Here is a 70,676-nt window from a genome sequence, read left to right as displayed (position 1 = left end):
GTGCAGGGGAGCCTGAGCAGAGCCTAGACCCCTTCAGGTGTGGAGGGACAGCTCTGGGCACCCACTGGAGTAAATGGGAGCTCACCTTTTGCCTGACATTTGAGCCTTGTGGGAGCAGAGCAGGTGCCAGGCCAGCCTGTGAAATGCTGGGTGTGCTGTTGTGGCCAGGGGCTGGAGTGGAAGGTGAGAACACTGGGCAGTGCTGAGCATCCTCCAGGAAGCAGCACCTGCAGCCTTCATGGGAACTGGGAGGCAGGCAGGGACACGGGGAGAGTGAGGGCAAAGTGCTAGACAGCTTCTCCATCACCAGGGCCGCCGCTTTCATCTTCGTCCTGGTCCGCTCTCTTTTTTCAGATGGCACTTTGACAGAAGATTAATTCAAGTCAGCTGCTGAAAATAATTATTGCATTATGGGAGCAGTAATCATTATTTAGAACATGATTAAATATGTCTGCGTCTATTGACTCTGCCTATGATTTATGTATTTGTTTAGTCAATAGTCTAATGTAAATGATGTAATTAATTATAGATGGTGGTGTCAGGTCATTGGTAAAAACAATCTGATGAGAACAAGGGCTCTGTTTTTTCCTGACAGATGCAGAGGGAGGGCGGGAGGGACGGGCAGAGTTGAGGGAATTCCAGGGGAACTTTTTCATGTGTGAATGGCGGCTGGGATCTCAATTTGCATGTTGTCTTTCTCTTGTTCAGCATTCGTTTAGAAATTGAAATAACTTGTTAAGCAAAGGGGAAGGGAACACATGATTGCAAAGAGGACACCTGGGAGTAGTGACGGCGCACAGCTAAAGAGCCAGCTGCTCCCTAACACGAGAGAGCGTGCCACTATCATTTACCGCTTCATAAAATTAAGTGTTTTCCAAATTAAATCAGTAGGCAGCATGCAGGAAGACCTACTATCTCTAATAACAATTTTTCAATCAATATCGGGGGCCTGGCTGATCTGGAATCGGAGTGGAGGAGTCTGGGATTGGCTGGGGGGGAGCAGGGAGACAAGGAGAGGAGGAGGGTGGGGGGGGATGCTCAAGTACCACAGCTTTCAATCAAAGCAAAAGCTAAAAAAAATATATATGCATGGCGGATTCTCCATCACTGTGAGTCTATTCCCCATAGATTTTTCTCTTAACTGATAATTCGGTCAGTCACATTCCTCAGAGGGAGGTCATGGGTCACCCCAGCCCCTGTCAGGCCTCAGAGAAACCATTTCCATTTTAATGCCACAGCTATAATCTATCAAAGATGTGATGTACAAGATACAATGAATTTAAGTGGTCTTCATATATCACTGAGCTTTCATGCCTTCACCTGGGTAATAGTCTGAATTACTCTCCCTACCTCACAATCTGTCACCCCCAGTAAAATAACTGCCACACGGGTGTTAATGGCAGGTTTGTCCAAATTGGGGCCGTGGTAGCCCAAGGCATTACACATCATAAACTTTAGCATTCAGTGCTTAGCCTGGCGGTGTCAGCAATTGAAAATTATTCTGTAAATACTTCCGAGGCGCTGCTCTGCTCATGTTTTTATTTATGGCAGCTAAAACAAGCGCAGGGGGACAGCACAGAGCTCAGCTGCTGGTGCCACTGCACACCTCACCACACAGGCAGTTGTGACAAAGCTCTGGCTGCACAACACTGTGGAGATTTTGCAGCAGCAACCCACTGGTGGACCTAGACATAGGTGGACTGAGAGTTTCTGCAACACTTAGACCCAGCAAGGTTGGGGTATTTATTGATATCCAGTGGCAAAGTTGTCTGTGTCCATACCAGCTAATGCCTGCAGGTTAAATGGAACAAATCTGAATGTCCTTCCATTACAAAACATTTTAAGGGCATTCCTGGAGCTCCTGGGTTGCCCAGTCTCACTCATGACTGCACAGAAAGTCGTGAGCCCAAAATCCATTTTGTGTTCTCAGGCCTCAGGGAGGTACCCTGAGTCAGAGCTATGGTAATGATTGTAATTGCTGGTGTAATTATGTCTGTAGGAATATGGATTTCTTGCTTTCCTTTAAATGAGCTCCTGCACTAAAGCATGGTTTCAGCTAAGCAAGCTTCTTTCCCTATCCCTGGCTGCATGAGGACTGTTTGCTTGAACATCGAGTGACACCTACTCTCCAACAATAAATCACATTTTAAAAAATTTATCTATCCCATTAAATCATACGAGGCCAAGCTAGGCCTATAAATCAGAGCAGTTGTGGAGGAGGGAGTGGGAGAGGAGGTCTGAAGAAGCAGAGGCTTAGAGAGGCTTTCCAAAGCTGCCTGCTGCAAAAGCCATCCTGCAGTGAAGGCTTAGGTGGGGCTTCATTTAGAAACATTTAGAGGAAGAGGTCAGCAAAGTGCTTGGGGCTGGGCAGGAGGGAGTGCAGGGCCCTGACAGCTGGGGAAATGCCCCTGTGCTGACACTGTGCTTGACTCACCTCCACGGTGACAGGCACAAGCCCCACAACATGAGAGCATCCACTTTGGAGGATGCAAATATGGATTTTTTTTTATCTTGCTTTGTAGCTCTTTGCTGTATGAAGCTCAAAAAGTAGTGTTAGGTATGTCAGTGAACACAGTGATCTTCTCATCTGGTCTGTACTCTGTACATGGGCTGTTCTCCTGTGGCATGCTTGGGTGCTGTGTAGAACTAAAATAATTATTTCCTACTTCAGTCATGTTCTTATTGTTAATTAAAACAACATTGCTGTTGGTGGATAATCTGCTCTGAATTCCCTATCCTGATGTAGTTATATCAAATCCTGTTTATTCCTATGGCAGATGTAGCTGGGTTGGTACCTGCAGTTTATAATAGACCTCCTTCAAATTACAGCTTTTTTCCCATAAGGTTACTGTGTTTGTTTACAAATAGCAGGTTAAAAGTTAGGATGTTCTCTTGGTAACTCTTGTCTTTAGTTTGCCAAAGTCCTCCACACAAACAGGAGCACCAGCAGAGGTGGCCCAACACAGAGTTTGTGGAGGTTTGCCTGCAGTAAATACCCAGGTTGACAAAGGCGACGTGCGCAGTGATAAAGTGTGAAACTCCCAGGCAAACTTTTTCCTGTGGGAAAAACCCCTTACCTTGTAAAAACAAGCACAATGAGCACAGTTCTTCTTTGACCCTGCTGTTTGCTCACTTCAGAAGGCACAAAGCTCTCCTCAACCTTTCAGGGTCAAATCAGGCAATAAAAACCTGACTACACACTGGGGCTTCAGCCCTGCTCCTTGTGCTTGTTGCAGCCCTACAACCTATCTCCTGCTATCCTGATCTTAGTGCAGTCCAGAAAACAGGTACAAAGTTCTATAGTGTCCCAGACATTTCCAGAATATTTTTCCAGGGATTTAAAATGCCCCACAGGCTCCTATAACATACTAGGCACAGCATTAAATGCAGCACCCAAGATGTGTCTAAACAAAAGATATTTTTCATTATCTTTTTAAAGGAAGAAAACAATTATATCCTTTGGCTGCCCTAAATGAAGTATATGCTAAAATTTTTAAGCACATCTTTGAGTGCTTTCCTAAATCAGGATCTTGATTTCTAGCATTGGATATAATTTAAAATAAATCAAACCCTTTTCTCTTTTGACATATTATGCTGATCTATGGTTTGGCTTTCATTTTGTCCTGTTAAATAAAAACCCACTTCATCATGAAATATATCCCTCATACTTTCTCCTACATAGGGAGAGAAAAACATTGATAAACATTGAGTGCCAGCCATTTCTCAAAAGCTTCCTACAGATCTCAGGGAAGGAGAGGGAAAACAAATGCTGTGCAAGTGCTACTGGTTCAGCTATAAGATGACTAGAAAAGGGGTAATTGGGAGTGAGTATTGGAGGGGATGGGTTTTGGCAGACTATGCCTCTGTCTGCCTTACATCCAGCTCATAGTAGACCACAGAAAAAAATAGTTTGACTTCAGTTTATTGGAAATGGAATAAAGCTGATGTCTCTCATGTATAACTATATTATTTTGTTTAAAGTGTGGGGCTTCAGACAAAATGCCACATCTCCCCATCACTCCCTCTGAAAGGGCAATGAGCTGCTCAAATAGTCTCTTATTGCACTGCTTAACATTTCCCACAGAATTTCAGGTACAACTTGTTTCTTTAGCAGCTTTTAGGAAATAGATCCAAGTCAGCTTGAGCCAAGGTATGAGGACGATAAGATGGGATAATGGCAGAAGCAGTATAGCAAACCACAGCTGTCTGTCTGTGTCCTCTCCAAATCTGCTGCAGTTGGCCCCTGTCTAATCCCTATGTGTCCCAAACATTGGATTTTTAGACACTGAAATTTGCTGCCCACTGTGCAACAGAGGAGAACTGTTTGAGCTAAAGAACAATATTGGCAGAAGAACAAATGGCTTTGAACTGACTGTGAATAAATTTAAGCAATTGCATTATTTCTAGCCAGCAGAGGAGCCAAGATCTGGAAGAGACTTCTTATAGGAAAAGAAGGAACTGAGCCCTGGCCAGCTTTAAGATGAAGCTTGATGGGTTTATGAAGATAATTATATGACAGAGTCCTCCATATCCCTCTGAATAACTGCAGGCTGGGCTCCTGGACCCAGCTGCCTCTTGCAGCCTGAAGCACACCCACAGGGGTCTGTAGGTGAGATGTGACATTCCTGGTGGTGCTCCCAAGGGATTTCACAGGAGGGCTGCAGGAAAGCCCTATTTTCTGTCAGTCCTGCTTTCCTTTCCTCTTTTTTTGCTCAGGAGATGACTCTTGTGGATTCCTTGGAGATATCTTGCATGTAGCTGCACAAATGTATGGGCTGTGGCTTGTGGACAGGATCCTGTTAACCCAGGACTCTCAACTCTGTTCCCCAGCAGACAGGGAGATGTAGTAGCCTGCAAAGTGACCCTGACACTGTGATTTCTGGGGCAAAAGCCCCTGGGATCCCTTTTCACAGCAACTGAAAACCCTGACAGGGCAGCCAGAGGTGCTGACCCAGGCTCCTGTCCCATCCAACTGGGCTTGCACCACCAGCAGGGACAGGGTTTGCATCTCTGGGACTCTAGCTTCAAGTCAGAGTAGCATTATTCCCTTCTGTTTTGTTTTATCTCAGCATTTGTAACTGGCTGAACAACTTGAACTTCCTGAAGCAATGATAGCCACACTTAGAGCAGGGGCTTGCACTTTGGGCTTGTGTTTGTACTTAAGTGCCTGGAGGTTGATGGGCTCCTGCTGCCATCAATGGTAGAAATAGTGAAGGATCAGACAATGCCTTCATTTGCATTCCTAATTATGGGAATTTTGCTATCTTGGGAGAGATCCATGGGGCAGCATCACTACAGGGAGTGAATAGAAGGCTGCCCTGAGGTATCAAGCTCCCCAAATTCCAGGTGTCAGCATTGTATCTTGGTTAGGAAGGATGCTGTGTGCTTTGTTACCTCACAGGTGCTACAATTACTGTTCCTCATCACCAAAGACATTTCACAGTGTGTGCACAGGACTGTGGGGCTCCAAGGCCCCCTGGTTTACAGAAGATCAGTGCACTGGGAGCTTCCCCTTTGCCTTCTGCCAGCCTGGCATCTCTGAAAAGATGCATCAGCACCATGGAGGAAGCCTGGGAGAGATCAGAAATGATGAGGCAGCAAAAATATAAGTGTGAAAAAATTAGCAAGCTACTGATAAAGTAACAAACCTAATTTTCCCCAAGTAAGGGACATTTTTATTAGGAGTTTAGTACTTCAATAGGGTGCAGATATACAGCATCTATGCTCTTTCCCAGAATTTCACCCTCATTTCAAATGAGATTTGCCCATAAAGCTCCAGTAATGTTTTCCTTCTAGTAGTGACACTTAATAAAATAATTAGGTAATTAATTGTTTAAGTCCACAAGGAGCAGCAATTATTTCTTTCACTTAAAACACATAAAAAGCTGTGTCATTTGTTGATAGAGAATCACATAATATTCCATGGCAGAACAGCTCTCTGGAGACATGACTCTATATGCTGCAAATGCATTTTGAGAATAATTAACAAAACTCAGCTAAATCTTAAATAGGCTCATTATGGTATTTAAAAATACTACCATTCATTAGAATTGTTTATTATTTATCAGTGCACAGACTACCACAGTCCAGCAAGAATGATTTGGCCTCTTCCCCTAGGAATTTCCAGCTGCAAACCCTGTTCTCATACCAATACCTGCACAGCTGAACCCACATGAGCTCTGATTCAGCAAAGGCCATGAGTATGTCCCCAGCTATAGGGAGAGCACAGAAGCCCAAGCACTATTTCAAGAAGCTTGCTCAGTCCAAGCTCAGTGCTTCTTCCCCAGATACAGATGAGAAAATAATGTGGACATGAGGCCTCCCAGCCAGCAAAAGTGGTCACAGGTGCCTAACTATTTTAATGCAGAGCTTTAATTACAATATTAATGCCTATTTTCAGACCAAGAGCTTGCAAAGGTGAAAGTGAAAGTGGTGCCAGTGCTGTTAGTTTGCTTATTTGCTTATTTTCAAGTACTACCTCTGACTGCTGAATAGAGTGGGGCGTGAAGTTTTCATCTATGCATTATACAGCAGGTGTTATCCTGGTTTTGTTGTTGCAAGTAGATGGACATAAATTCATTGTAAACTACACATATCAGTTTAAAGCCCCTGTAAGATTTAGTGTTGTGTTTCATGGGTAGATTCTCTGGGGTTTGCTGCTTAATTCAGTCTATATGGTCATTAACCTAGCAGCAGCCAAGGATCAAATGTTTTGGGTTAAGGTACTGCTGTTATCAATATATCCAAGATACTGACTGCATTGATGTGCAAACTCATCCAAGATCAAGTGAAAACAATCTACATTCTGGAAAAACTTGGACTTTTCACTTCCCAGAAAAGGAGAAATACCATCACTGTGGCCCTGCCTGTGTTCCTGCAGTGCCAGCGCATGTGCAAGAGAGAAACAAACCCCCAAATTCCCAGCTGGTGGCAACTCTGAATGTTGGGGCTGGGTGGAAGAGGCACAGGGTGGAAGCATTTCTCCTGATCTGTGTGGCTAGCAGGCTTGGAAACAATTTAATTATGGGCTGGATTTTGCTTTGCAAGGAAACCACCAGAAAGCCCAGTGTTGTCATAGCATGCTGCAGCAATGTTCTTTGCATGCTGCATTTTCATATTTCATTTTGAAATTAAACTCTTAGGTTGGGGACTGGGGATGTTATTCTGTTTCAACATTCTTTACAATAAGACACCGAGCTTTTAAAATGCAGGTTGGAATGTTACTTGACACGTTGATGGAAATGTCAGTTTGTCAGAAATGGAACGTTTTAATTAGATCATCCTAAAAATCATTATTCTGGAGCTTTATTTTGCAAAGAATTTGGCAGCCCTTCCTCCTCTGTGAAGCTAAACCAAATATTGAAACCTTAGAGCCTTTGCAAAGTGTACATCTGTCTCCGTACTACTCCGACAGATACACAGCTATTTTTTTTTTTTCCTTTCTTCCCAGATAAAGAGGAATTTTATTTTAAACATGGGTTTTTTAATGCCTGAGAAAATAGGGCAGTCACAGACCCATGGCTTTAAACAAACTTTATTTGGGCGCTTGACTGACTGGCAATTGTGGGCAATCATTTTAGCTGTCACAAGGCCCAGAGAAATGTGGGAGAGCTCTTCCATGAAATGTTTATATTTCATAAACAAAATGATGTGCTTAACAGTCAGAGTGATGGGAGAGTTCCGGCTAATGCATTTTCCAATGTGTGAGGCAGATTATTAATGCGCTCCAGTAGCTGTTAATTTCAGTTTGCCGGAATGATTTATGGGGAGGTAAAGGAGAGAGACATAATCTAATTGAGATCAGAATCACTGTTCTAGTAGAGGAGCACCAGCATGGACCCCGGCCACAGCAGAATGATTAATATCTAATAAGCAAATAATCCGTTAAATTATTATAAACATTACTTTTGACAACTCTTTTGTTGCCGGGGGAGAAAGCAAAACAAGCAAGGAAGGATAACAAAACCCCGGGTAGATTTTTTTACAGGTGTTTCTCTTCCACTGGGTACAGATAAAGGTTTGATGCTGAAGAAAAAGAAAACACCAGGTTAGGAGGGAGAGTGCTCCCCTGCAATGTAGGGTATTGAAAGTGTATTTTGAATTAGTCAAAACCAAAGGGTTTATTTTTCATCAGATGATAAATGATCCATCAAAAGTCCTGTGTGATTGAGCAAAATGTTTTTCTTGACCAAAAATTAGGTGTTTCATACATTATTAAGGATTCTTTTTAATCAAATGAAATATGTTTTAAAGAAATAAATGCTTCCAATGAAAAAGAATGTGAGAACTTTGAAAATATTAAGCAAATATTAACCATTTCTTTTCTGTGAGTGTGAGGATGTACATTCATTTTAATAGGATTTGCCTTTGCTTGGGTATCTTTGCTTTTTTTCCTTCATCCCACCCCACTTTCCCATGGCTTGGTCAAGAGAGTTTAGCTCTGGAGAGCAAGAGAATGAGGCTGCAAATCTGCTGCCAGAGCTGCAGGCTCTGCTCTCCAGTACCCAAGGCAAGCCCTGGGAGGAGCAGAGCAGGATGCAGCATGTGAGTAGTTGAAATTTGTGGAGTGTTTTCCTCTCCATCATATTATGAGGTGGTTTTGGCAAATCAGGTATCCCAAAATTGTGCACCTGCCAGGCTGGCAGCAAACTGCCTTGTGCCACTGTGAATTGTCATTGCCTCTCCACAAAAAAATGGCAGCTCAGTCACTGCAAGACTTATCCAGAAAAGCCACACATCCTGCTTGAAATTGGGCTTCTGAGAGGAAGCAGTCTTAGATCTCTTGTTTGTTTAAATAATGCAAAATCCCCAAAATAAGGTCTGGACTAAGAGCAGTAAAAAACCTAAAGCAGTAATAGAGCAAGTAGAATGATTCCAGTACCAGAAAAAAAGGCACCAAGTAAAGGATAACAACATAAACATCAAAACATTGGCTTTTGGCTCATACTTTTCTGAACAAAAGTCTGCTTTACATTAATGAGATGAATAAGAGCCAGAGGCTTTGAACAGGCATGCAGAAATTCTTCATTTGAGTTGTTGTTATTAATTTCATTTGCAAGGAAGTTATATCATTGTTATAATGATTAATGATTGATGATTATAAAATCATCATCATTATTATTTTAAATATATATTGAATATATAAGTAGCAGCTCTGCTGGGTATCCCAGATCCATGTACACAGCAAGCCACCCCTCCCCAGAGCCAAGGGAATCTTCTGATTCAATTTTAGGCTTCTGCCTGAGCTGAACTGAAGGTAGCCTGCCTGCAGACAAGCCAGACTGTGTCCTCTGGACATAGTCCAGTCCTCCAAACCTAGCTGGGGTGAGATATGAAGCACAGACACTGATCCAAACACCCTGCAAGACTTTCAGCACTTTTGAGTCTACAGCATAAAGTTAAAAATCCTTCAGGTGCTCCTCAGTCCTCCTTGGCAGGATTTCACCTATCCTCAGAAATAGCCACATAAAGAAGTTTCAAACCACTGGCTGCTTCAGGGAATACCAAGCCTGTGCATGACAGATCCTTCAGGAAGACACAGGCATTTTATATTTGATGTTAGAAATCCTGGAAGGCAAAGTTGCACCAAACAGGATTGCATGTTACATCACTTGGGATCATTAGGTTTTCTTTGCCAACCCCTGAGACTCTGCCAGATTTTATTTCCTAGGTGTCAGATGTTGGCATTCTGTCCTGCAAAATGTGAATTCTTCTCTTATCTTCTTTCCAATATTCCCCACAGTGTATTTGACATCAGGAAGAAGAATGTGTGAAGTAATGGTCAGCCTTTAGGTTATCAGGCCTGGGAACAGAGGCCAGTTTATTTGCAGTGCAAGCATTGAACCTCCCAGTGCTTCACAGAGGCTGAGAAAAGCATGTTCAAAACACACAGAAAGTTCCAGTTTGTGACTGTCTAGGATGAATTCCTGATATGAAAACACACAGAAATAATGTCCATATTGTAGCTTAAAGGGTATCAGCAAATTAAATACTGTTTGATATCTGACCCAATATATTGAGGAAGGCTCTGTCCATAAATTAATCCATTGGCTGTAGACCCAAGCTGTGTTGCATGAATTTATTTCATGGCACCTAAACACAAATAGCATTCAAACAGGAGCAGTAAAAAGTTTTAGCTTAGTAACCTAGAAATTTTGAAAGAAATGTTTGTTGGATTGGACTTATTTCAGGGGCAAAGATGGACAGAGATGTGCAGATTTAACAGTACCATTTCTGATTTGGCCTGGGGGAAATACCTGTGACTATGCTGAGGATAATGTGTCCCATAAAAGTCATTCTTTCTGTAAGATGTGAAACTCAGGGTGGCATCAGATCATTAGGGTCTCCACCAACCTTAGTGGAAGCTGTATTTGACCTTTAAAACACAGAAATACAGTTTCCAGAAGTATAATTCTTCTTATTCTGAAACTGTTCCCATTGTAAATTATGGGGCTAACAGCTGGCTTCCAATGAAGTCAACTATTAATTAATTGTATGTTCACTACCCTGCCTTGTGTAAATCAATATGAGAAATAAGCAGTCTCCTGCTATACAGCACAGACACTCTACACAGGCAAGTAATTTAGGGTGGATGTCAGCTTGCTCAGAAAGGCTTCTTTACTGCAAACAAGACAATGAAAAACCCTTACTCCAGGGAAAGCTTCCCCTAGTCCCTGTTGGTGCTGAAAAATCCAGTGGCTCTAGGAGTGAAACACAACTAGTGCCAACATTCTTGCACAGATATTGTTAACAAGAAAAATTATTGTCCAAACAAGCTGATTTTGCCAGCAATGACACCATAGATGATGTGCTACATGACTAGATAATATCCTTGAATCAAGTGTGTATGTTTTCAAGGGTTTTATATTCTGTGGGGGTTCAGTCCTCATTAGGAATCACTTCACTATTCATTTTAAGTTGTTAAAGTTAGTGGAATTATTTCAGTTTTCACCCCTTGTGCCTCAAGTTGGGGCATAGCACACTTCATGCCTCAGTTTGTGCCAGAAAACTGGAAGAATTGCCTGGGCTGTCTGGTAGGGCTTGTGAGTCAAAATCACTGAACTGCTGAGCATTCATTCCTGGGTGTGCCTCAGTTATTTCTCACCTGCCCTAGCAGGAAAACAACTATCCCTTAAGTGAGTAGTAAAATCTGCATTTCAGGCTTTTTTTCCTGAATGAGAAAAACCAGAAGTCACAGTTCTGGTTGTGGGAATGTTGCCTGGAGTGAGTGTTTGGAAAACTGAGGATGATATGGGCCCATTACTAAATGGTGGAGGGGGACCCTGGTAAGAGAGGACACAGAGAAGGCAAAGTTACCAAACACTTTTCTTTGCATCAGCCTTCACTGGCAAGACCAGCCCTCAACAATCTCTGGTCCAGGAGACTGGGTGAAGAGGAATAGTGGAAGACCTTCCCTTGACCTCTTGAGAGCAGCTCTGTGGAGAAAGACCTGGGGGTCCTGGTGGACAGACACCTTTGCCATTCCTGTTCCACTCTGGGGCCCAGCAGTGGGGTTTGCTGTCCCTCAGGGACACGTGGTGATCTCACAAACTGGCTCTCTCTTTTCCCTAAATTGAGCTCACAACCCCCATGTAAAACCTTGGAGAGCTAATGCTCAGGGGTCAACAGTTATTTCTGTCAGCTAGAACCTGCCCAATCCACTTTGTCAGCTCAAGGAGAAAGAAAATATGAGAAAACTATCAAGTTTTAAGTGAAGCATTGTGAAGTAGTGGAGCAGAACTGCACAAACCTTGTTTTCAGCAGTAGATTGGATTATCTGTATATTGTGCCATAAATGGGTTAGAAGTACAAGCAGGAGATGCCCTGATGTTTTTTCATATCATTCTTCCTCCGCCTTTTTTTTTTTTTTCCTGTAAATCATGTGTCAGGAAATCTTTGACAAACATTATTTCCATACTTAAATTGAGCAATGAATTGAAACTAGCAAAAGAAAAGGGGAAGAGAATATATTCTATAGCTGTGCCTTTTAAATTGCTTTATCTATTGATAGTTTTGTCCCATGCAAAATGCAATTTCAACAATATAGAAAGCACAGACTGAAAACTGAGCTCTAATTAAATCAGTAATGTTTCATTATTTCATGTGAACAATGCAAGTCTAAAGTGATCTTTCCACAGAAAAATTAAATCAAGTTCTATGTGAAAGTCTGCCATTTCAAATACATTTCATATCCTGTGCTCCTAAGAGGTTTGGGTTGCACAGAGGAGAACTGTGAGATGTGAGAAACCTTCCCCAGAAGCAGCATTCCCATCTTCCCATCTCATCAGTACCACCAAGGAGCTGGGGAGCTCCTCAGGTTTTCCAAATGTGTATCCCATGGATACAGGAGTGAGTTCCCTGTAAGAGATGTAATTGCAGCCCGTGCTAAGTTAACAAATAGGTCCCTTGGATGTGTAGTTAAAGTGGAGCATATTTAAAAACTGCTGGCTCAAATTCAGCTGCATGTGCTCAGGGAGTGGGTACTGACCCCCGTTGTGCTTTAATGACAGTGCTGGCACCAGGCAGGGACTGGGGTGTCACCTGCAAATACATTCCCTGCTCTAAAGCCACAAAGTTTACCTTACAGCATCCAAACCTACTGCTGAGCTGCAGGGAGAGCCCTCCCTCAGACTCTGCTGCAGTTTCTGAACACAAACTCTCCCATCAGCTGGGTCTTGGAGATGTCACTCATAAATCTCTAAGACCTTGCTGGTGGGTCAGAGAAGACCTTTCAGGAGTATGTGTCAGCAATCCCAGAGGGAAGGGGAATGTTGTTGCCTTCAGGTGTCTTGAATTTCAGGTGACTACCCCTGCAAGGCATCCCACCACCAGCAGGATGTCACCCGTGTCTCCTGAGGCTATGGAGTGGCTCTTCTCCAGGTGTGTCACCTGAAAATTGCAGCAGCCTGTTGGCAGAGCTGGAATCCCCACAGCTGCCCTCTCCTCTGCTGGGGGAACACTTCCACACCGATTCCAAGGCAAGGGGAAAACCACAGGGAGACCCAGAGACGTGCATTAACAAACTTCAGCAGCCGAGTCCCAAAGTCACCCCAGCATGCCCGCCTTGCTAATCCACTGTTTATGATTCTGAAGAAAAAGATGAAGATGACGGCGAAGAAGGGGGAGTTCACAATTCACAAACCAATTTGTGTTGTTTCTGCAACACTGCAAAAGTGCGACTCATGAATATGCTAATGAAATTGCAATGAGAGTTTTGGCACAGTTTCATCACCTCAACTAGATTAGGGAGCAATCACACTGTGGGTTTAGATGTCTTTGGGAGCTGCTGGGGAGGGGGGAAATAGATCTGCAATATTTATAATTTAACAAAAATTGCACTGCCTCTACCATGAAATAACAATAATGACTGTGAATTGCTAAGAAATGGCATTTGAGTAAGCCTAAGGCTTGTTGGTAAAACCACTTCCCATGCTGCTACACTAGTAGAAAAAGTCTCCTATCCCAGAGGAATGTGGTGCTGTAGTACAGTCACCCTCAGCAGGAGCAAGAGGAATCTCAGAAGGAAGCACAGGTATAGAAATAAGCCCACTGATCAGATTGCTTGCTCCTGTGAACAGTCCAGCTGTGATGAAAACTTTCCTTGTTCTATTTTAGGTGAAATGGGAAATGCAAAAAGTGCATTTCCTGCAGCAACCTTCTGGAGTTTTGTGCCAGTCTCTACCAGCCCCTCTTCTTGATTTTTTTATGGGTAGTCACAAACTCTCAGTGGAGCTGATCTATAATTAGATTAACTCTTTTATTTCTGAGGTATGAATGAGCCAGGTAAGAAAGAGATTTGACTTTGGGCCACCTTTTAAAATCTTACTTCCTGCAACTGTCACCATGACTAAAATGGGAGGGTGCTGGTTTATACTAAATGAGAATGTTTTTCCCAAGAGGCTTCTGCAGTGACATTTCCAGCAGTGATGGCTGGTTCCAAAGAAACTTCAGAAATGGGCAGGCACCAAACCCATGGCCACTGATGGAAATTGGCATGGAGTTTCCAAGGATCCCTGTACACTGATTTTTTCAGGGTTTTACACATGCAGCCTGGGGCTGTAAAAACAAATGGCATTGTTGTCACGTGGGAAGGGGGAAAGAAATTCCTCAAACCTGATACAGAAGAAGGTATCAATGCATGAAAAGGTGTGTAAGGCACCATAATCCCCTCTGAGAGTCATTTACCTGTTTGATACCTGGTGGGGATCTGGGATATCTAGTACTATCACCCTTGCTGGTTTATTTACTAACCATCATAGTTATTCTTTTCATTACCTCCACAGTGTAATGGTTATTTTATGAAGGCTCATTAAATTTAATGAGACACCACCAGATTTTATTGCCTTCTAATAAAATGGGTAGGGGGAGCTGTTTTCTTTCTGATTCATGCAGCTCCAGAGTACCTTAAAATAGTCAGGTATTCAGCTGGGTTATGAGCAGGGCCCCTGACATTCTTTCTGCTGGTCTCCTTGGGGAATGTCAGTGATTAACAGCTATTCAAATAAAGATATGTCCAGGGATACATCTAGATAGGTAAAAGTTTATTTTGCATACACGCCTATTTTCTAATATATATATATATATATATATATGTATTTATATCTCAGACCTGGGCACCATTTTTTCCAATGGAAGAAATTTCTACCAAAATAAAAAAGGTATTGCTGGAATATCTGGTCAGGTGCTTGTTAGCCCCCAGAAAAAAGATACTTTCCAAAGTTCTCAGCAGTTGATCTGACCAAGCAAGGTTAATTTCTGCTAGGAGAGAATCAGACTCACAAATGCTTGGATTATTCATTCATTTATTGCACAGTTGTCCATTGCAAGTATTAATTTCATCTTTTTCTCTTTTTAATAACTGTGGGAGTTAAATCTTGGAAAACTTTGTGGGGAAAAAACCTAAACCCAAGAAAGAAACCAAGCAACAGTCTTCTCTAAATATCTCTTTGTGACATGAGTAAGAAGATGGACCTCTTCTAGTGAGATATATCCTGGGAGCATCATATCACTTAAATAAAATAAAAAAACAAACTCTCAAAAAACTGCAGTGGGCTTCTTGAGAAGCTTCTTGAGAAGCTAAGATGACTGGGAAGGGAAGGTCCAGTGAGGCTGCAATCCATGGCTTGTGTCTGAATCACCTGCATTACATGGAAAACAGAAGGTGGGGCAAGTGCTTATTTGGATTAGTCCTGATGGAAGCATTGGGAAAGAATTTGGCTGGCCCAGTCAGCAGCTAACTCTGGTCTGCAAAGGGTCTCAGGGGAAATGAGAGTCTCAGGGTGGTTGTGGGGGGAGAACACAAGGAAACAGTGATGCAACATGCAGGGATAGCAGGATACCAGCAGCATGTACCAATAATAATACTGCTTTAATAAAACAATACATTTAAAAATGCAGGGCAAACCCCAGAAATGCTGCAAGAGCAAGTGTCTCTCTTACTGTTTTATGCTGTAGTTAGAAGCTGTGAGTGTTTGAAATCACTATATAAAGACAGAAAAATATATACATAAAATAGCTTGGAATGTGGTGATTGTGTTGTAACTTAAGTAACAGAACAACTAGATTTAGGAATTGAAGGCTCTCTGAAAAATATCTATAGATGCAGCCTTGCTGCCTCCCAAGTGAGCAGCCCAGGGAATGAAACTCTTCCATATAAAACTGGTTGAATTATTCATTATAAATAAATTATCCAATAAATGTAGCCCTTTCAGTGGTCATAAATAACTAACAACCCAATCCTGATTTCAGTAGATGTTTTTGGTACCCAGAGGTATGTGAAGAAGGGGCTGTTTCCAGCCTGTTTGTTTTGAGGATACCTCACTAGGCTTTGTTGTGCCATTCACACTCTCTTCTTTTAAAATGAAAATAACATTAGTGACCAGGTGCTGTGAACTGATAATTCAGGTTTTTCATTGTTTTGTGTGGAATATAACTGCCCAGCTCTCTGTTCTTCACTTCTTTCCCTCTGGTGACTTGCCTGGTGCTTTCACACCTTTCTGTGTCTCAGTCTCTCTCAGCCCTCAGATGGTTTGGCTTTCCTGGTGACTCTCATCACCCTTCCATGGCAAGTCAGGGTGGGGATTTTAGAATATGTCCTGCTGCTCTTGGGCAATTGTTCTAGTGAAATGATCATATTGGGAACATAACTCACACCGTTATCCCTGTATGTCAGTGATTCATCCAATGTCTGTAATTTAATAACCAATACAAACCCTGATTTCTAGCCTGATGTCCTGGCTTGATTTTATATGTCAAACGGATTAGGAATTTTCACTGCAATGCAGGATTTTGCTGGAAAAAAATCTGCCAAGCCACATTTTTTTCCCCTAGGAACCATAATTTGGGTTAGGTTCTCCCATATAAAGTGTCTATGATGGAGATAGGAATTATGAATCCAGTTTGGGAAGACATGAGGGATAAGAGTCTTGACCAGCTAAAGGCCCAGCAGTGAGGGTATTTCCCTTAAAAAAAAAGGATGTCTGGCCTCTCTGCTCAGCTCTGATGTAGTTGCTGACTCAAAGCTGAACAGCTCCATCCAGAGAGAAGTCCACACCAGAGTCCTGCAGCCCAGAAGACAGGGGATTGCATGGGACAAAGGAGACACAAGTAGAGGTCCTTGCCTTCCCTCAGAAAGGATAATGGGGTTCAAAGCAAGGTCTCTCATTTCCATGGTGTCTTCTATCTGGATTTTTTTTAAAAAAATAAACTTCTGGGGAAAAAATCTGGATTTTTCAAGTGCAGACTGCAAAGAATTATGAAAGCACACAAACACTTGCCAGGTCAAGAAGTGCCTTCCCATTGAGTTCAGCATTCCTAAGCAAAGTATTCTGGAGTTTCCAAACGAGGCTTGTGGGCTCTGTGAGTTGGCAATATCACTCCCTGGAATATCAGCCTCACTGTCCCTGAGTCCTGCTGACTTCAATGATTAAACATTTGGACATTGAGGCTGGTGCTCCTCAGGGCAGAGCAGAGCAGCCCTGGGCTCTCCGTGAGGGGACAGAGAGAGGAAAGAGTAGCAGGAAACCCAGCTGCCCGATCTTGCAAACAAAAAAAAAAAGAATTCAAAGGAGCTGTATTTATGCCTTGTCAGTGTAAAGCCAGAGGAGCTCCTGTAACTTGATTTGTGGAACTGACAGCAAGATTTCTTCTCTGATACATACCCTATATCCTTATCATAAAGGGAGAAGTTAGGAGGTGTATAAAAAAACCTGTCTGTCCTCGTTAAAGTTGGGTATAGTCTATTTTTGCTTTAATGCAGTGATCTAATTAACCTTTAGCCAGAATTAAAATGACCTTGAATTGGCCTTGTGACCTCCAATGCTTAATGTTGTTAACTTTAAACAAGCTTTTTGGGGTGGTCAGGAGCAGCATCTGTTAAAATGGCCAAAAGGTCGAATCCATTTACTTAAATACACCTCCTGCACGCATTGCTGGTGGGTGTGCTGCCTGCATTTATAAAGGGGATAGAAGATGTACCTTTGAGGGAAGAGGGCAGTTTATCTACGAGAAACCATGTGAGGAGGGTGAAAAACGGCTCTGAAGTTGTGTTTTCACCATCTCGTTTTATTTTCTCGAGCAGCAAGCCTCTCCGGGTTTCACTTTTGAGCTCTGCAATGTGCAGATGATTACGGTGTGGAGGATGCTGCTGCTCGGTGGGCTCTGCAGCTGAGGTTGGATTGCACAGGAAAGTGTGAGGCCGGTGCCGCTTATCGGGGGCAGGAGGTGCCAGGTGTAGCAGCAGTGTCACATTTTGGGCTGAGGTTTCTGTTCCACTGGAGCCCGAGAAATACTTGTTCATGTTTAAAAAGAAGGAGATCCCCAGTGTCTAAGAAAATGCAGGCGGCAGACAGAATTCCTGGACCACAAGGTCACTGGTGGAAATGACTTTAAAAAAACAAAACCAAACCGCGCTGTCAGGGCGAGGAATTTCAGAGGCAGCATGTGAGGGTTTAGATGAGAACAGTCTGTTCAGGCGCCTCCTCAGGGATATACAGGCGCTGGGACGTTCTGTACACAAGTCGTTTTGGCTCCTGGCGCGGTGCACGGCCCCGCGTTTGGCGATGCCGCTGGGGGTGGGGGGTTCGTGCCTCCCTTATCGCGACAGCGACATCACTGTCGGTAACGCTGTCGGTATCGCTCCTGTTCCCGGAGCTTTTCCCGAAGCTGCTCCTTCCTTCCCCCGCGCAGCGCCGGCTGTTTGCAGTGCATTACCATAGTACATTAACATTTGTAATGCGGCGATTATTTTACATAATCGATACCATCAAGTTCCTTTTCTTGGGGACCCTCGTGTTTATTTACACTTATTCCACACACGTCAGTTCCCATCAGGAGCAAAACCGATTTTCTCGTCCTACATCTGCTCTCGGGATAACCTTAGCTCACCGTGAATCTGTGGGCGTGAGCCCGGTGTGATGTAGGGGTTTGCGGGACGCCCCGGTTCCTCCGGCCCGAAACCAGCCCGGAGCGCAGCCGGACGGGAGCGAACGGGGCGGCTGCGATAATAATTGTTGTTATTATTGTTTATTGTTATTTGTATTGCGGCAGTTTCTGTTTATGGCGTGATGCATTTGAGCCCAAACACGTTAGGTGCATTATTCATTGGGTACATTTGTCAGAACATGCATGTGTATAAAGAACTAATGATCCATATTAAATTAATGACGCTATAAAAGAGAAAAATACCCCATACATGCAGTTTATGACGGCAACTCCCGACTTTGATAAACCATAGAAAAGACTTAATCAGATGAAGCATTGGACTGTTCCGTCTCCAAAATTACATTTCTCGAAATGTGCTTGTACACAATGTTGGTTTTATTAAAACAAATTAATTCAGTCATTAAGGAATCATACGGCAAGTGTCTCATAAGTCAGGACCTCCAGTGTAACAAATTGATTAAATGACTGTGTAATAGTCTCTTTAAACAAATCTAGTGTAACAAGTTAATAGATCTGCTCAATTACCATGCTGGGGTGATGAGGATGTGGGCAACTCTCTCATTAAATCCGGGACAGGCTTGGGGGGTGCGGAGCGGGGCGGCGCGGAGTTGCGTGTCGTGGGGCAGGGCTGCGCTCCCGCAGGGAGCAGGGAAGGTGCTGGAAGGGAGCAGGGAAGGTGCTGGAGCCGGGACCGGGACCGGGACCGGGCGGGGATGGCTGCGGGCTCTGGGAAGGGCCGTCCCACGATCTTGCCGGCGGGTTCCTCCTGACACCCCAGAGCCGGGGGTGCGGCGGAAAATCTATTACCCCGCTGCCATTTTGTTAAGTGTTTGCTCCCCGTTGTGACCCTGCCACTTTATCTGTTGATTTTTATTTTCTGAGTGCATGTTGCCCATATGTTACTCTAATAGTTGCTATAATTCTTGAGCAATAGGGCTCGTATTTTACTGAGCTGAATTAAAAAGAATGCACTTTAATAAAAAACCCGAGCAATACACTAATGGCTTGACATTGATGTATTTGCATAAAGATGAATTATATGGGCTCGCTTGACACGACTTTTAATAAATGATCGAGGACGTTATTACAGGGATGCACTTGGGTGTGCGGAAGCGGGTTATTGCCGCGAGGCTGGTGCCAGGCGCTCCCCGCAGCCCGAGGGCCCCGAGGGCAAGGCTTGAACCCCCGGGGGATGCGGAGAGGCGCGGTGCTGCCCGCTCCTGCCCTTGTATCAATAACTTTCTTCTTGTCAAACACGTGCTCTGGGGCGCGGTGCGGGAGCGGTGCGGGTGCGGTGCGGGGTGCCCGCTGCTCCCCGCGGCAGCGCCGCCGCCTCCTCCTCCTCCTCCCCGGCAGATGTTCGCATCCCTCACGGAGTCTTGTAACCGCTGTTGGAGACAGCTGGCAAGCGCCGCCAGAAACGTGTATCTGGGAAATACCTATCGGTGCAGAAGGTAAAGGCGGAGCTGCAATTAGGAGGGAGAGCAGTTCATCTTACTTTTTAATTTGCGGCTAGCGATGCCGGCTCGGAGCGGTGGATCCCGCAGCAAGCTCCTCTCCCCTTCGCTCCGGCAGGGACTCGGAGTGTTCGGGCCGAGGATGAAAGCACATCACCCTCATTTTAACCCCGGGTTCTCTGCGGGGAGGACTCGTGTCCCTAAAGCAAAGCCTCGGGGCGGCTGGCGAGGGTACAACGAAAGTCTTGCACGAAACAGCATCACGGCAGCAAACGGAGGGGAAACGGCGTGTGTGTAATATGGGAGTGTTAAAAATTAATAGCGCTGAGAAGTGATGAGCGATAACGGGATTTCAAGAGCTCATCACAGGAGACCACGCGTGAGGGGAAGGGCAGGAGAAGCCATCGCTCGCTGAAATGGTCCCGCTGTCCCCCGTGGCTGTCGGTCTGGGCATCCCTCTGGCAGGGTGCAGGCATTACCCTGCCTGCGCCGGGGGCTCTGGGTGGGAGTTGCTGACGGAATGAGAGAGCCCGAAGGCCTCGGGGCTGTGACAGCGCTGGTGTAGGGCCTGCTCAGGGGCCGGGTGACAGCGGCCTGCTGGCTGGGCTCCCCTGCAGCGCACTCGCCCCGAGTAGAGCGACCCCTCCATTACCCCGCGCTAATGAGGGTTTTGCCTTTTCCCCCTCCCGCCGGCCGCGGGCTTCCCCTCGCAACCTGCATCCCCCCTGTGGCCCGACGATGCGGATCCTGCCCGCGTCCGTATGTCCCGCATCCATATGCATGCGTCCCGCAGGCAGCAGCTGCCGGCCGGGAGCGGGGTGCGGGCGGCGGGGTGGCCCCCGGCCACTTTCTTGCCTCCCGTACATCCCCTGCCTCCCCCCCTCCATCCCCGCATTCCCGCGGTGCCCATGGCTATTGCAGGGCGCGGAGCGGGTCCTGCACCTGGAGCGCTTCTACCGGGCAGAAAAAGTTTTTCCTCTGCCCACGGTGATGCTCCCTGGGGCTGGAGACGGACCGCAGCGGGTTCCCTTTGCGAAGTACCTAGACAAAACAGACGCTTTAGAAAAGCAGGGAGGATGCTTTAGGCACCCTGGGATTGCAGAGCCGGGAACTTCTCCCGCGGTAAATTCTGCATCCTAGAGAAGGCACATGGCAGGGACCGAGACAAGGTAAACCCAGGAACAGCCGCCTCTATTTCCCCTGAGCCTGGAAATCCTAGAAACAGCCGCCTTTATTTCCTCTGAGCCTGGAAATCCCACACACGGAAGGGAGTGGGGTTTAAAAACGAGGGCTCTGTGACTGAAGGAAGGGAAAGCCAAAAGCTGTGTGCGAAAGGAGCTGCCGGGACCGGCCTGCGGTGGTCTCTCACCGCTCAGGCAGGGACCCGCTCACTCCCCGCGGGGGCTTCGGCCCGGCCCGAGCTCGGGTCGGCTGCCGGGGAGCGGCTCGGCCGGCCCCATTCCCTATGGACATGCAGCACTTTTTAATGCCGTTATCCCGGAGTTTATACAGCTCCGCCACAAACTCCTGCCCACGCGAAGGACGGAGCCGAAGCTGCGGCTGATCTCGGCCGCGCACGGGGGGAACCTCGCACCCCGCGAAGCTCGCTGACATTTGTCTTTTAATTGTTCACCGCGCTGTCCGTGGCAGCGATCCCGAGGTTAGCTATTGAATCTCTTCCTAAAAAGTCCTTTCCTGGAGGAGAGGGAGCCCAGTCGGCTTTGGCTTCCAAAACATGTCCTGAAAAGGGGGGCCGTGAGCTCGTGTGAATCCCCTGCTCTTTCTTCCAGCGCCCCAGACAAAACCAGCCTAACCAAGCGGGCAGCGCTGGGTTCCTTTCCCTGCGATTCCACTTGGACGGTGCCAACTTGCAACTGGTGGCCAGCTGGGTCTCTGTGCAGAAGTAAATTAACTGGAAAGCCTCAGTCGGTGCTGCGGTGAACTGGAAAAGGGCCGGGGCTGCAGGGGAAGGGGCTGAGGGTGTGCGGGTACTCCTGTCCCGGTGAGACCCCCCAGCCAGGCTCGGCCTGTCCCCACCCCGGTGATCCGCACCCCGGGTATTTTGATTTCGGAAACCCGCAGGGAAATCGGAACGGCGTGAGCCGGCAGGGCCGAGTCAGCTCTCTGGGAAACCACCGATCTTTCCCTTCCTGCCTTTAGAAGGAGTCGGGAAAGATGGGGGTGGAGTGTCGGTGGACGATGGGCAGCCCCCGGTACCCTGGCCAGGGAGAGCCGGGGCAGCCGCAGAGCTCCGGGCTCGTTCCCTCCTCCCAGTCCCGGCATTGTGTAAGCTGAAAGAGGAATAAAAACCTGCTCTGATTTTTTTTTTTCCTGTTTAGAAAATTATTCCCGAATAGAATAATTTATTTTTTCCCCTCCAGAATAGCTGGTCCTTTTTCTCTCTTCTGTCAGCGATTCTGTTTGCTCTGATGGTCCTTAGGAAGAGAAAAAAAAAAAAAAAAAAAAAAAAAGCGATTGTTTCTGGACTGTTTAGATATGGAAATGATCGCCTCAGATGAGTTTCAATTTGAAGCAGTTGTTCTGATATTTGGTCTATTTGTTCTAGACGCTTGGACAGGCTCTTATTTTATCCACTGTTTCCTTCTCAGAAAGCAGATTCTTTCCCATAATAATGGTAACACTCTGCCGTTAATAAAACCCTGCGCCACCCGCCTCTGAAAAAGTTGAAACAGCCTAATTTAGGCTGAGCTTAGTCCTCCAGTGGTCGGGTGGAAATTGCCTGCCCACTCACATCCCCAAACTACCATCGGTTTATTTTATTTATTTTATTTGTTTCCTTCTTGAACTCCCACGGCAACGTGGTCAGCTTCCATTCTTAAAAAAAAAAAAAAAAAAAAAAAAAAAAAAAAGCGCCCAAACAACAAAAATCTTCCAAAAAACCTAACAACAAGAACAAAAACCTACTACGAAGAATCAACAAAAGACCATGATAATTATCTCTTCTTTTTTTTTCCTCCCCCGGTACCGTGCTTTCAGTATTTAATCTCTGTTAAAATGAGATTATCTGTACCCTTTAGAGATTATCTGTACCCTTTAGTGAAGGCAGCAGACGTCTTTAAACTGGTTTAATTGATTTATCGTTTTGTTGTTTTGTTTTTGTTTTTTTTTTTTTAACAGAAAGTGCATTACATTTAACTGGTCTTGCAAAGGGTTTTTCTTCTCTTTACAAACCGAATTATTTTTAATATAAATTAATAAATGTTAAGATGTTATATCACGATATATCATCGTTATTAGCTTAAAAAAAAAAAGAAAGAAAACAATTTACATTCTCTAATATTCCGTATGATACAAAAGAAAACACACTTTAAATTCAAATACAGCAACTAAATGAATTTTATATTTTGACTGACAGTGGTTGTGACAATTCCCACCAGCTACTTTTCCAACACGCGGTTGATTGGAAACGGTGTAAATGAAAGCAAACTCTGTCCCTCCGCCCTCTCCCCCCCCCACCCCACCCCCTCCCTTGCACGACGACGGCAACAGAAAGTGTTTCAAAAATACTAATAAATAGCTCGCGGGGCCGCTGCAGTTTGGGCCCGAGGGAGGGACCGGCGGCCACGGCGGCTTTTTCCTCGGCGGCCCCCGGTGCTGCCGCCGTCTCGGGGGCTCCTGCGGCGCCCCCGGTGCTGCCGGGGAGCGCGGGGCGGGCTGCGCCCCCGGCCCCCGCTGTACAAAAAAAAAAAAAAAAAAAAAAAAAAGAAGGTATTTTACATTTTAAATATTCACAGTAAGGAACGCCTATGGTCGCGGTGACTCACGGTTTATTTACAAAGAGCCGGCAAAGACCGGGAGCGGGGCCGGGGGTCGGGGCAGCGCCCGCCGCTCCCCTCCGCCCGCCACCCTACAACAACACGCGGCGCCGGGGACCGGCCCGCTGCCCGCAGTCCTCTCTGCTTCTCCTCCGGGCTCTCTTCCTCCTCCCGGGCGCGTAGAGTCTAGAAAAATAGATCTGTACATCTCCGAAAGCGGCGGCCGGCGAAGCGGGCTAGACGGAGGCCTCTCCCTCCGGGGCGTGCAGCAGCAGCCCGCCGCCCCCCGGCTTGTGTTTCTTCAGGAGCTGCGTTATCTTCTCGTCGTCCGAATTGGGGTCCAGGGGCTTGTTGTAGTCGTCGTCCTCCTCCTCGTTCTCCGAGGCGCCCTTCAGCCGCTCCGTCTCCGAGTCCTGCTTCTTTTTTGCCGTCGCCATCTCCGCCGCGTGCTTCTTCCGCCACTTGGTCCGTCGGTTCTGGAACCAGACCTGCCCCCGCCGCCACCGTCACCATCAGCGGCACGGCCACAGGACCGGGCCGCTGCCACCCCGCTGCCCCGCCTGTCCCCATCCCCGGCGTGCGGCAGCGAGTCCCGCTTATCCACCCTTCAGGCAATGTCCCCACAACGAAAGCGGCCGAGCCCCGCGGCTCCGCGCCCCCGGCCGCCGCCGACACCCGGCTGCGGGCCAGCAGCCGTGCCCAGCTCCCCCGGAGCCCCGCCATCCTGCACACACATCCGGGGCCGATTCCTTCCCCAGACCCCCTGCCCCGCCAGATGTATTTACTCCCCGGCAGGGCGCTGCCAGTGGAGAGGGGCATTTTCATTGTAGAAGCTGCAATAATTTATTCGCAGCCACAGGGACGTATTTGCGGTCACAAAAGAGGCTCTGAGGATCAGATTGAAAGCGTGAGCACCGCCGAGGGGCCCCTCTGGCCCAGTTCTCCGAGCAAACGCCTCTGCATGTTCTCGGGGAGCCCAGTCCACTCTTCCAAATCCTCACACCTCCGCTTTGCCCAAAGTTAAAAAGACTTTTAAACCAAAACCTGAGAGTGCGGGTGCGACAGTGCGACACATCAACACCACCCTTTTCCCTGCTTCCCCAGCATGCTGGCCACCCCCATGGCGCTTAGGGCTTCTCAGTCTTGCTTGGGTTTGTTTGGTTCAACTCGGTTGGTTTCTAAAATGCTTTAAAATAACCTTCTCTGCCCCACTGCAAGGCAATAAGGGGAGAAGTGCCGGTGGCTGCCGGGGAAGCCCTCGCCGTGTGCCCGCGGGCTCGGCCCCGGCAGCCGCAGCATCTCCGGCCGGTTCGGACGGACCCCGTTCCCGCTGTGGGGCCCTTTTGTTCCCCGCTCCTCCAGCCCCGCAGCACTCGGTGCAGGAGCCGCTGCTCTCACCTTGACTTGGCTCTCCGTCATCCCCAGCGAATAGGCCAGCCGGGCTCGCTCCGGGCCCGCCAGGTATTTCGTCTGTTCGAAAGTCTTTTCCAGAGCGAAAATCTGCTGGCCAGAAAAAGTGGGTCTTGTATGTTTTCTCTTTCCGTCCTTATCCAGCAAAATTGAGCCTTGATCTGGCGAAGGGAGGGGGGAGAGAAAGGGAAGGCAGGGACAGACAAGTTAATCTACGGATTTGGGAAAGCGCTTCGCTCTCAAGCGGCCCCAGGGGATGGAGGGGTCTCTGCGCGGGGGGTGCGTGTGTAAGAAAACTACTGCCTAAGCAAGGCAACGGCTCTGGCCTTTCGGCTCTCTGATAATTTTTCCTATAAGAATCAAAAATCTGAGTGGGCAAATACATTTTTCTTCTAAAAATACCGCGGCCGGTGGAAGTGGGCGGTAAGAAAGTCCTGCTAAAGGGAAAGTTTGTGCTCGCCCCTAAAAACCAACCCCGGCCCCGAGAGTCCCCAGCAGCGACGGCGGCAGCGCGGCCACCTTCCCCTCGGAGGGCTCCGCTTTTCGGCAGCGACAACCGGCGATATATTACAGAATTTCGCGCTGACCGAGAGGAGGGAGAAAGCAAAGCGAACTTAAGAAACGAAAACAAAAGAAATCGAGGCCAAGTCAGCCCCCATCGGCCACGGCCGGGCCCTGGGGCGGGAGGGCTCACAGCGATGCCGGGGCGCGGGGACTCCCATCTCCGGGACTCCCACCGGAGCTCCCCGGACCCTCTCCCCCCGCTGCCCCACGGCGCTGGGTACTCACGGGGGGCGCAGGCGAGGCGGGCGTCCCTCCAGGGTGGGCTCTGCATCACCCCCGGCCAGAAGATCGGCGTCCGGCCGGGCAGCTCGGCCAGCGGCTTGGGATAGCGCCCGGCGGCCACGGCGGCGGCGGCGGCAGCGGCCCCGGGGCTGAAGTAGAGCGCGGGAGGCGGCGGCGGCGGGGGACTGAGGCTGCCGAAGCGGGGCAGCCCGGCCAGCAGCCCGGCGGGCGCCGCCGAGGAGGCGGAGGGCGAGGCGGAGGCGAGCGCGGCGCCCGGCAGGGGCATGGAGGGCCGGCTGAGGATGTCGTTGATGCCGTGCGGGGTGGCGGCCGAGAGCTGCGGCGGGGCCGTGCCCAGCGCCGAGAGCCCGCCCGCGGCGGCGGCGGAGGCGGCGGGCGCCTTGAGGCCGGGGGAGCCGAGCGGCGGCGAGGGCGAGGCGGAGGCGGGCGAGGCGGAGGCGGAGGAGGAGGAGGCGGGCCCGGCGGGCAGGGGGTACGCGGGGTACAGCGGCGCCTTCATCTCGGCCATGCTGTGCAGGGCGGCCAGCGGCGGGCTGCCCAGCAGGAAGGCGCCCTGCCGGGGCGCGCCGTCCATCTGCCCCAGCGCCAGCATCCCCGCGCCGCCGCCGGCCCGGGGCGGGGGGCCCGGACGGCCCCTAGCGCCGCGGGGCCCCGGCGGCCGGCCCGGGGGTGTCGCCCGCACCGGCGACGCGCATCCAGCCCGCGGGGGCCGCCGCCTCTAGCGGGGAGCGACGGGCCCGAGCGGCGGCCCCGCCGTCCCGCCGGGCATCGGGGCTGCGCCTCGGCGGGCGCTCCCGGGGCGGAGAGCGGCGCTGCTGTCGGACGGCGGCTCTGTGCGTGTGTCTGCGAGCGGCCGAGCGCCTACGCGGATGCACCGCCGCTCGCCGCCCCTGCCTCCTCCCCGGCGCCCCGCATCGCTCCCGGCGCGGCTCCCGCTGCTGCTGTCGGGGCTGCGGGCGCGGCTCGGGGCGCACTGCCGCGCCGCCCCGCCGCCTGCCTCCTTTAGCGGGGGCACGGCCGGCAGCGGGCGCGGCGGCGGCGGCGGCGCGGGCCGGGGGCGGGGCGGCTGCGGGCCCTGCCCACCGCGCCCGCCCTGCCGCCAACTTCGGGCTCGCCAGGCTCCCCTCTCCTGCCGTTTCCTTTATTTCCCCCTCTTTTCTCTTCTCATTCCCCCCTTTCCTTTTCCCTCTTTTTCCTTTGCATTTTTCTTTACACTCTTCTTTTTTTCTTTTCCTTTCTTCCTCTTCTTTATCTTTTCCCCTTTCCACTCCTTTTCCTCTTTTTCCTTTCCCTTTTTCTTTCTTTTTTCTTTTCCGTTTTCCTTACTCTTTTCCCTCTCTGCTTTCTTCTCCTTCTTTTCCTCCCTTTTGCATTTCCTTTCTTTCCTCTCTTTTTTTATCTTCTTTTTCATTTTCTTTCTTGATTTTCTTTTTTCTTTGTTTTTTTTTCCTTTCCCTTCTCCTTTCACATTTTTTTTATTTTTTCTTTAAATCTTAATTTATTTTTCTACATTTTACTTCTTTTTCCTTTACTTTCTTGTTTCCCTTTCCATTTTCCTTTTCTCTCTCCTTTTCTTTCTCCTCTCTCATTTATGTTTTCCTTCTGTATTCCTATGTCTTTCCCGCATCTTTTTATCTATTCATTTTCCTTCTTTCTTTCTTTCTTTCTTTCTTCCTCTCTTTCTTTCTCTCTTTTCTCTCTCTCTCTCTTTCTCTCTCTCTCTCTTTCTTCCTTCCTTCATTTTTTCCTTTCCTCCCCTCCCTTTTTCCTTTCCCTCTCTCTCTCTGTCTCTGTCCCTGTTCCTTGGGAGCGACCCCAGAGAGTGGTGCTGTACACCCGAGGCCCTCGGTAACAGCGAGCCCCCCGTGCCCCAGGCTGCTTACGGCTTTTCACGTAGCCTAAGGCTGGAAAGGAAAAAAAATCCCATCTGTCCCCTAAAGAGCATTCCACGGAAGAGTGATGCAAAATCACCCTGAACAATTTTTACCCTGTGCGGTTTGCGCCCGTGTGTGGTACCTGTGGAGAACTCTGTTTTCCTCGAGCGTGGAAAAACGGGATGGTGTGTAAATTAATTTTATTTTAGTCATGAATCTTTGTTAAAGTGGAGGCACGTTGGTTCTCTACCTGCAACAATGTCTCCTATTTCTAAATAACCCCTTGTTGCTCTGAATTGTTTTAGTTTAGATTATAAAGCTGCGGAATACACTCGGAGAAAGGGCGCTTCGCCATAACTTTGGCACAGGCACACGAAGGGCATCTCCGGGAAGCTTGAGATAAATCTCCAAGTTTGAAAATTTTTTTAAATATTTTTTTTCGTCCTTTTGTCACTTCGCAGATCTTCTAAAAGTAAAACCAACAAAAGTGCTCTGCTGCTGCTTGCAGAGGAGGCAGCGAGCGCTCGGCCGCGGCAGCCCCGCAGCCCCGGCCCCGAGTCCCGGCCGCGCCCAGGCTCGGCTCCGGCAGCGGCCGTGAGAGGGGGGAGCAGCCTCCGAAAGAGACCGATTTGCATTTGAATTAGGGGAGAGAGAAATGCTAAACCGCGTTTGGAAGTGCTGCGGCAGGCGCGGGGCGGCCCCGCTGCGTGTCCAGCACCCAGGGGAGCCTCTTCTCCTCCCTCCTGCAGAGGAGCGGTGCGGGGGCAGGGGCTGTCCCCCGGCCCGGACCCGCTGCCTCCCTCCTCTCAGCACCTCAAGGGAGCTCTGCCAGGGCCACGGGTCGCGGGGAAAGGGCCCTGAGCCCGCAGCGCGGTGCTGCCGGGCCGGCCCGAGCTGCGGTACCGCCCGGGGCTGTGCGGCACCGGCGGTACCGGCGGTACCGGCCCTTTCCCCTCGCTCCGCGCCTCTTCCCGGCCCGGCCGGCAGTTCGCCGCCCGGCACCTCTCGGCTTGTTTTCTAGCGGAAGTAAAAGAAAACCATCCCTCCAGCACGAGCTCTTTTCCTCCCTTTCTACTGTAAGGAATTCATGGCATATTGAGAAAACGAGTGTTTATTTGGGCGACTTTTAGTGCAAGTTTTTCCCTAAAGATAGCATCGCAGGTTGGATGGCGCCCATAGGGCTGCCCCTGCATGATAAACGAATTCAAAAGCCAGAATTACCTCCTCTCTGTCTTTAATAACCGAAATATTCGGAAATATTAATATTTGGTTCCTTTTCCATGCTCAGCTTCTGTTTTCCCTAAACTGAGGGCGTCAGTCCCTAAGCTAAAGTAGTCAGGCAAAGTAGCTCCGGAGGCAGCCGAGGCTGAGCAGCGGGCAGGGGACACCGTGAGCACCCCAGGCAGTGTGAGGGTGAAACCCATCCCAGCAACAAACTTCACTAACGGGGTGAGCACGCCGCAGCCGAAGCGCTCCTGAAGCAGATGGGATTACTTTCCACTTTTTTTTTTTTTACCACTTTCACGGGGTCTCATCGTGAGCTCTTCGCCAGTTCATACAGAGCAACGACCAAGTTCAATAATGAACGAGGGAACAGCCGCCAGGGAGAGCGGGGGTGCGGGCGGAGAGGAGGAGCGAGCGGCCGGGGCAGCGCAGAGAGCAGGGGCGAGCGGCATCCCGGAGTATGCAACGCCTCGAGAGCAGGGCAGATCCTTCAGAATCCCCTCGGGGCCTCGGGAAGGCAGCCTGCAGAATTCCGGGGACATCAGGGTAGCAGGGACAGAGGGGTCCCGGGCTGCGAGGATCGGAGGGGGACAGGGGGCAGGGAGGGGCTGAGATGCCATGGGAAGCCCAGGGAGGAAGAGGAGGTGTGAATGAATTCACAGGTACACAGAAGAAGCGTAGTCAGAAAAAAAGGAAAAATAAAAAAAAAAAAAGTAAAAGGAAAAAAAAGAAAGAAGGAAAAAAGAGCTGTAGTTATTTGTTTGCTTGTTCGAGGCATAGGAAGTACGAGTGCTGGAGCAGCTATTCCTCCAAAACTCACTTCGACCAGAATGATCCTAACGTATCTGAAAGGGGAAAAAACCCCAACCAAACCACGAGGACACCGAAAATTAAAACGTGCTTTGGCACTGCAGGGTCAGATGTTCTTCAAGCTGACGAGACAGCCCGCCCTGCAGCACCGTGCCGCCCGCGGGGTCCAGCTGTGCAGGGGCGCTGCCCTCGAGGGAAGGGCAGGCTCTGCCCCACAGAGCTCTTCCAGCAGCGGGGACAGCGAGCCCCACCTTGCCCAGCTTTTTCCCTAGTAAGTCATCGTGGCTGTGAGAGGAGCCTGTCTGAACTAAATCAAGCAGTCGCTTTATTTAGCAAGTGAAGTCTTTTGCCACTGCCATATGTTCCTCATTGCAAGCAAGCAGGCGGTGACTTTCCTGAAGCGGTGGATAGGTACAGAGACACCTTTTTGTTGTAGCAGCACCGTAAAGCCACTGAATCATTTGTTGCCTGCCCTACATCGTGGGAAGGAACTGAGCCAGGAAAGCATAATGTTCTTCTGGGTGCTAATTCGAACTCTTAATCAAGATCTGATTACCAAAAAGGAAGACAGAGCATAAAAACGCTATAAAGATTTAAATTTTTTTTCTATCTTGGCCGTAACTCACCCCACAAATGCTTCCATTATGGCATTCACTCTAGCAGGAAAATTGTGATGTTGTTGCAAGATTCCCTACAGCAGAGCTGCTGCCAATGATGATGAATAATCTCGGTCCATATGTTAGCTTTATACATCTCTACAGCACTAGCTTGCTCTCATCCTCTTTCTGCTTCCTCAAAAACACAGAATATTTGAAGAACAGTAAAAGCTAATTAAAAATAGTTAATAGGTTAATCAGACTTGGTCTTATATTTATCTAATGCAGAGCACTGATTCTTTAGTGATGTAGTCTGAGGCATTACCACGAGCCAAGAAAATGAATCAGATATTTAATGGAGATGTGGAAACGGAAATTTCTTGTAAGGCTACAAAATAGCACGCCAATAATACACTAAAATATAATAAATTTATCATTAAAATTCCACGCATGAAATGCCATCCTGTGCCCTCTTGCTAGGCGATAAACTGAAACAAAGCTGGCCAGAAAAAATTTCCGGAGACGGGCCTTTGAGTACATCTCACCTGCTTTTTAACATTCTTGTCCCAGAGTGTCTGCCCGCAGACCTCTGGGGACAGCTAAAGTCAGAGGCGCCGCTTCTCGGGCGACCCCACTGCGAAGTCCCTGGGTTGCTCTTCAGAGTGCCAAGGACCGTGAAGCGCTGCCAGCTCTCTCTGGGGTGTGCTGGAGGGATCGCGCCGGGGCTGGCAGCGCTCTGCGTTACTTACTTGTTCTGCCCGCGCAGGAATGGTTTGCGCGGGGAGCAGCTCTGCCTCTCCAGCCGCTGGCGGATGCTGCGAGCTCTGCCTTCCCCGGGGGCTCCCAGACACTTCTGAGGACACGCTCCCGTCCCTTTGCCTAACGCTGCGGTCCGAGCATTCTGTCCGAATTTCTCTTTGCATTTACCCTGAAGCGTATCCAGAGTAACTGGCAGCGGAGGCTCAGACTGAGTGGGAACAGGACACGGTCATTGCCTTTTGAAAACAGCTGCAAAGAGGAGGGTGTTGCAGGCTGCTGCCTGCATTCACCTCTGTTACCACTTCAATATTTCTTTTGCTTTTCTTAAGTGAAATGTTCAAGCATTTTCCCTATCCTCAGGAAGGCAAAATATTTTTCTCGTTTCTGGAACATTGAGAATATTTGCTGCTGAAGCGGAGTAGTTACTTTTACTTTTGATTTGTGATCGTTGGTTCAGCCTGACCCCTGCTGGGGGAAAGCCAGGAGGCGAGGATTACAAGTGCAGAGTGCCTGTGCAGAATGCACAGATCAGCCAGAGACCATTCCTGGCACAGTCCTGCTCCCAGCCCCGTTCCCACCCCAGGTCCGTGCCCTGTTCAGGCTCTGCCCACACTGCACACTCCCATCTGGGCACTACAAGCCTTACCTGAAGTTTGTCCAGCTTACATCTCCAGATCTTGTTACCATCTCCACTGTTACACTGCACTGTGGAAACATCACATATGTTTTAATGTGCACCCACCCCTCTGCTGAAATCCTTGCCCCAAAGCTCTGTGGCATTACTGATTATCAGCCCTCTGTCTATCCTAACAGATTTCTCAACATTCCCATGTTTGTGTATTCCTGTGTCGTGCTGCCAAACACTGCAGCCAGCACAGACAGATGTTCCCGTGATGTGACCTGGCACTCAGACAAGGCATTTCCCTCTAACTTGCTGAGGACTGAAGTCCTTGTGGTAGGGGTGGCCCTTCTCTCTATCTGGGAGCAGCAGTGACAGGATTGCTGCTGCCTCTGAACACCTCAGGCTGTGATGAGATGGCTGGTGAGAGGCCTGTTCCATTTCCACATGGCAGCTCTGTGGGGGCTGGCTGCATGTAGCTGATCAGCCCCAGGCAAGGAAGCTGTTTTGGAAACCCACTGTTAAAAGTGATGCTGTAGGCCAGGTGTGCAACAGCAGGGACAAGAAACACTGGTGCTCCATCTCTCTCATTCATCTTTGCCTAAGGGCTGTGAACGTGCCTCTCTTCCAAAGTTACCTTCCTTTTCCCTTTCATTGAGCATTGCTGCACTGAAACTTCCCACTCTGCAGTGTGTGTGCATATGAAATGTGGATAAAGACACCAGTTTAGATCCAAGAGAAGTTCACTCATCAGCCCTCAACCCCTGGCTGACCAGTTGAGCCTTGTAAACACCTGCAGGGCAGTGAGTGCCCTCATAGCTGTTGGATAAGGATCCAGGCACTGCCCTGGCTTCCACATGAGGGATTTCTTGATGTGGATAACCACATATCCTCCTCTATGGCTAAAACTAATGTCTGGCTTTACTTTGTTTCCACATTAGCAGTCAAAATGTATGGAAATCTAATTGGCAGAGCAGGAGCTTTTATACAGTTTCTTTCACTCTGTGAGGCAAATATATGTACACTAGGCCATCGCTGCTATTGATCTTTGAGCAGCCCCACCATGGAAATCAGCAGTGAGAGCTTTGCTTAGAAATTGTTGGCACAGGGTGGTCCAGTGTCAGGGAACTGAAAATCATTAAACTGATGATCTAAATGGGGTGGGAGGGGGAAAGCAGTGGCGGTGGCTATCATCATGTGCATAATTTTATGATTTTTTAGAAAATCGTATTTCAGCATTTTCCATCACATCAAAGGCTGACAGGGGCGCATTGATTAGCAGATTCAGCCCAAAGGATGGAGAAAACCACAGACAGCGGAATACTTTGTACCACCACCTTGTTTGAGAAAAGTTCTTGTTTTCTGCGGTTCAGTTTCAGTGTCACCGAAAGGAGCAGAGGGATATCGGCGATGTCAGGAGCACGGGGAGCTCGGGGAGCAGGGCAGGAGGCGGTGCGGCTCGGGGAGCGCCCGGCGATCCTGGGGCTGGTTCCCGGGGATGGATCCCCGGAATGGTTCGCGGGGATGGATCCCGGGGCTGGTTCCCGGGGATGGATCCCGGGGCTGGTTCCCGGGGATGGTTCCCGGGGATGGTTCCCGGGGATGGATCCCGGGGATGGTTCACGGGGATGGATCCCGGGGATGGATCCCGGCGCTGGTTCCCGGCGCTAATTCCCGGCGCTGCCGTGCTCGCTCCGGCAGCTCCACCTAGCGAGGAGCTCTGGCGTGCCGCTGGAAACCGCAGGAAGGTACAAACCTATTTGTCCGGCCAGGAAGGAAAACATGCACCTACCTGCCTGCCCCATGCCAGTGAAGGCTGTTGTGCAGTGATGGAAGGGGCCAGAGCATCTCCTTGGATGGACCAGGGCTGGAGGCTCCACCGCTGATTTTGGTGTGCGCAATTCCTGCCTTTGGGACTTCCTGGAGCAGAACAGCCTGGCAGTACACTGGGCAGCAGGGAAGTTATTTCCCTCCTTCTCTCCGAGGTGCAGTGCCGTCCAGCCCTGCAAACTCCACCATCCTGGCCCCAACAGGAGCATGGGGGCTTGTTAAAGGGGATGTGGTGGCTTCTGTCAGGTTCGACCCCATTCTCTGGCAGAGAGGATGAAGTGCTGCACACGGCAGGGACAGCAGGCTCACCGCTGGGATGACACTGTGCAGGGAAGCACAGGATGGCTGGACCTGCTCTCCAGAGGGGTGAGGGAGCTGCTGAGGAAGCAGGAAAACTGATCTCCAGATTTTTCTGTAAGAAACTGAATCCTAAGGGGAACTGTTCAGTGTTTTAGGTTTTTTTTCCCCTCTGTGTTTTCCCTCTCTAGTGTTTGATCAGAAATGTAGACCACTAAGAAGCCTGCATCCAGAAGAGACAGTTTCCCACTGTGAGAGTTTGAATCCCAGCTCTTGCCTCAGTTTGCAATGGCAATACCAAGAACTCCTGGGATAAAGCACACTGCTGTTTCTGGCCTGACAGAGGAAACTCTCATTTTTCTATGGGGTTCTCAGTCATCTCTATCAGCTCCTGCTCTGATTGCATTCACACTTGACTTTTCATCTCTCATAACCAGTGATGTCAAGTCATGTTCTGCATCTTGCATGAGTCTCTAGTGGCACTGGGGACAGGACAGCAGGGAATTCCCGGCTGTAATAAGATACCCAGGTAATTTCTTCCAGTACTATCTTTAGCTAGGTGTCATGAGGGCATGAAGGATGCTGTTCAGAAAGTACCATGCTGGTACAGCGGCTGGCTGAAGCTGAGTCTTCTTGTGCTGGCAGACAGGGAATTTCTTTCGTTTGCTCTTACATGAAAAAAAAATTACCTGAATCAAAGACTGAGTGAGCCTGAAGATATGGTTCTGGAATTCTTTCTCTTGTTTTAGCTTTACACTGAGGACTTTAAGTAAGCAGACATAATATGGCACAATAATAGAAGCAGTAGAAAGCCACTTGCTATGGTTGCTTTCCATTCCCATTCTGGATCCTGGTCTCCTGGCAGTAGCTGACAGGGTTTGGAGAAAGTTGGAGAAGATGTATAAACAGCTGGTAATTTCTGGTGTCTTTTTACAGCTATACCACTGGAAAGTAACTTTCAGAGAATTTACCTAAGTGGATACATAGGAGCACCTTCATAAAGTACAAGATGTACTTCAATCTGAAGACTACCACAACAAAGTGGCAGCAAACCAAGTCTTTACAGGGCAACCTTTCCAGACTGTGACTGTAATACTTGGCTTAATTGCATCCTGTCGGCTGCTCACCACTTATAAAATACTCTCTGAGTGTGCCATAATGCTCCTCCTGTCCCTTGAGATAAGATAGTTAGATGGTATTGCTGGCAAAACAGAGTGATATTTCATAAACTGCTAAAAATCAATGGTCATGGGCCTGATCGCACCTTAGATGAACTTTCCCCATGAACTGAAATGTAATAGAGTGGGCAATACTGGAGGTAAATTAAATGAAATTATATAAAACTTATTGAAAGTGACACAAAGAGGAGGGGACAGAGAGCAGAGATGAGTACAGGATGTGCTCTGTGCACCACAAATCCAGTAAAGAGTAAATACTTCCTGTGGAAGTTACTCTGAACTGAGAGTGGGAGATATTGCTGAAACTGTCAGAGAGCTTTTGCCTCTGCCAAAGTTGGCAAAATTCCCACTGATGGGCCCAGGTCTGAACCTCACATCTGGCATATGAGGGAGCACATGACTGTTGCCAGAGGATAAAGTGGGGATTGCTCATAGTGTGGTAGGAAGGGCCATTCCCTGAGAGTCAGTCCATCAGAGAGCACCATGGTCTGCTCAGTTACATAGGAAAAACCAGAGGGACCTGGGATTGAAGGGGACAGTGAAGTCTGGGCACAAACACAGCTCCCTTGACATCATAGAGAAGGGATTGTCTCTAGCAGCTGGCTGTGAATTGCAGGCAGCTGTGGCATTAGGGCTGGTGCCAACCATGTATGTGTTAACAGAAATGGTCTGCACCTCCAGGAGAGAAGTGGCACTGGGCACAGCCAGTTTGCTTGGCCAAGCTTCTCCTGTCAAGGAGGTATTGCCAGGGTGATGGGAGTTGTGTAGGAGGCAATCACTCTCCTCTTCCTTCTTCCTGCCCTTCCTGCTGCAGGCTATGGGTTAGGGCTCCTGCCTGTCCTGTGAGGGATCAGGTCTCCCAGCTCCCCCTGAGTCTCCACCAGGCTGGTACCACTCTGAAGGTGCTGGGGAGCTACCATGCACAGGGTCACCTGAAGGAGCTGCTCTGTATCTACTGAGACCTTTCAAAAACATTTTATGAAACTTTTTTGAAGAATGGTTTGCTCTTCAGTCCTGCCCAAAGCACACAGAGGGTAAGCAAGTTTCTCCAAATACTTTAGGCTGAATTTGTTGGGGGACATTCTGCCAGTGGTTACTCCTTTAGCCTTTCTCAGTAGGAACTGAAAATGTAGAGTCCTTTCCCCTGGCGAATCTGTTTCCTCATCAGGCTTGTCTCCACCTTCTTCTGTGCTCACAGCTCCTTGCAAAAAGAAGAGTTGTAAGTATGGTATCCCAAAGGGAGGCTTGTATGAAAGGAAAGGATCTTAATGGATAATATAACATACAGTGCACGTGTGATTGCACAAGGAAGATGTGTTGCAATTTCATGGCATGTTCAGACAACCTCAACAAGCTCAAGAATTAATTTCATGTCTAATGCAAAACCAGCAGCAGCTTGCCAAGCACCCACCACTTATGAACTCTGTTTTGTTGGGGTTTTTTTTTTTTGGAAAAAGTACCAGCATCCCTGGGATTATGGTAGGAATAAAGGAACTAGAATAACTCAGTAGCTGTGCAATACTCAGTCACTTGGACCAAACAGAAGGTGACAGCTGCCTAGGGCAAAGGTTTCTGCTGCCAGAGCTTTCACAGCAGTCACTAGATTATGTTCCTCAGACTTTGGTGCATAACTTGGAAATAATGAGGTCAGTTTGTTTTGTTGCTTTGTTTTTTCTGGCATACAACTGGCCTATTTTATAAAGTTCAAATGTACAACTAATAAGCAAATAGTCGACCACAAACACCACAGACTATTAGGTTTTTATGCCAGACTAGCAAATGCAAACAGATTACATGACATATTAACTAAACACAAAAGAACAATTCAGTGGTGTCAGTGGATTTAAATTACTAAAATATAGATATGTATGCTCTCTTCAGGATTCTTTGGCAAAGTATCACTGACTTTTGACCCCTGTTAAACCCAGTTAGACAGTATTAGAGCTCATGCTGTGTTCATTTAAAGGGGGGGAAAAAAACAGCTTCTTTATTGACTCATAAGACCATATTTCAGTGCAGCTTTCCCTTTTTCTAGCATCTGAGTCTAGCACCTAGAGCTGGAGGAGGATTCATCCCAGAGTGCACAAGTTGTGTAATAACGAGCTTCTGACCTGGAATTTCAGTTTTAAGCTTATCCTGAACACCTGGGCTCTCATGCACTGTCTCAAGGCAGCACCAGGCAGTGTTTTGCAGCTCCTGGTTTCATCAGGGGACCACAGGGTATTAATAGCTAGCCTAGTGCTTTGGAGAGCAATCATACAGCCTGATTGAGGTTGCTGTATCACTGTTTCCTCTTGCTTCTTTCTGACTCGGAGTTACCCTCTTTAAAATGATTTAGGGACGCAAAAAGATTATATAAATTGATTGAATGCAGCACATTACAATATTGCTCATAATTGCTATTATTTAAGAGGATACTGAACTGTTGCTGACAAGGCTGATATTGCTATCTGTGCTGACCAGTAGGTATTGACATTTTCCACTTGTCTCACTTCTGTGCATTTGTGGGAATCCATTAAAAATGGATTAAAAAACCCCACAAACCACTTCAGTTTCCGAGACTGCTGGCAATAGGGATCCTCAGTGTTACAACTGCATTCTTTCCAACACGTTTTGAGCCAGATACTTTCTGTTCCCCAGGCTCTGAGCAGACAGGGAACCAGTTCCTTCCATTTCCTTCTGCTGCTCCGCTCTGCCTCTTCACCGTGCTGCTCAGTGGAGACAGCAGCAGCTCCATGCCTTTCCAGGAGGCTGGATGCAGCTTGTGTAAGGGCTTATATAACTCTTTTAATGTCAGGGCTCTGGTTTTGCGTCTGCCTGCAGAAAACTCCTCCTTTTGTACGCAGGTCGAGGCACAGAGCAGAGGCAGCTCCGGGCTCAGCCAGCAGCAGGAGAGGCAAATCTGCCTGCTCTGGATAACTAGAGTGCAGGGCAGGGGCAGCAGAGACAGGGCAGGAGATGTGTCCTAACTTGGGGAGCTTTGCTTGTTAGAGGCTTCCCTGTGCAGCACAAAATGTTGGGTAGGTAGATGAGGTTTGGGTTGTTTACTGGCAGCTTTGAACCACTAAGTTCATGTGGGAATATGAGGCAAGACAGAGCAGCAGAAACCTCTGAGGTCTCACGCATCAAGACACTGAAATCCATTTGGAAAAGGTGACCATATTTCAATATCAGGAGAGTTGTCAGCTGACATGCTAATTAATCCCTCTGTCCTTGGAGAACATGGAAGTTTCTGCCACACATTGTGAAACCATGCCCAGTCACAACATTTGGAGAAGTGATGTTACATTCCAGCCAGTGTAGTTACTTGCCCCAAAGGAACCTGAGTAACAGGGTGTTGACTTGGAAAATTCCCATCCGACCAGTCTAACCGGGTACTGGGCTCCCATGGCTGCAAGGTGCTACAGCTGAGAATGGGACAGCCACACTCCCACGATCTGCTTCATCCCTAAACCCCCTGCCCCACAGCTCTCCTGGGAGCTACTTGCCTCTTTCCTCTGAGATGGAGAGGCTTGAAGTGGTTTTGCTGTGCCTCCTCACATTTCTGAGCACTCCATGGGTGAAAAGGTGCATGACAGGAGCAGGAACACCCAGCTGGGAGAGAGGAGTGAAGCTAGGGCTGGATTCCTGCCTGATCCCGCCGGGGCCTGGTCCTTGTTTTTGATTTTCTCTCTCCCTGTGGCCCTGCCCAGAAGATTGTTCACTCCTCACCCCACTGTCACCAGTTGTTCATTGCTTGCTGTGCACTGACTCATCTTGAATTTGCCTTGTCTCTGCTCATTAATATACATCGAGTACTTCACCTTTTCCATCTTTGGCATTATTGCTACTTTTTTTCCAACACACCATTTGCTAAACAAATTTCTTTTTTCCTCTGAGCTTTTCTAAACAAATTCTTTTCCCCTTCACTGTTTACGTTAGGAGCACAGATGTAAAAGAAATGGAGGTTCTTGTTCTTCTCCTAGGTGAGTTGTAAAGCTCTGCCTAATGATCTTTATACAGGTATTGAAGCACAGTCTCTGCCTCATTGACCACAGAAAGCTTTTTTCTGTGACAAAAGAAATCTAGTTGTTCTAACCCTATATTTTTCTCTCCAGGTTTACCAGAAAGGGCTGTAACGAGGCATGTACTTCTTCAGCTAGACCCAGCTGCTCCTTGGTGGAAATAGGGCAGCTGGTGTCCACCCCAATCCAGGCTACTGACCAATGTGAGGGACCTGCATTCTGGGGGAAACAGCCTGGATATCTGCTCCACACATGCAGCAACCATGGCTGCCAGAGCTGTGGGGACCAGACAAACCACTTCTTATTCTCTCTGCACAGGGACAATAAATGTTTATGCTTTCCCCCAGAGAGCTCCTCCCATTTCCAGGGCCAGCAGGGTAAATGCATATCTTGCACTTGAAGTAGGGGAAACTGATTTCTTCTGAGAGCTTTGCTGGAGGGACACTCACAAAACAAAACTCAATAGGAGGAACAACTGGAAAAGGAGAGGGTGGAAAGGACACTTTATGATTCACTGGGGTCCTCTCTGCTTACCCTTTATGGTTTAGGTTTCTGATCTGCTGGGGATCCGTTTCCCACCCTCTCATATTCTGAGTAAGGAGAGCTGAATTTTCCAACTCAATTTACCCCATAATATTTCCCTTATGGAGAAATACATCAAAACTATACTTAGCAAGAGCAAAGGGTTGTAGAGGCCTGGCCATATCACTGGCCTGCAGTGGGCTGCTGCTTCCACCTTTGTCCATAAGGGACACAATGCCAGAAGCTGTGCTTCTGTGGCCTGTCTGGCCTGGCTTTGGGTCTCTGCTTTGCCTTGTGCTGGACCAGCCCTTCTCTTAGCACACCACGTTTTTGCAGCTTTTTGGGGGATGCTGCAGACATACTACCCTCTAACACTGTCAGCCGTGCACAGCTAAAATCTTTCATATAAATGGCTGTTTGTCCAGAATACTGGGGTGTCCACACTTCTTGGCAGCAAGACTAGAATTGTTTTACTAATGTCATAATCCATGTCCACCCACAGCATCAGTTCTGAACCATGGCGTTTACATTAAAAACATGCCAAGCATATTTTTGGAGGGACATAATAATAACCTTGTTTATGTAACAAAACTAAAAAAAAAAAAAAAAAAAAAAAAAAAAAGAAAGAAAACCAATCAAGTTTGGTGAAGCCAGTCAGCATATGGATAATGTGAATGACAGCAGGAGTGGCTCACAAGAGGTGCTGGCACGGTGGGGGCATTGAGGTGACATCTAGGCTAGTGACTTTATGGGAATGCTCCCAGGCAGCTGTGGCCATACAAACACGGTGGAGCGGCACAAGCACGGACACGGGGCGCTGCAGGAATTCAGCCCGCGTAGCCGGCTCTGCAGAGAGCTTTTCTGGGTTCAGAGCTCCTAGGCAGTAGTGTCTGGTTTCTGTGCAGGCTGGTGGCACCACACTTGGCCCGGTGGGGCAGGGACGAGCCAAGCAGCGCACCTGCCTTTATAAATGGGCATAGAGCAGGTGGGCATGAGCATCCCAGAAGGAAACAAAGCACCTTAGGGTGACACCCAGCGATGCCCGCTGACACCGGGGCTGCCTGGAGATGCTTGTCCCAGGCTCCCTGGGCATCTCACCGGCGGGCTGCGGGGCTTTGCGGGTGCCCATCGCCGCACCGCGCGGCCTCGGGCGGACGGGACGCACCGGACCGGGAGACCCGAGAGCCCCGCGGGCCCGGCCGGGCTCTGCCCGCCCCCGGGGGCGGTACCGGCGGCGGGGGCGGAGCGCCGGGCGCACCTGGGCGACACCGCCCGCTCCGCCCCGGCCGCGGCCGCTGCTCCGCTCCCGGGGCTCCGGGTCCGGCCGCGCCCCCGAGCTGCCGCAGCGGAGCGCCGCCTCCGCGGTGGTGGGGACAGCGCCGGGCTCCGAGCGGGAGGAGGAGGAGGAAGCAGAGGCGGCGGGCGGGCTCCGCGGCGCGGCCTCCGCGCCCTCCCCTCCCCGAGCGGATCGCGGCCCCGCTCCCCGCCGGGCGGGCGCTGCGCTCCCGCGGCGCGATGTCGGCGCGGCGGCGGCGGAGGGCGGCTGCAGAGCAGGAGGACGAGGAAGAGGAGGAGGAGGAGGAGGCGGAGGCGGGGAGCGACAAGGTGAGGACGGGCACGGGCGGCTTTTGGGGCAGGGGGGCAGCGCTGCCTGCCCCGCACCAGGGACCCCCCGGGCTGGAGCGCAGCTCCCGGGTGGCGGGAGCAGAGAGGGGGCCAGGTGCCAAGTGAGGGGTTGTGGGCCCACGCGTGTTTCACCCCGCTGCTATTCCTCCGTGGCCAGACCGAAATGGGAGCGGCTCTCTCCGGGCCCGCAGCGAAAGCTCAGCGCCGTAGCTGCGTGTCGTGTCTGAGCTGCTGGCGTGGTGGAACCCCAGCCGGCTGCTGAGCACCACCCTCACACTCCTCACTGCCCCCCGCCCGTGGGATGGCGAGGAGAGTCGGGAAAAAAGGTCAAACCCGCTGGTTTGATAAGAACAGTTTCATAATTGAGCGAAATAATGAAATAGTAATATTAATGGAAAGGGAAATTACTAAAAGGCAATAAAACCCAAGGAAGTGCAAGAGGTGCAGAATACAATTGCTTCACCACCTGGCCAACAACGAGCAGCAATCAGCCTTTCTCAGCCAATCCCCCCCGGAGAGCCTTTGGCCAGGTCACATCAGCTGCTCCGGCCGTGTCCCTCCCGCCTTCCTGTGCAGCTCCTCACCGGCACAGCACGGGAAACAGAAAAGTCCTTGACTTGAGCTGAGCAATGCTCAGCGAAGCCAACACATCGGTGTGTTATCAACATCATTCTCCTGCTAAATCCAAAACACAGCACTGTAGCAGCCACTAGGAAGAGAAATTAACTCTATTCCAGATGAAACTGGCAAAGAGCACTCTTCAGTGTGGTTGGGCCAGTCCAGTAGCACTGAAACTAACTCAGAACAGTGATCCGCTCCATTTAAAGGCTGTGTCAGCATTTCCCCAGCAACTCTTTCTGCTTTATGGCCTGTTAAGTGATAGGCATTCACCTCTGGCCTGGAAAGGACTTACAATATGACATTTCTGCTAAGGCAAGAGGTTTTTGAAATACTAAGTCTATGCATCAGGTTCATTACAGTGGCAAAATAGCCACAGTGCTGTTCTTTTGTTTGCTGTGGAGTTAAGGCTTATCTCTATAAAAGCTAAGCACATCACAGTTGCTAATTGTCTGAATGAAATGAAAGAGAAGGGCTCATTTGGGTAACTGGAATTAAAGTTTAAAAAAAAAGTTTTCTGGTTGCTAAATTGAGGTAGCAATCCTTGTCTTTTTGCTTGAATCAGTAACTGCTTAAACTTGCATGGATGTCAATGTTGCAGAGTGTGTAGTCTGCCTTAGGCATTGTGGCAAGGAACTGGAAAGTGAAACTCAAGACTTTATTCCATGCTATGGCTGCTTTAACTCAAAGCCAATGAACTTGTAAATTTGTAGTGCTGTGCTGCATTGAGAGCTGTGATCACATAAGGTACTGTTTAGACTATAGCTGTGCACAGTATTTCTCTGTAGATGAGAATTAACTTTTAAGCATAATTACTCATCACAGTGTGCTCCAAAAGCTGTTCTTCTGTGGAGTTGCTCTGGTTTGCTTTATTTTGCAGAGTAAGTTTATTTCTGTGGTGTGCAGTGAGCTGCCTTCAAAGAATTCTTGCAATTCAAAGCCTGTGCTACCCAGACCTGAAAAAGGTCCCCCTAATCTTGGTTTACCTGTGTGACTTTCAGAGAGGAAAATGCTGTTCTTACTTGCAGGCCTGGTGTTTCATCCCATTTCAGATGATGAGCAGGAGGCTGGTTACAAGAGATGGGTTTCAGTGTGCATACATTTGTGTTCACTTAAACAACAGATAAGGAAATCTTTTCCACTGCACAAGAGACTTTCTCATGGATTATTTGTGGGACCTTCCCTGTTCCCACAGGAGTTGTTTAACCCATCTGCAATGTGCCCAGCACTGCTGCCCCTGTCATGGCAGTAAGGATTGGTTTTACATATTAAGGTGTTTTTAGTGCCCTTGCTAACTGTAGAGATAAATCAGTATTTTCTACTGAGGTTTCAATCAGTGGGACAGTTTGGGACTCTATTTTGAGTATGAGCACACATGTAATGCCTGCTGTAGGTGATTTGATGAGCAGCATCTGGTCATCAGGATTCACAGGTGTCACACTATACAGCTTCCTAGATGGTTATCACTGCTCTGTCTCTTCCCTGGGCTTCACAAGTGGATACTTTTATTTCCTCTGGCTATTTTGAGATGACCTTTTTGGTCTGTTGATCCTGTATTTGGACACAAAACTGGTTCTTTGGTTGATGACTGTTCAGGATAGCCATGATGCAGTGGGTTTGCACTGCTTTCTAGAATGCTGCTGAGAAACATCACCCTCTTCATCACTTGTAATGAAGGAGGAAACTTGGTTTTTTGGACCATATGTGCTTCATTCTGCTTCTGCTGGGGTTGGCCCAAACCAAGCATTCTAGACATATATAGGCAACATAACTTTTTTTTTTTTTTTTTTTTTTTTTTTTTTCCCAAATAGAGAAGCCCCTCTGTGTTTGTTGCAAAACTCCAGAAACACTAAATACATCTGAAGGGTTTTGTATTCTACTTTGAGCCCTGTTTTCAGTGTGCTATCTGGTACTTCTCATGTCACACTATGTCCATAGATGTATTTCCTACTGAGTTTAAGTGAAACTGGTTTTTTTTTTTTTTTTTCTCATTTGTATGCCTTTTTGTCACTAATTGGAAACAACTGGTAGCTATTTCTATATTGATAAAGTTTCAAAGGAAAGTTAAATCCCTTGGTTTTGTATGAAGGAATACGATGTTTTTGTGAAAGCTTCTTGAAGTTCCCAAGCTCTGCAAGTTTTAGTGTCTTCAGTTGCTCACTAGCATGTTGAGCTGGTGACATTTTGCAAAATTGCTGTGAACATGCCTTTTCCTTGTAGGGCCCTGCAATTTCACAAGTTTGTTGTTTTCTTTGTATTGTCCTGTGGCATGAAGGAGTAATTTTTTTTTTTGTTGTCACTTTCTTACTTCCTGCTGCTTGCCCTGGCTGTTCTTCTCCTAAGAATGTCTGGTCAAAGTGCCTTCATAAATCCTCTGTGAGCCTTGGGAGAAGGAGGAATGACTTGGCATTCAGAAACTTAATATGTATAAATCAATTAAAGATTTACAGGCTGATCTACATGTGTTCATGATTCTTTTAAAATTTCAATTGTTTGCAGTCTTTGCTAAAAAGCAAGAGACAGTGCTTTCAAATCTTCCAAAAACATTAGTGTGTCCTGGAAGAAATCATACAGTTGTTCCTCTTTCTACTGTACAGAGTTGTCAGAGTAGGACAGGGAAGGGGAAATGTGATTATATTGCATTGCTGACTGTTAATTATTTGTAACAACAACCAGCTTGGAATCACTGAATGCTGCTTCTCATGTGGTATTGAAAAAGCTGCTTTTGTTCCATGGGACAGCCTTTCCAGGGAATCAATTGCCAGATAAGTTGCTCAGACCTGTGAAGCTCAGTTTGACACTTGGATATTTGATGTCCAAAACCTCACACACCTGCTGGAAAATAAATGAAATTCCTAACTGAGGTGTAGTCTATTGTGGATCTACCATGGATCACTTAGTTACTTCATTGAGATTACTTCTCATGGAATACTCTGAAAATCAGTTTAATTTTCACAGAGAAGTCTGATCTCTATGCTTTCTGCTACAATAATAATAAGAGCAGACTAATTCCAAGCCTCTGTTTTCTTGGAAATGGTGATGAATTAGTGCTAATGCAGAGAGCAAAGGGTCTGTAGTTTCCAGTCATTGATTTAGTATGTGCAGGTTTCTCACGTGTATTTCTGCATATGTCAGGCTTTAATAGCTTGGAAAAAAAAGGTTTCATTATTCAGGATCTTCTGATACTTTGATATCTTGGCTTCAGAAGAAGGTATCAAGGTACACCTAATTAAATACTTTACAATGTGTTCTAACTGAACTATTGACTTTAGTATGAAACTTGTGAGAGACCTCAGTGAGATCAAAGATGGAGGGGAAAACTTCCTTCAAATAACACTTAGACTTATAAAATGGCAATAACTAAATTTTATCAATTCTTTTGCTCATTAACTTTTTCACATAAATTGCTGGGCAATGGTTGGTTTTTTTTCAGTTGCTCTTTGTGGAGATGCTGCATTCTCAAAGAAGAACATATTTGCTGTCTACTTAGGAATTCCTTATGGTGTCCTGGAAAAATGCTGTGCAAGAGGAGCATTGCAAGTGCCTTTGTAACCAGAATAATTCTGATGTGTGATTTGCTTGGCATGTATTAATTGTAGTGGAGGGTGTGTGGTGCAAAACAGCAATTCAGAAGTGTGTGGCCTTTTAAATGGAGATGTCTATTTTTTTCCTCCATGACACATGGCTGTATTTTGTGAGCTGTTGCAAAATAGTAAGTGAGCAGAAATCCACATGGAAGCTCAATTTATGGCAAGATGTCACATGTTCTGAATTCCTGGTATGGAGGCTCAAGCTCTTGACTGGTTGAGTATCCCCCTTTGCATGGCCAAATGTTTGTGATCTTGTGCAGAAGATTTAGCACAAGGATGAAAATCTTGTCTTTTGAGAACACCAAAGTTAAGCCATCTACCCCTTACAGAGACTTTGGGTGTGATTTGAGCACACCCATCAAGGAGTGGCACACCCTCTGTGTATAAACAGTTCTGTCACCTGCAGTTTGAAAACTCTAGGAAAAAATCCAAACACCTTGGATAAAACACTTGATTTGGAGATGGGGTTGAAGGGTTTCCTAGGCACTTAGGGCAGTACAACCTGTGCTGCTTTCAATTAGCCTTTGAAAACCTCATGAATACCTGCTCACAGTGTGAAACTCACAGCATTTCCCACGGACCTTCACAGGTCCTTGGTGTTACTGTGGACTAAGCTTGGCCACATCTCAAATCTGAAGAGCAGAAGGAAGGGCTGCTTGAGTTTGTGCTCAACTCCAAAACTGCTTCTGCAAGGTCAAGCTGCAGTAGCAAAGCTTTTTTTTTTTTTTTTTTTTTTTTTGAGTGCTTTTATAGTGATTAACTTACTGTTTCCTTCCATAATGATTGTTGTTGTTTGTGGCTATAAACTGGAATGTTTATAATCAATAATGTAAAATAATTTTAAAAATTATTAGCAAGAAAGTCTTGTCCCCCAGTGATGGGGTTCTAAGCACTTAATGATGTAGAAGACAATTAACTGGCTTTTAGTGAGCAATGTCCTCTTTGACTCCTGACTTTACAGATTAAATGCCTTATTCAGGAAATTGTTGTGGCTGAGATAGCAGTTGACTGGAAAATAAAGCATTCATTGTAATTTTTGAGGTATGTTGCCAGGGAAGTTGAAGATAGTTGAGGTGTTGATTTCCCCCTGGTTATTTTAAAAATATAAGGTGAAAAAATGGACCAAGCTCTAAGCAACTTGCAGGTTGCACCAGCCAAGCTCCCATGAGCTACTGAAAACCACATCAGATAAAGACAAACTCCTTCAGGCTGGTTAGATACTCTGAAGAAAGCTGTGCACTTGTGAATTCAGATATTAGAAGCAGCAAATTTAAAATATAGTTGATAATGAGACGCTTATAATTGACAGAGGGACAAAACTAAGTATGATTTAAAAAAAAAATTAAACACAATCGTTTTCCACAACACCAATGTGAAATAAAAAAGTTTGGGGGATATTCTTAGTTGTGAGTGCTTAGAAGAGAGGGCATCTCTGCCATCTGCAAGCAGGGATTAATATTAAAGACGCTAAGTCATGGTCTTAGGGCAGGATTACTGCCCTGTCTGTGCAGTGAGCAGGGGCTGCTGGGCTGTGCAGACAGCTTGCTGCACTCCAGAGCAGGTCACAGGAGCTGCAGCATGGCTTTGGAGAGAGCTGTGATCCCCAATTCATCTACAGTTGATTTCCTAGCCTGTGGTACAGCACTGTGAGAAACATCTCTGAATAGCAGGGTTGTGAGTGTGTTACTTTTTTATGTGCCATAGATTATAACAGAGTAACCACACACCTAAATTCTGTGTCTTGTAGTGGGGGTGAAAGAGAGGATATGCCTCTGCTGGCTTAGAAAAATTGGCAAAAATACTCAGAATAAGGGAAGAAAATCATGTTGTTAAGGAAAAGTAGGAAAGAAAAGCAGAAGTTTCTAATTAATGGAAATAGAGGAGAATGGAAATAAAGGGGAAAGAACTCAGATGAGGAAGCTGGAAAGAGAGGGAGATGGAGAAATAGTGTGTAGCAGTTGAGAAGAAAGTTTTAAAGCACAGTTATTTAACAGTCCCCAGAAGTGTTAAGAGCTGGTGAACTTGAGGCAGCAGGGCAGGCTGGAAGCTGTCTGAGATGGTAAGAAGGTGAGGCGAGTCAGGGAGGTCAGGAGGAAGTTCAGGTCTCAAGAGAGCCAGACACTGAGCTAGAGATTGCTCTCTGCATTGCTGCTGTGCCAGGGCTGAGTGCAGCTTTCCAGCTCCCTGGAACTGTGGTGTGCAACTTTAGAACTAGTGAAGTCACCCTTAGTGTTGGCTTTAACTGAGGGGAACACTGTCCTGACAGTGTGCTCTGAGAGTTGGAGACAATTTGTACATTGTCACCAAAATTTCTGTTTTGAATTCAGCTTAGACACACAGTCTGTCTAGATGATGTCTTCCCTAGCAGTCCCCAGTGAATATTGAAGGAAGAATCATAGTGCTGCAGCCATACACTAAATTATTTTGAGTAATGCTGTGTCTGTGAGACACTTGGTCACTTCACAGTTTGGTTTTGGACTGTTCTTTTCAAGCCCTACCACATATAAAACTGCCAGCAACCTCTTCTCATTGTATAAAGGGACTGTTTTTTCATGCATTATATTTGCTTTTTTTTTTCTTAATGTGACATTAAACCTTTCCCGTATCCCATAGAAGGGTAGTTTGAGATGCAGATGAGGGAGTGTGTTAGAGGCTTGGGGACTTTTGGCTAACTCCAGCACTCTATGTCAGCTGTAGTATTTCTAGAAACATATATCCATGAAAAAGTGATGCCTAGAATGGGGAGTTTCTTGAGTACAGCAGGTAATGTCACAAAATCCAAGTACAGGCCTTCCTATAAACATTTACAGGCATACATTAATCTCCTACATCTACAGTTTCACTAGTACACCACTATTGTCTTTTAGAATATAATGCAAATATTATCAGTTCCTAAAGTAATGTTTGACTCAGAATATTGTTTTCTGACAAAATAGCTCATAATCTTTCATTTTTGAAATGTATTGAGTTTTCTGATAGTTTTGTTTTTCCTTTTTGTGATAGGAGGTGGATTTGGAAGAAAGACTTCATGAGTTGGACCTTAGAAGTGATTCAGATATTCCTGATGTGCCTCCACCAACAGACAGCACTCCAGAAATCCTCAAGAGGGCTTTGTCAGGCTTGTCTGCCAGGTAAAGTGAAACAAAGACCTCTCAAATTTAACAGCTGGTGGCTGAAATTCATATAGATTATATTGCAGCTTTAAGTCTTACAAATTGTGCTGCAGTTTCAAGTTTCATATGGTAGATGTGAAAACTTCAAGGATAAATTGTTGCTGGATGTTATTGATTTATTTATGCTTTGATAGTTACTTCACTGGAATATTTTTTGCATACATTTTTTGTATTTATCCATTGCATGCTTTGCTAAGTAAACACAGTTTAAAGAAGTATATACTGAGTCTAAGCATTGCAATAACATGGGCTAAAGAATTTGAATTACAGAATGATTATTTCTGTAATTTCTGAGGTTGTAATAAACTGATTTCCTGCCCTCAAGATTGAGAGGGGGATTGGTTTATGAATTAAAAGATGTGTAAATTCTCAAGATAAGGTTTGCTACATTTTTGTGACATTTCCACTTCTAAATAATTGGCTGTGGAGTGAAATGCATCATAATTGATACATCCATACTTTTTAAAACAACACTTTTTTTCCCCTGCTTTCTTTTCCAACTTAGATTTCTACCTTCAGCCTTCCAGGAGCTTGATGGCCACCAAATGTAGGGGGGATGTATAATTTTTTATGCAGTCCCTTTAAAACACCTGATCAGCCAAATTCTTTTGGGGCAACCAAGATGCATTATCTTTTTTCCTCTAATGCAATGAAAGAGCATTTAGGTGATGGATACCAAAAACTACCTACTAAAATGAATATGGGTATCATATATGTGTTATGCTCAGTGTAATAAATCAAGCAATATACAGTGTATATTTTAGAATCAACTTACATCCTGCAAAAGTCAAAAGAGGGATCACTATCCAGTGTAATTAAAACCTTCCAAATCCTTGTAAAAAAATTGGTGTCCAGCAGACATTTCCAACAGTACTCTGAATTGAGCCTTTTGCCTTGCTCATTTTCTAGTCTATTTTCTGTTTCTGTTATATCCATGAGCTACAAGCAGATGTAATGTTTCAGGTTTTAAAAAGCCTGTTTCTAAACTGCACCAGCTGTGAGCAGAATGGGATATTCTCCATTGCCATCACGGTGCAAGGACTGTCTGTTTCAGAGGTCTGTTGTTAAATGTGGAAGTCTTAGGCCTCCAAATCAAACTTGTTCCAAAGGACATGGTGATACCTCAAAGCCTGCAACTGTAGGTAAAACCTTTCCTTTTTCATGTGCTTGAAATTCTTTATTGGAGTGTTTGCACAAAGGTGTTCAAAGGTTTCTTTGAGTGAAAAATTAAATTCTTGGAGCTTTATGAGTGCTAGAGTTGAAATTACCTGCCAGTTCAGCAAGCAGCAGTCCCAGCAGAGCCATTGTCATCATGTGCAATATTAGTGGGTTGCACGGTATAAATATGGAAATATGGATAGAAATATCAGAAATAGGGATATTCCTTCTATTTGACCTTTGAAAGAAATAGTATCTATAACTTTCTAGCAAAGAGTTAGGATACAATAAATTTGCCAGATGGCTTCCTAAATTCTGGAGCTTCTTGTCTTACTGATGTTGTCTTTCCTGTACTTGCCAACACCCCCAAGATACCGTGTGGTATCAGAATTATTCATAAAGGAAGCTGAGTTCTTCTGGAGGAGGTTTGCCCACTATGGATATGCCACCAGGGCCAAGCTGCTACCTTGCATGCCACATCACAGAGCAACATAAAACATGTTGTGATAAAGCCTCTCCTGCCTCTGTTCTGATAGTTAAGGCGAATCCAATTAGTGGCTGTGGCTGCTGTTAACCTGTCATTGAGCCACATCCTAGAAAATCAAATTATTGTAGAGAAGTGTACATTGGAACTGGAGTCTGATTCAAAACTAGCACTGAATCAGGTGTCTCCTGATGAGAAGTGAAACACAAGACTGATGCAAAGCAAAACATCAGGAAGAATGTCTTCAGGTTATAGTAGGGGCTTTGTGTTTAGCAGTAACTGGTGATTTGCTGCTTCAGCGGACATTTGGAGGAAATGGCCTCAAATTGTGCCAAAGGACGTTTAGGTTGGGTGTTACAAAAAATTTAATTTAGGAAAAAGGTTTGGAATTAAACCTTTGGAGAGGCTTAATTTAGGAAAAAGGTCAAGCATTGGAACAAGCTGCCTGGGGAACTGGAGCAATCACCATCCCTGGAGGTATTTAAAAGATGTGTAGATGTGGCAGTCAGGGACATGATTTAGTGATGGACTTGGCAGTGCTAGGCTGACAGTTGGACTTGATCTTTAATATTTTTCCATCTTAAACAATTCTATGATTCTGTAGTGACAGAAATTTTTGTACTGTTTTCCTTAGGCAGCCTTTCTTTCATATGCCAGTCTCTGCATGGCTGGGCCCCCAGCAGTGTTCCAGCTGAAGTGATGCTTTTTGAGGGTCCTGATGTATTTTCACAGCAGTTTCCATGTGGGGTTGTACCAATTCATTGCAAGGCACTGTTTCTGATACAGTTAAAATCTAGTTAGGTGAGGAAGTGGAATTTATTTTCATTTGTAACTGCTTGCTTTTTATTTTTATTTTTTTAATAGATGGAAAAATTGGTGGATTCGTGGAATTCTCTCCCTAGCTATGATTTCTGGGTTTTTTCTGATTATCTATCTGGGATCATTTATGCTGATGCTTCTGGTAAGTTTATTTAAATGCGTTCTTCTGTGCAAGAGTTATTTGATCTCTTCATTCATCATGCCTAAACTAAAAGGAAGCTGCATGGACAATTCAGTGCAATTGTCTTTTTTTTTCTGTAAATGTAAATACTCTTGAAAAACAATTGAGGGATTCAAAACTGGACCTTATAGATTAAGGAGTTCTTATATATATATATAATTGCATTTTGGAGAGTTTTTTGGAATTAAAGTAACTTCAATAAATTGAATTACAATTGCCTTACTTAACTACTATCATCCATTTCAGATGTGCACCTTTATTTCCATATTTCTCTATGGGCCTTGCATTTATCTGTAGGTTGGAGTTAATCCCTTCCTGAGGTACAGACGAAGTGCATTTTTAGTTCATGAAGTGAAATACTGATGAGGATAACAATAAAAAAGCTTATAATATTCTTCATACATGCCCTATAGCAGGTCAGCCTTTACTATTTCTTTGCACAATTTTAATTGCTGGTATTTTTATGGAATGATGGTTTAATTATCTTTATCAATCTTGGCAAGGAACAGACAGGAATTTAGCTTTTAATGGGCAGAAATTGGTCCTTCTATGTAACTGCTTCAATTTTTGACTCTAAGTTTGTTCAAGTGTCAAAATTTTTTTTATTTTTTTCTTGGCCTTCTATGAGGCAATTTTAGGATTGTATTCCTAGAAACATTTAGGTGGGAAAATACTTTTAAAATTATTGAACTGTATTTGAACCAGCATTGCCAAGTCCACCACTAGACCATGTCCCCAAGTCCCCCATCTACACATCCTTCAAATATCTGCAGGGATGGTGACTCAACCACTGCCCTGGACAGCATCTTGCAATGCTTGACAAACCTTTTGGTGAAGAAATTTTTATTAAGATCCACTCTAAACCTCCACTCCCATCTGGACTGAGGCCATTTTCTTTCACTTAGGAGAAGAGACCAACCCCTGTCCCTGTCTCCCAGCTCAGGGGACAGGGTAACCAGCTCAACAACTGTTCTTACCATTGAAGAGGCAAAGGATTAAGGACCTCAGCCTTTCCTTCATTCTTTGTTGCTGTTTCCTCCTGCATCCAACAAAGGATCCTTAGCCCTACTTTTGCTTCTGATGTATTCATAGAGGTGTTTTTATTGTCTTTTATGGCAGTAGCTGGAGTAAGTTCTCATTGGGCTTTGGTCCTTCTGCTTTTCTTCCTGCCTAACCTCACAACATCCTTATAGTCATTCTGAGTCACCTGTCCCTTCTTCCAAAGGTCATAAATTCTAGTGTCTTGGGAGATTGGAATGCTGTTTCACCAGCATTATGGTCTGCATTACAGTTTCTACACCTGAATTAGTCTGGTTAATATTGCCTCTTTTCAGATGAGTGATATAACAAACTACTAATTCATTGTCTCATTCATAGAGGATTTTCTTTTTTGTGTCCATAGGAACAACAAAAAAAGCCCTTTTAAACTGCAGGTTGCTGCAAAAATATTTTTTTTTCCCCCTGCAATCCTTTCTTTAGTGGTCTGTTACATTTGAGAATTATAATTATGAGAAAAAGGAACTAATTAATTTGCAGGGTGATTTTGTGTATTCATGGTATACTGTGAGATTGCCATCATGGGCAAGCTGTTAAGACATGAACCAGAAAGTAATTAAAGTTAGTATAGAGTTGTAATAGAGTTCTTTTGTGCCATAAAGCAAAAAGTCTGTCTTCTAATATAATGAGCTGGTAATTAACTTCATATTTGAGACTGTGTAAAAAGGGGAAGTGGAGGAAAAAACTCAGTCTTGTTCATGAATTATTTAATGTGACTGTAATAAAATAACTTGTATTAAAATAACAGTTGTCATGTTAAAACTGAATCTCAGTGCTGAAAATGCCCAGAGCTTGTAGGAAGAGTTATACAGACAGGTTTGGAGGGCAAGACCTGAAACTGCTCTAAAGAGCTGGGATGTGTGTTCTGCCTGGCTGGCCACTTGGGTAACAGGCTTGGACCCTGGTGTCCTTTTCCACTGTCAGGTGCAATCCTACAGTGTTGCTCTTCCCTATAGCATTCAAGTTTTATTAGGTTGGCCAAGCAGAAGAAAGAGCACAAGATAGGGGAGCTAACAGTGAGAGTTACCTCACTGAGGGGGAGTAAGGCTTTTCATTCACACCTTGAGCAAGATGAGCTGCACTGATGAGCACTAAAGCCTTTCTGGCTGCCTGGAGCTTCTCACTCCTCCCCCTGGACTGAGTTTGGCAATCCCATATGTCTGGGTAGGGTGATCTGCTGGGAGACTGAGGGCTGGGCAGAAGTGGCAGAGCCCTTTGCAGCCCAAAGGCAGGACAGGACAAAGTGCTCAACTCAGGGGAGCAGTGAGGTCAGCAAAACAAACAAGGCTGGGAGGGTGTGACATCCAGACCTGGGTTAGATGAGCTTTGCCTCTAATCAGAAGTGCTAGTTGCCCTTAATGAGATGCTTGCAAGTGAAAGACCTGGGTGTCCATGCTGTGTTGCACAGCTAGTTTTCTCCACTGGGCCCAGAAAATATTTCTAGAATCAAATGTAAAGATAAAACTTAGACAAAGTAAATAGGAGAGCTTTCTTTACAGGAAACACTTCTGAACTGCTCCTGTCAAACTGTTTTAATGTCTTCCCTTGTTTCATGAATATATTCTTGAAGCTAGCCCAGTGTGGGGTTTTTTTCTTCATGTACAGTGCTTTGGAGATTTTAGTTTCTTAAGTTTTAAATGGAGCTTAGTTTTTCCTTGGATTTGCTTTGAAGCTATTTTCTGAATGGAATTTGACTTCAGAATAATGTCTTCACTTAATGGAGGCTGCAGTGCTCCTTACTGCCTGTAAGAAACAACTGCAGCATATTTACAAAGATTTTATTTCTCTTATTTTAGGTCTTGAGCATCCAGGTGAAGTGCTATCATGAAATCATTACTATTGGTTACAGAGTCTACCACTCCTATGATTTACCATGGTTTAGATCCCTCAGCTGGTGAGTAGCAAGCCAGAACATCAATAAGAAATCAATGTGAAACTTAAATCATCATTTCCTTTCCTGTTGTGGTGAAATGACAGCTTTGTGAGTCATGTGCAGATGTAAAACTTGACTTCTATGTCTAACAAAATTTTGTAGTTGTGTTCCCTTTGTGAACCTGGACAAATCAGTTGAGCTTTTATTTCTTAGCTTTTTAACTCGTTATAAACAAATCCTTGTTTGTTTGTTTGGTCTGTTTTTAAGAATTGCATTTTAGATATTGTCTTATTAAAATAACTGTTAGCTGTTGCACATTGCAGGTACTTTTTGCTGTGTGTGAACTACTTCTTTTATGGAGAGACAGTAGCTGATTACTTTGCTACGTTCGTGCAAAGAAGAGAGCAGCTGCAGTTCCTCATCCGTTACCACAGATTTATATCTTTTGCACTCTATTTAGCAGGTAATCACAAAAATGAAAGAACTTTTTGCTGTGTTTAATTTAAAAATATATGTAATTTTTTCTCATATTTATGCACTCCCAGTTTCTTTTCCTCTTAATGATTGAGGAAATTAGGTGTTTGCAGTTAAATTTTTCCCCTGGAAAGATGAGCACAAATTTTGCATTCACTGTGAAGAGGAAAGCAGCCTAAACAAGGAGATGATCTTGAGACAGTTGAGATAAGAGGTTGGCAAGCATTAATTTTGATTGCTGAAGACCTGGTGCTGTTTTGGCAGGCTATAGAGATGACTTGTGTGTAACTGCTGTGCTGGGTTGATTCTTTATTGTGCAAGTGTTCCCCTAGGTCTCCAGTAATAGGATTTACTAATATATTTTTAAACTGATTAGTCAAAATGCCCGAGTCTTAATTTTGTCTGCAAGATACTCAGATACTTGCCTCATGGAAAAATTTCCTCCCTGTCCAAAGAGAAACTTTTTACAAGCCTTTTTTCTAGGGAGAAGAGATACAAGTTGGCACTCTTGTGGGATACTGCTTGGTGAATATGTAAATATGCTTTTTCAGGTTAGCACAAAATTAAATCAGCTGAAGATTCAGATTAGCTTAAGGACACAAGGGCCTGCTATGCTACAAATATTTCTAAAGTGTAGTGGGAAATCTGATCTTTGTGATAATCCGTCAGTTTTTGTATTTTTCTTATTTTTCTTGAACCAAATAAAAATCCTGCTCAGTGCTTAGATCACAAACTTGAAACCAGCATTGCAGAACTTGACCTTTTTCACCTGGCTTTGGCTTGGGGAAACTAACTTAAATAATGCCTTGTGAGCTGGTGAGAGGAGGACATGAGACAAGCCAAGCAGCAGGAGGAGGCAGAGCATAGCAGAGCCCCTTGGCATTGGGATTATGGGGTCACTTTGGGGCTATCCCCAGGGTTCAGGGTCTTTGAGGGCCCCTGACCCCCTGTTTGTGCAGGAAGTTGCCATAGGAGAGAAGAGGTGCTCAGTTAGCCACCCAGAAAATTCTTTTTGGTCAGTTGAATTCTCTAAATCTGTGCTTCACACTTGTATCACATGCAGCCATTTGCTTGTCTGGGGGAAAGGGGCAAGCTGGTCTTTTCCTTTCATTAATTTCTGCTAGTTATCAAAACCAGTTTGCTGACTTTAACTTTTGAGTGGTTTTCAGAAGTGATGATTTTTCTTTGCTAAAATTTGATGTCCACAATGGGACATTGTATGTGCCTAGATGGATGTTCTTTACTGGTGTTAGCTAAAGCTGTGTTCACTAAATCAAAATCTTGTATGAGAATAACTGTATATGTACTTTTAACTGAATATAAGCCAACACTTCTAGCAGCAGAGGGATTTTAACTGCTTCAAAGGAAGAGAATTACTGGTATATCACAGTTCAGTGTCATTACATATAAAATGGTACAAACTGCACTTGCTTTGTTTTGCAGGATTCTGCATGTTTGTTTTGAGTTTAGTGAAGAAACATTATCGTCTGCAGTTTTACATGGTGTGTATTACCCACTTTGCTGTGGTCATTCACCTTATGGATGTCACTAGAAACAGTCATGCTCATATGCTCATAAGATAGCCTGGAAGAGGGGTGTGGAAGATGTGCTTAAATTGAGAGTGACGTGAAATCAAGTCATGCTGGACTGTATCTGTTCACCTTCCAGATTATGATGAGGATGGTTGTTATTATATCTGGAATGTGGCCTCTCAGCCAGTACAAGCTGTCCTTGGTGAGGCCTTGTGCATGTCCAACATGATATGTTTCCCTTGGTGATAGCCTGATATGAAAGAGGTGGCTGGAGAAGGGGGATGCATCTCCCTGCCAGGTCTGAAGCCAAACAGTTCAGCATTGTGTGGAAAGTGGTTCTTGTGACTCAAGTGTTGCTTTCTAGAGGCCCCACTGAAGTGCCATGAAGGGATCTTGATCTTAAGCCCCCTGTGGAGTATTTATTCTGTGGCACTTCACAGCTGTTCTGGTCTTCTGCTCTGCAGTGTCTCAATAGATCCTCGATGTGTTAAAAGAAACCAGCATTCTCACCCCTCATATTTGTCCACCTAATAATCAGCACAGTAGCTAAGCAACAGCATGAACCTTTTCTTTATGTGTATCTTATATGCTGAAAACTAATTCTGTAACATTGCAGGTTAAAACCAAAGCACCCCACTAGCAACAGCCCACCTCTCACTTCTATATAGGAATGATTGGAAGTCACAGGGAAACAGCAGTGCAGTACAGCTCCTGTCTTGAAAGAACTTGAGCAATCAGGGCATTGCACAACTTCAAGATTTCCTAAAACTCTGGGAATGTGGTTAACCCTCCTGTTTCTGCACTGCTTTAGGTAGCACTTTACTATTGAGGATCCCCAATTCTAGACTAGGACTTAACTGAGCCTTATAATGACATGCAGAAAAAGAATTTACTCAAAGTAACATACCCTGTTTGTAGGAGAGCTTAGCTGACTGTGAGATGCAGCTTTTCTAGGAGATGTAGCCTTTATCTCCTAATCTGCAAAAAAAACCAAAAACCACCTCATCTTCAGATTGGCACAACTAAATAAATTAATTTGCCACGATTTTTTTTTCCTTTTTCCCCTTCTGGAAAGAAGGTGGAAATGTGTAGTGTCAGTCACATGACTTGGTGCCTGCCCAGAAAACATTGAAATGTGACTAGTCAGGAATTGCAACAAAACAGAGAGAAGCCAAATATCTACTGTGTGGCAACACAGTGTTTAGGAAGAAGAAAAGGGGAGTCTAAAGGAAGAGTCCAAAGCCAAGCTGGATGGGGCCCTGAGCAACATGGTCTAACCCTAATGGAAAGTGTCCCTGCCTGGGGTGAGGGGGTTGGAACTATGGGATCTTTAAGGTCCTTTCCAACCAAACTGTTCCATTATTTTAGTACAGTAGGCATTTGGGTTTAGGTAGTGTTCCAATGTCATTATACAAATACTAAAAACTGAGCTGCAGAGCTGGTTTAATTAACCAGTAGGTAATCTTTTCAGAAATATTTTGTCATTTCTTGTACCCTCCCCCCACCCCCCTTTAAGGGTTCTCGAGTTGTCTTATCTGGAAGTAGAGTCTGACTGCCATAGGTAAACACAAGTGATAAGGGAATTAAAGAAGTAGGACATTTTGAGTATAAATGTCTCAGAAGTTTACAGAATGCTTAAGTTTGGTGTATCATGAGAAACTTACCAGTTCTTGATTTAAAAGTGCTTGGAAAATAAAATCTATTGCAGAATCTTTACTGGTAATCTGGAAACCACTTTATTGTACACTGACTCTACAGATTAAACACCGAGTATGTACAGTAGTACTGAACTAAATGATTGTTTAAATGACCATGCCCTTAAAAACAAACACTTTCTTTTTTGCTAATCCTGAGAATTTTCATGTTTCATAAGAATATTCTGAGAGAGATCCACATCTGTGTAACATGACTCTTTCATGAGTAGTTCATTGCCATTTTATTGTTACAGTTCTAACATGTCTGTTATATGTATATACAGAATATCACATTGCTTAAACTTCTTTGCTGCTTTCATGCTGGAGGTGTATGTCATATCAAATCAGGTGTTAAACCACATGTTAAAAAATTCTGGGTGGAGGTAAGTGATGAAAAGACCTGCTGAAGTTTCAGCACTTGCTTCAGAAAGCCAGCTCACTTGTGATATACTGTATGCACACATCTCTTGCATTATCACTAGAACTGGTCTTGCCAGGGAGCTCCTCAGTAGCTCCTGCAGCTGCTGTGCCAGGATTGATGGAGGTGTTTTCACTAACTGTTGTGTTGTTGCATTGTTAACAGTTCGCATGGACTCATGTCACTTTGCTGATCACTGTAACTCAATCTCATCTTGTCATCCAAAATCTCTTTGAAGGCATGATCTGGTAAGGGGACAGTAACAAACTCATTTGTACCTCTATTGCATTGAAAGGTTGGTGCTTTTGCATAGATCTGGTTAGAGAATAATTGTGGGAACAGTTGAAGCAGTACAAATTGTAGGAGCGTTAGTGTCTAGTTGGAAGGGGAATCAAAGGAATTGGGAGTGATGAGGTAAAGCATACAAGAGAAGCAGCAGAAACCTCTTTATCTAGATTGACAGACACAAGTCTGATAGTTTTGAACAACCACTTCATTTACTTGCAGGGAATAGGATTGATTGCATGCTAGATCAAATAGTTTCCACAGCATGTTGCTGAATGGATGAATATCCAACGATTCTTTTGCAATTGCTTGGGAGCTTTGGGTTGCTCAGAGCTATTGAAGTTGGACCATTTAATTTGAAATCCCCAATCTGGCCACGTTCCCTGCAGCCTGTCCTGTTCAAATAAATTCAGAGTACTTAAAATATTTTAAGAGTTTTAATCTTGGTTATGGTTGGGCAATCTTTGTGCTGCATTTCCAGCAATACATTAAATTTTGGCACTGCAGTTAAACGTGATTACGTAAAGCCACTCCTCAGAAAGCAGGTGTGTTTTCTACCCCTCACTTCTTCAGGGACAGGGTCAATTTCAAGTTGAGAAAGAAGGAAAGAAGCACGTGGAAGATAATTTGTGTTCCTCCAAGGGCATAATGCTGTATGTTCTCCCCTTCCTGATATATGTATATCTGGGGGGAGATTATTGCAGACAAGGCATGCTTGCAGTTAGAAAGAAGGGCCAAAGCCTTTGACAAAGTTTCTACATGCAAATTCTTCTAGTAGTGATTATGTTCATGTGTCAAAACCTGAACCTACTATTTCTTATTGCCAATCTTGCTAGACAATTTGGCAGATGATCTTTTAGTTTATTAATACATCCCAGCTTTAAAAAGAAAAAAAAAGAGCTTGATAGGCTTGAATAACAACTTCAGATGCAGTCTGCATGCAAAGAACACTTAAAAAGTTGCTCCAAACTGACAAGAGGGGAAAAAAAAATATAAGGAAAACTATTTTCTTAAAAATTTAGCTCTCATGTAAACTTTTTGAGTAATTTCCTTGTTTAGATGTTACCAAAAAGCATTCACATGTTTGTATCTGTTGATTTCTTCTTACCTGTGGTACCAGTCTTTAATCCTGATAGGAAAAAGCCAGCCTGTTCATGTTTTAAGCTCATGCACCAAAATAACTCTTTAACTTGAACTAACATGAATCTGTTATGATCTAGTTTGGCTGAAGACTAAACCAATATAGCAAAGTGTGGTGCTCACAGGGGAATGAGGCAAACACATTATGAAACATAGTTCCTTCTAAATACTGCAGAAAAAGTTCCCAGAAAGAAATTCTGCTCTTTCAGTTTTTGTCCTGTGTTTAGGTTCAGGCACAGTTTTCCTCTGTGAAATTTTTAATGTCTTTCTCTAGGTTTCTGGTTCCAATTTCAAGTGTTATCTGCAATGACATTACTGCTTATATTTTTGGATTCTTCTTTGGCAGAACTCCATTAATTAAGGTAGGTGCTTAGGCACTTCCTCACTAACAAGCCTTCACAATTTATAGCAATTCTGTTACTTGTTCAAAAGCATGTTAATGGAAAAAAAATACTTTACACAGTCCTGCATGAGTCACATCTTTGCTAAAAAAGCCCAAACTGGCTATCCTGTTCCTAAAAATTTGTACATGGGAGACTGGGATTAATGTCATGTTGGCATTACAGGATGATGCAGTTTGAGCCTATTGCATCATTGTTTATAATTGCATTCTTTTTGGACTTCAGATGCAGGTTTGGCTGCATGCTTACTGCACAGAAACTGTAATTTGAAACAAGCCACAAGGTCATGTATACCTGCTCCTCTAGTTGACTGAGAAGGGTTTAAGCATTAATCTTCCCATTCTGGTAGAATATGCAAGACCCCACGAAAGTCATGAATTATTTTCATTATGTTGCCTCTTCAACTTTTGGGGATTTAATTGGTTCTGGTACTAAAATGCTCTTAAATTGAAAATGTGACAGAATTTGGTGGCAGCTTGGCATACTGATTTATCACATTCAGTGGCTGCAGCTGCTGACATCCGGTATTTCACACAAACCTTTGAAAAACAAAGTAGGTGCTTAATTTTCATAAGAAAGATCAAGAAATAGAGTAAAAAAGGGTGCAGTGATGTAACTGATGGACTAACACTATCTCTTTTGTGCCTAGCTGTCTCCCAAGAAGACCTGGGAAGGGTTCATTGGAGGCTTCTTTTCCACTGTTATATTTGGATTTATTGTAAGTAACCACAGGACATTCATAGAACCAAAGAATGGGTGTGTTTGGAAGGGACCTTTAAGATCATCTCATTACAATCCCCTTGCCATGGACAGGAAGGACAGGAACACCTTCCACTATCCTAGATTGCTCAGAGCCCATCTAACCTGATCTTGAACACTTCTAGTCATGGGGATTTCCTTGAATAGATTCAGTCTTTGTATTTTTACTTGAAATAACCAAATTGATCACTAATTTTATCTCAAGAGTTAGGGTGGTTTTTTTTGCCTAGAGAATTCTGCCAATTCATAACTTGCTGGAAAGGGTAGGTAAGGTTTTAACCTCTCCTGAATAGGTTATATTGACCATTTTTTGCCATTTCTATTACAGTATATGGAATAGTTTTATCTATTAATTGCATCTCTATTTTGAAACTGAAGTTTATCAATAGCAGTATTTATGCTTTGTGAAGTAGTCCTGTGTTACATGCTTTATAATGATATTTCTTCTGGAAAGCAATTTATTCAAATGATATACACAGATGATAATGCCAACATGTGTAACTGTTGTGATAAGTAATTTGTCACCAAGGTCAGCAGAACTCATAATAGCCAGACTTAGTAGACAAGTGAACTGCAAAAAAATGATGAGTGGATGTTTTTGGATTTTATAATGTGGAAGATACAGTAGATGCAAATCTGAGAGAGAGAGAAAAAGGAAAACAATTTTGGAAATCATCACTAAGCTCATTGAGCATCTGCCTTGAGGCATTCTCTAGTTTAAGCAGGCTGATTTTTCTCCATTCTATGTCTCTTATTAGATTTATATTACCCTGAGCTTGTGGTGATAAAACCATTCATTCAAGCATGATTTCCGAGTGTAATTCTAATTCAGGAGTTGTTTTGCTTTTCAGTTTTCCTATTTTTTGGCTCAACATCAATACTTTGTCTGCCCTGTGGAATACAACAGTGAAACCAACAGATTTGTGACAGAGTGTGAACCCTCAGAGCTCTTCCAAATGAAGAAGTACTCTGTGCCACCATTACTTCAGGCTGTGCTGGGATGGGTAAGGAAAAAAACCCAGGCTTTGGTTAAAATTGAAATCATGCTTCTTAGCTTAAATGGGTCTTCAAGCAATTCTAGAAGGGTACCTGAATGCTGGTAAAGCCCAAGGTTAAGAACTGAATCAATACCATGAGCCTCTCCATTGCTCATGGGGGATGTGGTCACTCAGAATCACTGCTGGAGTCACCCGAGGGATCCTGCCTGTGTTCTCTTTGTGCTGCACAGGGGTGCCACCTAAGCATTCTGCAGACTTACTTTTGAAGAGCAACCTTGGAATTTTTTTTGTGGGGAGTGGACAAAGGCTTTGTTATGGCCTGAATTAGTGGCAATCCTGTAGAACTTCATTCTCTTTTCAGCTAGTGTGCAACTGCTGCTTGGATTGGGGGTTTTACTCTCTTCACCACACAGCATCCTGTGTGATAGTGCCATTACTTCCATGCTGAGTGAAGAAGTACTACAGCAATACTTACATGTAGTGTATTCTCTGACCCTTTAAATATGTAAGCTAAAAATGCCTACAACCATACATATTGAAACACAGTATTAATTATTTTTCTTGTAGGAAACAGTGAATATGTACCCATTTCAAATGCACAGCTTTGCACTGTCAACATTTGCCTCATTAATTGGGCCATTTGGAGGATTCTTTGCCAGTGGTTTTAAAAGAGCTTTCAAAATCAAGGTATGTAATGAATCCTGTAAGCCTCTAAGTTTTGGTTTAGTTTTCTCTTTGGATAAGATTAATTGGTGGGTTAGGAGTTAGGGGTTTTTTAAATCCTTCACTGTAGTTGTGTTTCTACTAAGTTGCAACGATGTTTTGACTGGTTTTTAGTATCAGAAGCAGGACTTTGTTCTATCAGATGTGTGTGTGTGATTCTTCAAACTTTGCATAGTCAGCATGTGACTTCAATGCTGGAAATCTAAACACAATTTGGTTACATAGCTTGGTCAATAATTACTCTTCCAAATCATGTTTCAGAAGTGGTTTAGACAAGCAAGATGTGAGATATTATACTTGATATGAAAGGCAATCTGTGATGCCTCAGAAGTGCTGTCAGTGGTTTACCCTTCAGATTTTGGCTGTCTGGTTTTTACCAGTGGTGTTGGTGTACAGACAGATGCTGGTGTGTCAGGCTCACTGGCTGCCTTTGCCAATACAGTGCTGCCTGTAACAGGAGTGTGTATTGGCAAACTTTGTGACCTGCTACCCTCTGTTTATTGCAAGGTGTGTGCTGTTGCTTGTGGCAATGCTGTCCTTGGCTGGTATTAAATGGCAGCAGGAGTTTGGCAAGAGGGCAGCCCCAAATTTCTCCCGACCTTCTTTATGTCTTGGTAGGACTGCTGGAATTCTTACCCTGTTGCTTGTTGTCTTTCACAATGTTGTTCTGTATGTCCACCAAGCTGGCATGTGCTTTGCACAGAGGTGTGTAAACCTCTCTGTTTGTGCTGGACTCCTGTACATGTGCTTGTACTAACCCCTCTTTGTCATGCTGGTCCCAGCAGCTTGCCCAGCACTTTGCTGGCCACAGCACTCTTGTACCACATAGCAAAAGACTGGGAGAAGAAGGAATCTGGGATGAAAAAAATGCTGCTGAAAAGCAGCACTTATTCTTAAAAGTAGAATATGAAAAAAGTAGATTCCTTTAAAAACTTCTGGGCCCCAAAGTGATGACTTAAGGACTGTTGGGAAGTCAGGGATATTGTGGAATTGCTGCTGAAGGCAGTGCACTCCATGCCTGCCCCTGCACTAGGCAGGACTAGTTTAACCTGCTGGCAGTCACCCCATGCAACTAAGGTCAGGTTTTTCACTCAGCAAGGACACGAGTGATTGTGGCTGACACAAAGGATGTCTGAAGGCATTTTGATTGATAAAGCTGTTCTATAAACAAGACTGATAAGACAAAGGTAGTGTATCAAGCTTTCCTTGCATCAGAAATAAATTTTTTAAGTAGTGATCATTTTTTACAGTGTGTTTTTTGATTCTATTAGATACATTTATATTGCTTGCACTTGCTATGGTTTTTAACTATGCTAGAGGATAAAGCAGAAAAGGTACTAAAGAGGAGAATTAGATTGTGCTGATGCAAGGAACAGCAGCCAGTAGCTGAAGAGGTTTGCTTCAAAAATGAACTGTGTATAGGCACACAAGTGTTCTCAGTACTGGCACACCTGCACCTGACCTACTGCTGTCCTCTTGTGTGATACTGCAGACAAATTCCTGCTTCTCTTCCTTTTCTTCTCACCCCTTGGCTCGCCTTTGCAGTTAAAAATTCCTTTAGCAGAGGAGCCTCTTGCTAACTTTTGGCTCCATGCAGTGAAACCATGGCTGACTTGCAGCCTAATATGCTGCTGCCAAGTGATGACATCATTTGTGTGTTTCATGGGAACCACTGACCATCTTCTTTTTTTTCTTCTTTCCCCTTCTTGTCCTTTCCACTCAAAAGGATTTTGCAGACACAATCCCTGGGCATGGTGGGATAATGGATCGATTTGATTGTCAGTACCTGATGGCCACTTTTGTCCATGTCTATATCACCAGTTTCATAAGGTAAGGACTTTTTACAGTGTTAGCTACTGAAGCATGCATAGGAGCTGTGCCATAATGAATGCATAGGGGAGTTATGTTAGCATAGCAGAGATTGCAGGTTGCTAAATAGGATTTATCCAATCACTTCAAATACAGGATTAATAAGAAAACAGTGTCCCTGCCTAGGATTTGTGTCAGGTTTAAGCTATGCATTAGTGTTCTGTGACTGCTGTTGAAGATAACCTGTGTACCTGAAATACCAGAAAGTTTTGTGTAGCAGCCTATTAGAAGTTTTACTAGAATTTACTGATTACAGAAAGGTGTAGGATGGGGTTTCAGGCAGGAGGGTTGTGCAGAACCTGTATTCCCTGTGTGGTTCCTAAAGAGCCTGTAGGTTGTGAGGCTGCAGTTCTTCCCATGAGTCTCAATATTTCTCAGTTGCTTGGCTTGGGATTTTCTGTTTTAAGATGAAAACACTATAGTTAAAGAAGAAAACTTTCTAAAATATTGCTCATCTTCCCTGAACCACACCAGCTTTCAAGAAGAAATCTTAGGAATACAATTCTCTTACAACAGGCTTTTTAGTTTCTGAGGCAGAGGTGGCTCAAGGGGCCAAATCAAGACATGCCCTTAGTTTTGTAAATGCATATGGCTAAATAATTATTAGATACGTAATCAGCAACAGATTCTTTGCCTTATATTTGGTTTATCTTAGATTGTAAGTGGCTAGTTAAAAATAGCCTGGTATTTAAAAAAGCTTGGTTTAATTTGCAGTTTTCTTTATCAACTTGGCCAATTTCCCATTTAGTTCAGTAACACATAGCTTATCTGGCAGGAAACAGATACTAAATAAAGATCTGCTAATAAAAAACATTTATTACAGTGATAAAGGATGAATCAAAGAATCTTATTTGTCATAAGCCTTCTTAATATCCCCATTTGACAACTAATAGAAATGCTTATTAGTCTCTGTTTATATTGAGCTAAGAGTATGCTTTGCTAGTCATGCTACCCCATGCATCCTGAGGAGACAGACTGGGAGAAATCCTTTAACTTGGTGCCCTCAAGAAATGGAAGGCATTGTTTGGGCAGCAAGAAGAAATATAAATGACTCTTTGGAGCTGTGGTCACACACAAAAGAATTTTATTTTTTTTCATTGACAGGGGTCCAAATCCCAGCAAATTACTGAAACAGCTGTTGATACTTCAACCTGAACAGCAGTTAAGTGTGTATAAAACTCTGAAATCTCATCTCGTTGAAAAAGGGATCTTGCAGCCATCCCTAAGAGGGTAGTTTGTCAAAACAGAGGACTAGAAGAAAACTCCATCTACAAGAAACCTGTGGAAAAATGTTGCAAAAGTGCACATAAATAATGGCTAAAGGAAGAGTAGTTTGTAGTCTGAAAAAGGTGAATGTTTCCTGAAATGAATGTGAATGCTATGACTTCCTACTAGGACACTAAAGATCTCTTACTCCTAAAATAATTCAAATGCTTACAAAGTGATGGTACACATGTTGTGTATTTTAGCTCCTGAGGTGGATGACAGCAGTCTTTGTTCAGCACCCAGCCTGACACCTTTTGTATTTAAGGAAAAAAAAAAAAAAAAGAAATTAATTCCAAGTTTTTAACTAATTATTTAAAGCAGTATGTCTTAGCAATACATTTTTGGTCTCCAATTGGTTACAGAAGTGTAAACACATCAGGGAGGCAGAAACTTCTGTATAAGCTGATGGTGAAATTACTGTTGGCCAGAAAACACTTGTTAGCCTTGTCAAAGAAATACTTCTAGCCTGCTGTATCAGACTAACTGTATTTATTTAGTTGTTATGAAGATTAATTAAAAACAGAGCTAGGTTGAAACAGCTTTCTTATGAAACCATTTCATGCTTTCAAGAGAAAAGTACATTTATGGAAATACAGCTGGGCATTGAAATACAGCTGGGCAGTTTGGGCTGTAGATCTGCTTTTTTTTGTTGTTGTCAGCATTGCACATCATAAACAAGTGTGTACCTCCAGGAGTAGAGATTACCTGAGAAAATTCTTCAGCCCAATAAACTGATCAGGGAGAATCTGATGCTTAAGTCCCTAGTTTCCATGGCCAGGTCAGTGTCTGAAGGCAGTAATTCAAGCCTTATTCCTTGTGCCTCTTAACTGCTGTGTAGAATTGGGGTATTTCCTTCTTTTTAAAAGCACTTTGAGGTCCTGAGTAAAAAGTGAAGTTTAAGCAGTGTGTATCAGTGTATTACTCAGTGAAGGCAGGAACTTTTATCTCATGAATGTGCACAGTGCAAGACAGGATGTGTGGTTCTTCTGCTGTGTGTTATTATTTATTAAGAAGATCCTCAAGCAAGCTTACCCCACAGAGGGGTTTGAATGGAGAATTTTTATAGAAAGCAGCTATTCTGTAGGCTTAGTGGGACATGTGAGGAGAATTAATGCTCTATTATTCTGGATCCTAGTTTTACAAATTTTTTCATCATGTAACATGTCTTGATGCAAATAAAAATATGAACTTTTATGAAATGACAAAAGTTACTGCTGTACAAACAGAAAGCACAAATGCCAATTTTGTTTTCATATACTGTAAATTGATACAATTTCATTTTTCCAACTAACTGTAAATAAGTTTCTCCACATACCGATGCCACATCTATGTGTGTGTATATAAATTATTAAAATATGTGTGTATATATATATACTAAAGATTAAAATTTAAATGGTTGGTGCTACTTGAGGATACAACCATGGAGAAAATCACTTGGGTGGGTGATAAGATGTATCTGTAAAGTTCAAACTGCTTTTTGTGGAGCTGAGACCACCGTGCACTCTGTTTTTGCACTTCTGCTTGTACAGCTTGTGTATGGGAAGGCACCCCCTTGTACAGTCAACAAAATCCAAGTCTAAAGTAATTCCTGTTGATGTCAAGTATTGACAGAGTTAGATTATGTCAGTCTTGTTGAAGGAACACTCCAAGAGGTGAAAAACATCACCTGCTGCTTGTCCATCAGTGACTTTGTGATTTGGTTTATTAGTTGGAGGGGACTGGAGTTCAGTCCTCATTCTAGATAGAGCATAACTTGAAGTTAAAAGGTAGCACAGCTACCTTTCAGAAGGTGATTTTAAAAGAAGGGAAGAGAAAATGAGAGGGAAACCGAAGTAGAATATCTTCAAAACTAGCTTTTAGATGAGGCTTTGGTTATGTATGGGACTCTGGTAGATGTTATGGTAAAACACAACCATACTGGAACTAATATATGTTTATCCTGGGTATTCAAAAAAAATCTAAATATTTAAAAATTATATAGAGAATATATATGTAAAAGGGTATTTGTTTATTCAGAAACTTGAAATTTTTAGTGTAATTTTATAGCATGTAAAATAAGGAAATTTAAAATATATTTTAGTATTTAATACAACAGAGGATTTGAAATTAATTGCTATCTATACATAGCCCTACGATAGAAAAGTCAACACTGCAATTCTGCTTTTCAATGTTAAAATGAAGATGGAATCACCTGTGAACTCACTCATCAACTTTCTAGGTAGAGTAATAACTTCCTTCTGGTTTAGGCTCAGTGTAAATATGGCTGAGCAGGATGTGTCACTGTGAAGTGACATCTGTGCTTGGTTACAATAAAGAGAATTTACCACACTGACTACTTCTGTTAGTTCAAGCATTGCAGCTTGATCAACAGGGAAGTTTAACTTTATACACCAGTGAATCTTTTCACTTGCACTTTTGTCCCAAGTGGCTATAATTACCTGCTGAGCAAAAAAAGAAAAATGTATATTCTGTAAATATTGTAAATGGTATGAGCATTTAATGTCTGTTTTAGTTTGACTGTTTCAATCTTTCATTGAAGCAGGTGTTATAAAAAAATAAAATAAAATTGGGACAGAAGTCCTCCTGTCTTTTATTCCCTATGGCATGTAAAGTGGGTGGAATTTTCTTAACAAGAATTTATATTCTTTTAGCTTCCTTTGTATTTGTGTTCTTAATATAAAGTCTGCTATTAATTTCCAACCTTTTGCTACTCAAGGATTCAGACCATCCATGTCTGTTGCTGAAACTTGTGCAATATGCCTCATGTTCAAAGGTATTCAAGCTTGTCATCTTTTCCTAAAGGTGCTCACTCCAGCAATAGTAATATAAACCTGTCATCACCACCATTTGTGGTGATGATGGGGTGGCAGCTGGCAGCTACCTCTCCTTGCTTTCCTGTTCCTTTTCTTTTAAGTCTTGAATTTGAGACCCTTCACCTCTTACAGCCTCAAACAAGCCAGGTAAGAAGTACATCTTATTTCTAAATTACACAGACTATAATACCTGTTAAACACACATCCTCAGCCAACTGTGTGTGTGCTGTGCAGCTCCTTGGGTTTTAGAAAGCTTGTGGAGAAACACAGAGCTTTCCTGTGTCTGCATCTACTTCCTAATGGTTTTCTGAGGAAAGGAAGGGGGAAATTAGCAGCAAGTTTTCTCCTGCTAGACAGATAATATTTGGGACTGTTACTTGCACAGTATCCTTTTGTCCAGCTGGTATTACTACCTGCAGGTAGCTAAGTTGCAATTTCCCTTTCTCTTGCAAGTAGTTTCCCAATTACAAAATGGATATCCAGTTCCTTGTTTAGCAATTTCAAATTGCATGAACTTAGGCGTGAGTCCGGTATCTGACAAGATGCCAGAAACAGGTGGGAATGTGTCACCCATAAAGACACACCAAATTTAGGTTGGAAAATCCCTTTGAGATGATCAAGTCTAGCCAGTAGCCCAGTACTCCAACTCCCCCATTAATTTACAGCTGAGTAGTACAGACTCTGGGATTTGTTCATTGCATACATACTACACTGACTTATATTGACTTATCAATAGTAATGCTTGTTCCTTAATAAATTACAGGGACAAGTTTTGATCCCTAAAGAACAGGTGCCAAAGATTGGTATTATAAGGACTTTGTTAGGATGCACATATCCTTTGCAAGTGATTGTGTAAAGGCAATGCATTTTCACAGGCAAGTCAAGGTGTAAAGCTTTAGCTCCCTTTAATTGCCACAAGGTGATTTGCACTTCTTTGTGTCCAGGTGCAATAGAAGCAATTTGCTTCCTCAAGGGTTGCTGCTCCCATGTGAAGTGACTGGGCCAGTTGTGCCCAGCTCAGCAGGAACTTGAGTTTTGAGCTAGTCCCACAGAGTTTTCAAAGCAAGAGGCTGGGTTTTCACTTCTCCTGTTGGGACCCTGCTCCTTGATTGCAGGAAGTGAAATACTTGTACTATCTGGCAGATATCATGCACACCTCTAAAGAAAACATACCGAGAGCTCTAATTGCCCAATAGTGGCTTATATTACCTACCTAGCTGGGGGTTATCACTAGGGCTTGTGTGCACTTGAAGGGTGTGTGTAGCTCTGCATACTTTGACCTTGTTTCTGATGTGACAAACTATGATACAAGCATAAGCTATTCAGGGACAGGCAGAAAACCAAGCTCTGCCAGACTCCATGCTGTGCCATGTCCAGCTGCACAAAATAAATTTCAGATGGAAGCAAAGCTACAAGAGTGTGTTGTTGGCCCAGCTGGTCCCATGGACACCAAGGATGAGCCACATTGAGTCAAGCAGGCCTGACCCAGCCATCACAGGGAGCAGCACCAGGCCAGCTCAGCACCCCCACACCCACAGGCACTGGCCAGACACCATCCATTCCTTCCTGGGAGGAGTCCCCAGTGCCTGGAGTGCAGGCAGGAGCTGCTCTGATGTCCACACAGCTCCTCGGAGACAGATCTGCTCCCCTGGCACGATGGCAGCGCCCGTCCCTGTTCAGGAGGGCACTCAGGGCTGTGTGCAGGGTGTTCCTTGGCACCCACCGCCCACGGGAGCAGCAGCAGCAGTGCCCTGTGCTGGGAGCAGCATCCTGGAGAGGGCTGCTCCGAGCTCAGCAGCGTCCTCTGAGAGTGACACAGGGATGGATGCAGGGATGGATGCAGCATGGTGCCTCAGGCCCCTGGCTGTCCCCAGGCCATCCTGCTGCCAGGCTGCTCTTGGCCATGTCTTCGTGACACCAGCCTGTGATTCCCCTTCAGACATTCTGATAAGCTCTAGTTCATTTTTATTGCACGTATTTTGTAAATAGACTGTATTATTTTAATACAATAGGTTATAAATTTTTCTTCAACAAAATTTTTAGTTTAGCCTTATTAACTGAGTTGTGTGCATAAAAAAAAACGGATTGAAAACCCAATATGCTGGTTTCTTATATCTTCCAT

General features: G+C 45.0%; 2 protein-coding genes across 3 annotated transcripts; one reads left to right on the top strand and one right to left on the bottom strand.

The window, feature by feature from the left end:
• Nucleotides 1–23,396: 23,396 nt before the first annotated feature.
• On the bottom strand, nucleotides 23,397–27,035 carry NKX6-1 (NK6 homeobox 1). Of its 2 annotated transcripts, none has more exons than XM_079306995.1 (3): nucleotides 25,874–27,035; nucleotides 25,073–25,174; nucleotides 23,397–24,162 (listed from the first exon to the last, which is right to left on the bottom strand). In XM_079306995.1, exons 1-3 carry the CDS (start codon nucleotides 26,481–26,483, stop codon nucleotides 23,861–23,863), a joined length of 1,014 nt encoding a protein of 337 aa, XP_079163121.1. In that variant the 5' UTR covers nucleotides 26,484–27,035; the 3' UTR covers nucleotides 23,397–23,860. The 2 variants fall into 2 exon arrangements, with proteins under 2 accessions (XP_079163121.1, XP_079163120.1); XM_079306994.1 differs by having other exon boundaries at nucleotides 23,865–24,162; nucleotides 25,073–25,245; nucleotides 25,874–27,025.
• Nucleotides 27,036–40,966: 13,931 nt separating this feature from the next.
• Nucleotides 40,967–68,341, top strand: CDS1 (CDP-diacylglycerol synthase 1). Its single transcript, XM_079306961.1, has 13 exons — nucleotides 40,967–41,209; nucleotides 48,442–48,569; nucleotides 51,118–51,214; nucleotides 54,106–54,203; nucleotides 54,506–54,645; nucleotides 56,100–56,158; nucleotides 58,466–58,548; nucleotides 60,000–60,087; nucleotides 60,776–60,844; nucleotides 61,737–61,889; nucleotides 62,451–62,570; nucleotides 64,333–64,436; nucleotides 65,580–68,341. Exons 1-13 carry the CDS (start codon nucleotides 41,120–41,122, stop codon nucleotides 65,707–65,709), a joined length of 1,359 nt encoding a protein of 452 aa, XP_079163087.1. The 5' UTR covers nucleotides 40,967–41,119; the 3' UTR covers nucleotides 65,710–68,341.
• The last annotated feature ends 2,335 nt before the right edge of the window (nucleotides 68,342–70,676 follow it).

The sequence above is a fragment of the Erithacus rubecula genome (assembly GCF_903797595.1).
Source record: "Erithacus rubecula genome assembly, chromosome: 5".
In the NCBI taxonomy this organism is placed as follows: domain Eukaryota; kingdom Metazoa; phylum Chordata; class Aves; order Passeriformes; family Muscicapidae; genus Erithacus; species Erithacus rubecula.
The sequence above is the reverse complement of the archived record's forward strand: the minus strand, read 5'-3'. Positions and strand labels throughout refer to the sequence as shown.

Bases quoted from the DNA above. Each gene is read 5' to 3' on its own strand.
- NKX6-1 (XM_079306994.1), bottom strand. From the start codon at position 26,483: ATGCTGGCGCTGGGGCAGATGGACGGCGCGCCCCGGCAGGGCGCCTTC. The intron at 25,246-25,873 runs GTGAGTACCCAG...TCCCTTCGCCAG, and splicing joins CCGCCTCGCCTGCGCCCCCC to ATCAAGGCTCAATTTTGCTG. The intron at 24,163-25,072 runs GTGAGAGCAGCG...CGGCGGGGGCAG, and splicing joins TGACGGAGAGCCAAGTCAAG to GTCTGGTTCCAGAACCGACG.
- CDS1 (XM_079306961.1), top strand. From the start codon at position 41,120: ATGTCGGCGCGGCGGCGGCGGAGGGCGGCTGCAGAGCAGGAGGACGAG. The intron at 60,088-60,775 runs GTAGGTGCTTAG...TTTTGTGCCTAG, and splicing joins GCAGAACTCCATTAATTAAG to CTGTCTCCCAAGAAGACCTG. The intron at 62,571-64,332 runs GTATGTAATGAA...TCCACTCAAAAG, and splicing joins AAAGAGCTTTCAAAATCAAG to GATTTTGCAGACACAATCCC.